Source organism: Rutidosis leptorrhynchoides, chromosome 3, assembly GCF_046630445.1.
Source record: "Rutidosis leptorrhynchoides isolate AG116_Rl617_1_P2 chromosome 3, CSIRO_AGI_Rlap_v1, whole genome shotgun sequence".
Classification (NCBI taxonomy): Eukaryota; Viridiplantae; Streptophyta; class Magnoliopsida; order Asterales; family Asteraceae; genus Rutidosis; species Rutidosis leptorrhynchoides.
In genome coordinates, this window is record NC_092335.1 from 455,538,288 (window position 1) to 455,610,376 (window position 72,089).

Genomic DNA, 72,089 nt, shown 5'->3' on the forward strand with positions numbered 1-72,089 from the left:
AATGACATGCAGATGTTCATGGTCTAAAACGTGTCGGATGCAATTACTATCCTTTGTAGGAGCAATAGTAAAGATCACCCTATAGTTTTTCGGTCTGGCACAAGGTCCTGTCTTTGACCATGCTATGCAACCACCGTTCTTATAGTTGACACCCGATTTGGTTCAGGTGACCTAATGAATTCTAGGTGAATTCCTAGGATTTTACGTTCAATGGTAATGAACGCATTGAAAATAGGTTTTCAGAAAACAAATAAGTTTTAATTTGATCAAAATATTTTCTCGTTCAAGCTCGAGTTTAGATATCATCGAATTCCATGAGTTTGTAATTCTCAATCTTTAAGGTCAATCTCAAGAATTGAGTAATATCAGGCTTAAAAGCTGATTTTTAATCTTTAAGGAGATTATCCTTTCTGGAGGTCTGATTCATTAGTCTTATCAAGCTAATTTGCACGGCGCCCTCCCCATTTTACGAGACAGATCCTCTCATGGTTAGGATAAGTCTGACCACATGGCGACCCTGTTTGATGCTGAGGTCCGTGGATTTCCTGCTGATTTTAGAGATGACTTTTCAAGATTTTTCGTCAACCTACAGCTGGTCTGGATGACAACTTCCTGACCTAAATCAAGAAGCACGTATCTTTTTCAGAAGACTTTACTTCCTTTTAATGATGGAATTGATTCATCGTGTAGATCCATCTTTTCTTTTATCTTTATTATAATATTGCGGGTAAAACAGTCAATTTAGTCCAAAACAAAAGCACCTGCAATAACTTTACAGAAACATGTGATAGATAGTTTTTTAAATGAATAACTTGGTACATTCTCCCCACACTTAGTTTCTTTCTTTGCCTTTTTATTCTTCTTTATTCCATTTTAAATGAATTTAAGTGTTTTAGGTGTTTCTCAATTTATGTCCTTTCCGAGGTAACGATAATTTCGGTATTAACACCTAGTTTTCGTCGTTCATAAATATGTATAAACATGATATTGAATTCATTTATTTGAAAATTTTTAAAATTTTCACAAAATTTGGCAAATAAACCAAGTGCAAACCCGAGAGAATTTATAACCCTTCCCCACACTTGAGATCATGCAATGCCCTCATTTGCATGAAATCAGACTATAATTATAAATTTACGAGGGTAATAAGTGTAGAAAAGTGATTAAAAATACCCAGTTTGTAATTACAAAGCTCGTCGAATGATAGATGGCACGCCTCATCGTTCATTCCTTCTTGTTTTATCACACATGTTTTTCTTCAAAAATGGTTGCTTTTCTGAACTGTTTGCTAATTTTTGAAAATGCGTCTTTTACCCTAATCGTGCATTTTTATTAACGAGTAATGCACTAACCCGAACCCCTAGTTTAACGTTAAGTGGGGTTAGACTTCCCCACACTTAGCTGACGACATGTGAAGTCGGTAGAATAAGTTCCAAGAATTAGAATAGTGAGCCAGTTATTTACATCTCGGGTGGTATATATTATATCAATGGGTTTAAAGTTTAGAACCACCCGATCATCACTACTTAATTCTTTTTTAAGTGTAGCTTTTAGTAAATGGATATGTCTCTTTTCTGGTTCTTGGTCAAATGGATCGATATATACCGACATACATATTTCTATCGGGTTGACAATTCCTAACATTTCCTTCCGTTTATTCTCGGGATCAAAGTTTTCACCTCTATTACCCAATTGGGTGAAATCCGAGGTGTCAATATCTATTACAGCTCGTAGTTCATCTTCGGTAGATGACTCGTCTATTGAGAATATTGGGTTGGAAGGTTGTGGAATGGTGAATTTCGGGATCGAAGTAGATTCTTCTTCATTAACGATACTTATCGGTCCCACCACTTTGGTCTCGGGGGTAAAATTTTCAACGTTATCGTTTTCCCAAGTGTACGAATTTGTCACCCTTACTTCTTCTTCATTCATTGATTGATCGATGATTTCGTCGGTAGAGGCTAATGTGTCGATATGTTGTGAAATTGGTAAAGCTGAATAAAAAGTATCATCGGGATAATTGGTGATTTTGGAGCTCTCGAATTCATCAAAATTCGATGATATGAGATTTTCTTGCACACGACTCCTCAGATCAACAGGTGTGTAATCTGATAGAGTTTCAGCTTGTCGATTTACAAACTCTCTCATTTGTTCATTTTGAGCATTGAGTTCTTCGAGTTTGATTTTCATATTGTCTAAAAGATTTTCAGACACATAATTTTCCTCGTCTTCTGGTTGTTGAGTTTGGAAATATTCTTGAGAATAATCCCAATTTGAATTGTATTCTTCATAATCGTTCCATTCAGGTTCCGTGGGTGCGTAATTTTCCATAGGAACGTAATAAAAACATTCCCATGTTGAGTGATAATCTCCACAGATTTCACAACCAGTTATTGTTTCGTCATTCGTGATCCAAGATTGACCGAATGAATTTTCATCAACACTCGTTTGAGAGTATTGATTTAATTGATTTCGCATGTCAGAAAGAGTTTCCAACATATTCTCAAAATTTTCCATAATACACTTATTACCAAATTTTAGCTACAATGTGGTGCATTTACTAATTATCCTATTAGTTATAAAACTAAAAATTATATAAGTTATCAAATTAATATACTTTTCTGATTTTGCCCACGTTTCGAATAGCCAATAGATGCAGCAGGGAGCCAGAACCCTTTAAATCGGAAGCTCACAACTCAGCCACTAACAAATCCAACTATTACTACGAACCAGAAAATTTTGGATGTCTATCAATTTAACCGCTTAAAATAATTTTTCGTTGAAATTTAAAGAAATTTTAGAGAAGAAATAGAAAATTCTATGTCCTAAAAACTAGAGCGGCGAGAAATAAGAAAGAAAAAGAACGCGTCGAAAAATGTTGAAAAATAAAAAGTCGAAAAATAAAAAGAAAGTAGCGCGTCGAAACTTAAAAAGGAACTAAAAACTAAGAATTATAAGTTGCGTCTAAAGATATTAAAGCTTAAAAGAAAAACTATATCCCAAATGGCAATAACTTAAAAAGGTACTAAAATATAAAAAACGGCGTCGCAAAATTCTAAAGCACCTAAATCTTAGTCTAAAGAAAAAGCACTTAAGGGATTTTACGGCAAAGCCTAAAAATCTAGAAATAAAAATAACTATGGCAAAAAACTATGACTTAAAACTAAATACGAGCGAAAAATACAAATATTACGCTAAAATAAATTAAAAGTTACAAAATATAAAAATAATCTTAAAGTTGTAAAAAGTACAATTTTATAAAAATATTATTTTTATATTATTTATTTTATAAAACTATTAATTTTATAATTTATTAAAACTAATTAAACTAAATAATACAAATTAAATAATATACTAAACTAAATAATAAATAAATAAAAACCTAATTAGGGTTTAATTAAATAATAATAATAATAATAATAATATACTCCGTAATTAATGCTGGATTAGGTCAAACTGTGGCGTGTCAGGTACGATCATGCGATCGCATGAAGTTTTGCCTTCGGGCTCATGCGATCGCATGAGCTAGGGTTTCGGGCCAGAGTTGGGCTGCTACAGTTCGGGCCTGTATACTTATTTTTTTTTTCTGTTTTCTGTTTTAATATTTATATAAAATATATATATAAATTGAATAAAACTATATTTTTACAAACTAAAAATATAAATATAAATATTTTATAATTTATATATTTTATCAAACTCTTAAAAATATAAATATATTGTTATTTTTTTCTGTTTTAATAAAAATATTTATATAAAACTTATATTTTTACAAACTAAAATAAAAATAAAGAAACTTTATAAAACTTATATATTTAACAAACTCTTAAATATATATATATTTTTTGTTTTTCTTTTTATATTTTTGAATATTTAAAACGTATTTTTACAAAAGCGTATTTTTATAAAAGTAAACTAAAAATTAATAAAAATCTTTTATATATATATATATATATATATATATATATATATATATATATATGTATATATATATATATATGTATATATATATATATATGTATATATATAGTGTTTCGCTTCCGGCGTTTAAGCAAGATTTCCCCGGCAGCGGCGCCAAAAATACTTGATGTTAAAGCGAAGGGGTATAAAACACTATTATTTTTTACAAGGAAATACTATTAAATACGATACAATTTTACACAAGTTATTTATTTATTTATTTATAGAGTGGATATACCTAAACCTTGCTACAACACTATAGGCAGTGTACCTAATCGTAGAGTAGTATAGTTTTTAGTAAGTCCGGTTCGTTCCACAAGGAGACGACTTATTTTACACTATATTTTTAAACAATTATATTTATACAAAATATATTATATATAGTAATAATATATAAAAGGGGGTTTACCGTTTAATGACCGATTTGTCGATTTTAAAACTTAAGCATAAATATAAATGACAATAATTAAAGTGCGTAAAATAAATAACAATATAATAATTATGCTTATTTAAACTTCCGTAACCATGATGTTTGACGTTTTGATTATTTATTACCCTGGGTTAATTGTCCTTTGTCCTAGATGTATTTGAAACCTGTCTGGTTTTTGTCCATAATAGTTCATCGGTCATAATTATAAAATGCTCGGCAATTTTAACTTTATACCCGAAGTCAAATATTCCAACTAATTAGGGATTCGAACGGTAACAAGGTCTTAATACTTTGTTTAATGAATACACCAGGTTATCGACTGTGTGTAAACCAAGGTTTTAATACTTTGTTAATAATTACACCAATTACCCTTGAATGTAATCCACCCCTGTTTTAATGAGTCCATTGACTATTAATCCATCCCCGTGTCTGGTCAAATGAACAATAATTTGTATTTATAAATATCCCGCCCATCGTATCAGATTAAGCGTATGTGGTTATATATAGATACGTCAAATTGTAACCTTTATATTAAATTAACGAGGTATCGTTAATTTAATATAAAGCCCATTAATAGCCCATAGTCTAATTTTCACAAGTGTCGTTCTTTTGTCCAAACCCCAATTATGGTCCAAAGCCCAATTACCCCATCTTAATATTTAGCCCAACATCACGATTACTTCGATTTAAATAAGCATAATAATAACTTAGTTACGAGACATTAATTTAAAAAGGAGAACATAACTTACATTGAGTATTTATCGCGTAGCTTTACACAGACAGAACTTCGACTTTAGAACCCGTAAAATAACTTTTACATAAACCAAACTAATCTAATATAAAACTACACTATACTTATATATATATATATATATATATATATATATATATATATATATATATATATATATATATATATATATATATATATATATATATCAAATATATATATTTATTATTATTACAGAGGAGTATATTATATATATATATCTTTATAGTCGACTGAAACTGACGAATTTATAGCACTTGGCCAACTTTTTCATGCCATGCGATCGCATGGAAATAAGGCAGCAGGGCCATGCGATCACATGACCAGCTGGATCCAGCCTACCTTGGTTTGTTTCCTAGCTTGTCGACGTTATTTAATATAATATATAATATATAAATAATTTACATAATTATTTAAATATTATATTATATTCTTGTGCATAGTAGACTTGTAATTTTTGGTCCGTTGCGTCGGGTGTTGATAGTTGGCTCGGGTACCGGTTCCCGATTTTCGAACGCCTTTTCGTACGCGCAGATATCTTGTACTTTGCGTTCCGCGATTTGTATTTTGCTAAAAAATAATTTTCCTTAATTTGTAATTTGCACTATGGCTTTAGTGACACTTTTTTCAGCTTTAGTGGCACTTTTTCTTCAATTCTTCGTTTTCGCCTTTTGTCTTCGCACTTATTTATTTAAACGAATATTACTTGAAAATAGAACAATTGCAACTGAAAACTTTACATATTGGGATGATATTGCGACTAAATATATGTTCATTTGGAGCACTATTAATACTAATCTACATCCTATAATCTAATTCATATCGAAAATCCTCCTTCTGATCGTACGAGATGGATCCCTCAACCAGTTCGAATTCCTTGAATTTCGACTGCTATTCCGATATGGATATCCACCTGAGCTCCGAAAGCATGCGTCACTAGAATAAATCAACCAATCATTCATCCCCAATTCATCTGATGAGTTCGTAGTCGACTTAATCAATGGAGACGAGAAGAAGGCGATCCTTTTCACCAACCAAACTTTCCCCCTTGGCAAACAACCTGAAGCACTTACCGACAAACCAGACCGAAACACCATTTTCACCCTCATTTCTCGAATATCTCGCCACGATTATATTCTATCTAAAATTCTAAACCTTATTCATTCGCTCGTTCCGACCGACAATCATTCCGGAATAATATAAGAAGTCAACGAACTTCGCGCTCGAATAATCAATTTGGAGAATATGGTGCAAAGGTTACAAACACCAGCAGCAGCACCAGCAGCATAAACAGTACCACCATTAGCAACACCAACAATACCATCACCACCATCAACAGCAACATCGGCATCCCATGCCTCAACATCTCATTCTGTACCTCAAGTATAATCATCGTTCTACGTATCGTTCTACATCGATTATCTTCGTTCTACATGACCATTATGTAAACTCTAATATTTTAGAGATTATGTATCATAGTTCTAATCGTAAATCTGATGAGTTTAATATCATATTAACTCATTAAATCCATGATTACATCTGAAGAAAATATATATGTATATATATTTTCATAAAGATTGTAATTAAAAATATGCTTTTGAACAAACTGTTAATGATGAAAATATTTTAATGGGTAGGTAATACCCGAGGAATATTTAGAATTCACATTAATAAGTTACATTGTACATTCTTCGAATCTTATTCAACAGTCATTTACTATCCTACTTACATCCACAAGATATACGTATCCGTTCACCGCAGAATAACCATTTTCATTCAATTTCATATTTGGATTTTGACCTATCAGAATCCAACAAGTGGTATAATGAAGAAAATATTGGACAAAATAAAATTTGTGAGAAACAAACAAATTAACTATGAGAAATTTTGTTAAGAATCCACGCTAACAAAACTCTAGCTAACTGTTCCTAGCTAACTGTTAATCCCTTATTACATTTATTTATCGCAATTTATTTATCGCAATTTAATTATCGCAATTTTAATTCGCGCAATTTTATTTATCGTCATTTAATTTCTGTTATTTATTTTACGCACTTTAAATATTGGGACACGTATACAAGGTTTTGACATATCATATCGACGCATCTATATATATTATTTGGAATAACCATAGACACTCTATATGCAGTAATGTTCGAGTTAGCTATACAGGATTGAGGTTGATTCTACAATAATATATATACTTTGAGTTGTGATCGAGTCTGAGACATGTATATAACGGGTCATGACATGTATTAATTAATTCGAATATTATATATTAAATTATATATGAATTGTTGAACTACTAATTGTGGACTCCTAACTATGGACTAATGACATAGGACAATTAAAATGAATTAAAATATTGATTATAATATATGAAACTAAACAATTCTTCAAGTTTGCCACTTGATTTCATCTTAAACCTCATTTGTATCTTGATGATTACAATCTGTGTTCAAACCCTTCGAAATTTCTGAAGACACTTCAAATAATGAACAATCGAGATGATGATCCAACCACATGTTACCCACAGTTATGTACCTGAAAAACTCTTAAAACCAAAGTAAAACTTTAAACACGTATCCGCGTCAGATTCTTTGACATTTATTAGCAAAAATAACGTTGCGATTCCTTTTCAAAGTAACCAGTTTTGTTACAGCTCCAGCAAGTCAAATTCGACTTTTCAGTTGAAACATCTTATTATAACCTCGATATATATGTTGCCCTTTCGCCATCGTTATCGGGGAACCGTTTATGTTCCACCACATTAGTAATAAACTTACCAGCAACTCCACTGATCTTTGATTTTTCCGAAAAATCATTATATTTATCAAAACCCCATCATTTATTCATCTGCATCTTGCAACGAGAATTGCCATACCAATCATTGGGAATTAGCAATCAGTATTTTAAAATCTCGCAGCATGTCTACGCCAACAGTTATATGTGTACATATAACGGACTTACATACTTCGAATGTGAAGTTTCTGAAATACACCCCGAACTGCGGAATAGTTCTCGAAATGCTGATGAAGCAGCAAAAACTATAAACGACATTAACATTAAAAAGTTTGATGAAAAAGAATAGTGTGTTGGCAAAGCTCAGAAAAAGAGAAGGTTTGGAACTGGAAAAACGGATTGAGCAAAGTATGAAGGAGGCTGTGGACAAATCACAAAGACTAAACCTGCCTTCAAAGAATCCAAATAATTTAGTGTTTGCTGAAGTCTTTAGCAAATACCTTATTCCTTACTCTAAAACCCTTGCAGACAATATTCTTCATCATCCTCTTATCTTAAATATTCTAAGATATCATCATATCTTTCATTATAAATATCCTCGATATTTTTGAAGATATTTTCATAACTATTCTTATCTGAAATCATTTATCTTTTCGCACTATCTGTGTTACATCATAAAAGAAACTATTTTTGTTTTTAAACTTTGAAACCTTCGAGTTTGAAGTATGAATGTTTTTGAAGTAGTGTTGGGAAACTGAAGCATGAGTTAGTATAATATAATGACACTTGATCAACGTGATTATATTACGGTAAGTCATGCTGAGTTTCTAATGGGACATGATGATTCACAGATCTTAAAGTCATCATGTGCCATGTTACATAATTCTTTCATTCTGCTTAACTTTTGAACATATCAAGAAAGTATATTCTTGATAGTTCTATTCTCAGCGATTCTGGTAATTTGACAAATCAAATCGTGCGATTACGTTATTTCTTGTTTAGAACATTAAGTTCATTCGAAGTTACATACTTATGAATTCTGGACCGTTACTCGCTTTATTAGAGGTCGAGAAGAGAATAAAAAGGCAAAGAGCTCCAGAATATAAGAGAAATATAAAGCCCAATTACAACACGGAGATTACAAACCGTTGATATTAATACGAATAGCAATATAAGGACACGGTATAATTAAGAATAGTATCACCCCAAGGTAATAGTAGAAGTAAACAGATTTTTCTGGTAGAAGATTGAAAAAAAAAAAGATGACAGAAATGATAATTAGAAAAAATATCAAGGATTAGAAAGAGATTAAGCATTTTCACAATCTTTTGGATGTATGAACTAAGAAAGAAAGTATAGGAATGGTGAGAATAATAGAACGGAAGAAGTTAACTTATAGTGAAATATCTGATAAGGAAATCAAGGCAGATCTCTGCATTTAATTAGAAAGATCCTAATTTTCTGAATTACCGAAGAATCAAATCTTATTTAGATTTTAAAAATTATCTCTAAATTCCTTAAATTCCGGAAATCAACCTCGACTACGTCAGCTGGTTAAGATAAATCTTTATTATCTCATCTCAGTCTTTTGTGATAGCTTCACTCATACGCTTCGAATAATTGAATCATTTTATCCATATTACTTTATGGTAATAAAATTCTATTTTATCAACTCATATGCGTCATGAAAACATTCTTATTGTTAGCCATGATGACCTCGATCAAATTTCAGGACGAAATTTCTTTAACGGGTAGGTACTGTGATGACCCGGGAATTTCCGACCAAATTTAAATAAATATATAATATATATATATATATATATATATATATATATATATATATATATATATATATATATATATATATATATATATATATATATATATATATATATATATATATATATATATATATATATATATATATATGTATATATAGTATATGTATACAAACTCATACATGAAGCCACAACCACTTATTTCTATTACTTCTATATTACTAGTACCTTGTGTGCTATGATTATCCTAAAAACTGAAACCATGGTGAGTGCATACTACTGCTTCCGTACAATTAATCTTCATCACCATCTTAGCCTACCACAACAAACCATCACCATTTTTTCACAACAATCACCTTCCCTTATATTTTTCTGTTTGATTCACGGTTTACATCACACCCCAAGAACAATCATCACCTTCAATCCCATAACCCAATCCACCGCTCTCTACAGTCGCCACCTCTAAGACCCATCACAGTCACTTTCTTTCTTCATCTCTCTCTCTCTCTCTCTCTGTATTTTTTTGTTTTCTTCCTGCAACTCATCTTTTACTTCATGTTTCGCTGTTCTTGTTTTCTATGCAACTAAACCGAATACTCTGCTGTTGTACGAGGTTAACAACTATCATTGAACATTGCTACGGCTTACTTCTATTTATATGATCAAGCAATCCCATACCAAAGCCCTATAACTACTGCTACTATTCTTTTTCTGTTTCAATTTAATTCACAAACCAATACCATCGAACACCCTTCACCCTTCATATTCTTGATGATGAATGCTTACTGGGTTCTTTCGAACAAGAACCAAAACTTAAACTCACTTTAATGAGCTGGTAAGGAATTCCTTCTTCTGGTTACACTGAAGATCACCATCAATTAAACCACCACTCGATTGCTACTCACTTCTGGTTACAGTACAATCATCATAAAAACCGTAATCCATCCTTGAATTATTGATGCGTTATATTTTTTTTCTTTCTATCAAACAGTCCCAAGCAAACACCCCTTTTTCTATGTATTTTTATTTATTTATTTATGTTCCTGTACAACGATTAAAACGATGATGAGATGAGGATAAATAGAGACGATAATGATTGAATCAAGGACCACATCCACTGTTTCCTATTCGTTGCTTTTAACATACTTCCTAATCTACAAAAAAAAAAATAGCTACCGGACTTTAAATTAAAAGAGGATTTTCTAAATAACTTTTGGGCCAGACTTGTAGTTGGGCTGCAAGACTTGGGCTTCATCAAAATAATGGGACTTGGGCTTTCAAGAGTTTCTAAAAACGAACCACATGCACAATCTGCAACGTTTTCTTTCTTTTTTTTGTTCCTCGCTGTTCGAGCAGCAGCAAAGGCTGTTGTATTTCTATTATGCTTCCAATTCTATTAATATATACAAAGATGATAAAAATTAGACGATTGAGGATGATTGTAACCAGAGTATGATGATGATTTAAAAGTGAATGATAAATGAGTAATGATGATAAAAATAACTAATCGTGATGATGGTGATATGATGATGTACATGATGATGATAATGATATCTATGTTATACGATGATAGATGATGATGATGGGAGGTGATGAGTGATGATTAGGATGAAAATATGATGATGAATGATGAAGATTGATGATTATGATGATGTGAGGATAATGATATGGTGATATATCAAGAATGATATTTGGGTTCGTTAGTAAGAGAAGCAAACAGCAATATTAGTTATATAAATTTAAGTTGGGACTTAAATCAGAAAAACATGAGTAGAGGAGTGGTTTGGAGTGTTTGTGTTTAAGCAAAAGGTTGCGGGTTCAAGCCCTGGCAGTGACGTTTATTTTTTTTAAAGGCTTGTTACATTGAGGTATCTATTTTATTATTTCTATTATTATTATTACTATTATTATTTTTATTATTATTATTATTATTATTATTATTAATTATTATTGTTATATGATTAATATTATTGTCATTGATAAGTATTAGCATTAGGTATTATAAGTATTAATATCATTATTATTATTAAAATAAGTATCATTAGTGTTAATATCATCATTATTATTATTATTATTATTAGAAAAATTATTATTTTTATAGTTATTATAGTTATTATTATTACTACCTTTATTATTATCATTTTTATTATTAAAAATATTAAAATTATCATTTTATTTATTGTTATCACTTTTATTATTATTATCATTATTAGAAAAATTGTTATTTTTATAGTTATTATAATTATTATTATTACTACTATTATTATTATCATCATAAAAAGATACAAATTTTTATTTATTATTATTGATATTATTTTAACAAATAAATAGCTATATAAGAATATATTTAAAACATATCGCATAACATCATTAATATTTTCATAATAAATACTAATTATTTATCTAAAGTATATAAAATAAATATAGTTAACATAGTTACCAATGAAACATACAAGTTGCTGATATAACAATTAATAATAATATCTAAACTTGTTCGATTACAAGTATATGTTTTAATAAATATATGAATAATATAGGTTCGTGAATCCGAGGCCAACCCTACACTTGTTCAATGACGTCATATGTATTTTTACTACAAAATACAGTATTGTGAGTTTCATTTGCTCCCTTTTACTCTTTACATTTTTGGGACTGAGAATACATGCGCCGTTTTTATAACTGCTTTATTAAATGCTTTTGAAATATATTTTGAACTGAGAATACATGAAATGCTTTTATAAATGTTTGAGGAGATAGACGCAAGCAAAACATTCCTCGAATGAATTATTATACAGACGAAAGTTCTGTGAATTATTATTGAATTAGTTGGACGTTATAATTGCCACTAATTATTGTGAATATTTCCATAATTATTATTGCTTGGTAACCTAAGAATTAGAATCGGGTATGGCCCTAATTCACGCGAATCCTAAAGGTAGCTACCGGGTTTAACACCCCCACCCAGAATGTTCACTAGACGGAAGAGCTAGTGGGCGTGGTGTTTAGTACTTCAAAGTTTATATATTATACAGACGAGATGTTCTGTTTTGGGGATATTATTTATGTGCATTATATGTTAAGGTCGGTTACCAAGCCAAGCAATGAATGAAAAGTGAATGTTATGTATCGAGAGAATGATTTTATACACATGTTATGTGTATAATATTTTTGTACACGAGATATGTGTACGGTTACTAAGATTTATGAAAATGGTTTCGTACACGAGATAGGTGTACTGTATTTGAATCTTGTGGTCTATCAAAATAATGAATTTTATTATTTACGATAAACTTATGAACTCACCAACTTTTTGGTTGACACTTGAAAGCATGTTTATTCTCAGGTATGAAAGAAATCTTCCGCTGTGCATTTGCTCATTTAGAGATATTACTTGGAGTCATTCATGACATATTTCAAAAGACGTTGCATTCGAGTCGTTGAGTTCATCAAGATTATTATTAAGTCAATTATAGTTGGATATATTATGAAATGGTATGCATGTCATCAACTTTCGATGTAATGAAAGTATGTCTTTTAAAAACGAATGCAATGTTTGTAAAATGTATCATATAGAGGTCAAGTACCTCGCAATGTAACCAAATGTAATGTATTCGTCCAGATAGATTAGGACGGGTCACTTCATTCTATATAATTAGAATACCACCCGATAGCCGGAAATCATTTTATATCGAAAATTCCTTATTCAATCGTACGAAATGGAACTCGCCACTAGTTCAAGTTCTTCGGAATTCGACAGCTATTCCGACATAGATTTCACCTAAGCTCCGAAAGCAGCGTCACCGGAATGAATCAACCAATCAGCCATCATCTATTCTGCATGAATTGGGGATGGGTTCGTAGTCTACTAAATCATTGGAGATAAGAAGAAGGTGATCCCTTTCATCCACCACATTTCCCTCTTGGCGAAGAACCTGAAGCACTTACCGGCGAACCTATCCGAAACACCATTTTCACCCTCATATCCCGAATATCTCGCCACGATTATATTCTATCTAAAATTCTAAACCTTATTCATCCGCTCGTTCCGACCGACAATCATCCCCGAATAATAGAAGAAGTCAACGAACTTCGCGCTCGAGTAATAAATTTGGAGAATATGGTGTAAAATTTACCAGCTTCAGCAACATCACCGGCACCAACAGTACCATCAATAACAGCACCAGTACCATCAACAATCCATGCCTCAACATCTCATTCTGTACCTCGACTATAATCATCATTCTACGTTTCGTTCTACATCAATTATCTTCGTTCTTCATGGCGATTATGTAATCTCTAATGTTTTAGAGATTATGTATTCTAGTTCTAACGGTAAATCAAATGAGATTAATATTATATTAACTCATTAAATCTATGATTACATCTGAAGAAAATGTATATGTAAGTATATTTTCATAAAGATTGTAATTAAATTTTTTTTCGTACAAACTGTTAATGGTGAAAATATTTTAACGGGTAGGTAATACCCGAGGAATATTTAGATTTCACATTAATAAGTTACACTCTACATTATTTGAATCTGATTCAACAGTCATTTACTATCCTATTTACATCCACAGATATACGTATCCGTTCACCGCAGAATAACCATTTTCTTTCAATTTCATATTTGGAATTTGACATATCAGAATCCAACAAGTGGCATAATGAAGAAAATATTTGACAAAAAATAAAATTTGTTAGAAACAAACAAATTAACTATGAGAAATTTTGTTAAGAATCCACGCTATCAAAATCCTAGCTAACTGTTCCCAGCTAACTGTTAATACCTTATTACATTTTATTTATCGCAATTTTAATTCTCGCAATTTTATTTATCATCATTTAATTTCTGTTATCTATTTTACACACTCTAAATATCGGGACACGTATACAAGGTTTTGACATATCATATCGACGCATCTATATATATTATTTGGAATAACCATAGACACTCTATATGCAGTAATGCTCGAGTTAGCTATACAGGGTTGTGGTTGATTATCAAATAATATATATACTTTGAGTTGTGATCGAGTCTGAGACATGTATATAATGGGTCACGACATGTATTAATTAATTCGAATATTATATATTAAACTATATATGAATTATTGAATTATTAATTGTGGACTATTAACTGTGGACTACTAACATTGGACAATTAAAATGAATTAAAATAGTGATTATAACATATGAAACTAAACACTTCTTCAAGTTTGCCACTTGATTTCATCTTAAACCTCATTTGTATCTTGACGATTACAATCTGCGTTCAAACCTTTCATGATTCTTGAAAACACCTTAATCTAGAGGATGAACCAACCGCACTTCACCTACGAAAGAAAAAATTAACGCATATAGTTATGCACCTGAAAACACTCAGAACCTGAGTTAACGTTAACATGTATCTGTGCTAGCTCCTTTGGCATTGTTATTACCGAAAATAACATTGCAATTTTTTTTTCAAATTAGCCAATTTTGTCACAGCTCCAGCAAATCAACTTCGACTTTCATTCGGATTAGCCTTATTATAACCTTGATATATAAGATTGTCTTTCATCATCATTACCAGAGAACCGTTTATATCCCACCACATTAGCAGTAAACTTACCAACAACTTCATTGATCTTTAACTTTCTGAAGAACCATTACATTGTTCATTAAAACCCTATCATATACTCATCCGCACTTTGAAACAAGAATAGTCATACCAATTACCAGAAGTCAGCAATCAGTATTTCGAAACTCGCAGCATTTCTACATCAACAGTTATATGTATATAACATTTATCTTCTAGAATTACGACCTTCAAATTCTGAAAAGCACCCAGTTTACGAATCGAAACTCCAACTTTTGAAAAAGCTGAATGAAGCAGCAGAAACTGTAGACAACTGTAAACCACCTTAACCATCGGAAGGTTGATGTTAAAGAATAGTATGTTGGCAAAGCTCAAAAAAGTTGGAACTGAAAAACGGATTGAGCAAACCATGAAGGAGGCCGTGGACAAAACACAAAGGCTAAATCTACCTTCAGAGAATCCAAATGATTCAATAGCTACTGAAGTCATTAATGAATACCTTGCTCCTGACTCTACACTTTTACGGACAAATCTTCATCATCATCCCTGATATTAGAAATTCTAAGATATCATCGTATCTTTCATTATAAATATCCTCGATATTTCTGAAAATATTTTCATAAGTATTCTTATTTGAAACTATTTATCTCTTCACGATATCAGTATAAAACTGTTTTAGTTTCTAAATTCTGAAAAATTCGAATCTAAATTTTGAATGTTTTTGAAGGAGTGTTGAGAACTGAAGCATGAGTTAGTATAATATAATGACACTTGATCAACGTGATTATATTACAGTAAGTCATGCTGAGTCTCTAATGGAATGTGATGATTCACAGAATCATAACATCATCATGTACCATTTTACATGACTCTTACATTCTACCTAATCTCCAAACATATCAGAAACATATTTTTTTGATAGTCCTATCTTTTCTCTTGAATTCTGGTAATTTAACCAATCAAGATCGTGCTATTACAACCTCTTTCTTAGAACATTAACTATGTTTATTCCGAATTTAATATCTACAAATTCTGGACCATTATTCGCTTGACTTAAAGTAGGAAAAAGAAAACAAAAGTATGAAACTCCTAAATATAAGGAAGAATATAAAGCCCGATAACAACACATAAATTACAAACTGTGTATATCAATGTTTATCGAAACATAAAGACTCGGAAGAATTAAAAACACTATAACCCCAAGGGTGAAGTAGAAATAAACAGATTCCACTGGTCCAAGTTAGAAAAGAAGAACGATCATTGCGATAGTCAAGATAAGGACAAGGACCAGAACTGGATTAAGCATTTTCATGATCTTTTGAATTTAAAAATTGAGTATGGGAGTGGTAAAAGTAATGGAACGGAAGAAGTTAATTTATAGTGAAGTATCTGATAAAGAAATCAAGGCAGATCTTCGCATTTAAATAAAGAGATCCTAATTTCCTGAATCACCGAAGAATCAAATCTTTTAAAGATTACGAAGATTTCTTTTAAATCCCTGGAATTACGGAAATCAACCGTGACTACGTCAAAAGTTAAGACAAAACTTTATTTCTCATTTCATTCTTTTGTGATAACTTCACTCGTATTCTTAAAGTAACCGAATCGGTTTATCCATATTACTCAATGGTGATGAAGCTCTATTTTACAACTCAGATTCGTCATGAAAACATACATATTATCAGCCATGATGATATCTATCAAATTTCGGGGACGAAATTTCTTTAACGGGTAGGTACTGTGACGACCCAGAAATTTTCGACCAAATTTAAACTCAATCTTTATAAGATTATTACACGATAAGCAAAGACTATTAGATTGGGTCTCAACAATTTTGAACTGTTCAATTGACCATCAACCATTTCCGACGATTCACGAACAACTAATTGTAAATAGATATGTACATATTTAATATATATTAATTTGAAATTTTATATGATTCAATTATTAGAATTTACTATGTAAAATAAAATAAAATATGATATTATAATAATTATTATTTAAAACATAACTATATATAAATAAAGTATATTAAAAATAAATATTAAATGATTGTAATACTCGTTTGATGTTCCGATTGATATTAATCAAGTTAAATTCATATTTATGTAATTTTAAAATAAACGGTGATACGAAAATGAGTTCTATAAATTTTAGGCTTATTAAAAGTGTATTTAGGAACTATTTGTTGAATTTTAAAAACTTTTTATATTTTACTTGGGGTTGGGAGTGATTAATTAATATAATTTTTATTTAATAGTTAATGATCGAATTTTATACCATAATGACCAAAATAAATAAATATAGTTAATTCAAAAATATGGAATTTTTCTGAACACTTTTATCCGTCACTGATTTCGCACGATACACAGTCCATTAAAATTGTCGGTAAGCACTTCCAAATTCAACGGATGCTATACTATTTGTAAAGTTTATTTTAAATTCTAAACGTGAGAATTAGTTAATATTTCTATGTATGACTTATTCATATTTATATATTAATCATATATGCATAATGGATCCAGCACATTACCACTATCTCAATTATATGTAAATTACATACATATATTGCAAGGTGAGATGCATACATTCATATGAGTTTTATGCACCCTTTTCTTTCTTTCTTTCCTGGTTCGACATAAACAATAAACAAACACATATTCACCAAACAAGTCCCTTGTGCTTCTTTTTGATGCAACCCTCATCACCACCTTTTGTTACTACTACTTCGTTGGAGAATCAACTCACAACCACAACCAAACCACCACAATAACTCCATAACCACCATCATTAAAACACACTCAATCTCCACTCATTCATATGAAACTACTGCTATTGTTTTCGCTGATTATCAACCAAGAATTATATGTACCCACCATCATAACCATCGAAAAACATAAAGGTCTTTCTGTTCTTTATCTTTGCTACTATTAGAATGAGCCAAACCATGTTTTACTATTACTTGTCGTGATCTTCTACTGACTTTATATTGTATCTATTTTCTTTCTGTTTCCTGCACGAGTTCGAAACCACAATACCATCACATACAAACACCCTTTTACAAATACGTTTCTGTCTCCTTTACAACTGTAAACAGACGAATTAAGTGCTTGTTCTTTTTTGTTCGAATGCCAAATACCAAGAACACCCACTACGTTTTGTTTCTGTTTACTGCTTCGATAATCAAACCAGGCTGCTGCAACGTTTGTAGTCTTTTCTGTTCCTAATTCATTTATAAAATGCTGCTACTGCAGCGTTTTATTCGTTGAATAGCTGATCGAACTGCTGTATCTTTCTATTGGAACTAAAACAACCTAGTGAATTAAAATAGAAAAGAAATATAAAAGGTGGTTTAAGTGACCGACATAATTAGTGGAAGGAGTACATATATTTATCATATACATGACTTTACAAGTCATATGCTTATGGCTTTTAGAAAGTGGATAAATTAAATACAGTCAAAAGGCTTTATTAGCAAGCAATATTAAATTGCTAGGACAAAAATTGGATTAGATATTTTTATGAGTAGAGAACGATAGGATGATGGAAGAATATGTTAATAATGACGATGATGGTTTGATATGGTTTATGATCAAACGTAAACTATGATGATGAATGAAGTATGTTGATGAGGTCGTATAAATATATGATAATGATACGTAATACAGATGGTGAAAGTGAACCGAAAGTCTTAAGGGTTTCTAAATTCTGGATCTTAACTTTTCTGTTCGGTTATTGGGCTAACCATTACATTGGGCCGTTCATGTTATAAATAAAATCACATTATGGACTGCTTACCGGGGCCGTTATATGTCTGTGTTTCAATTGGGCCGAAACAAATGCTGAATATATGATGATGAATTCACGATGAACGGATTAAATAAAAATAATGAGTTAAAAAAAATCAGAAAGGCAAGCTAGAGTAGATGGTTTAAGGGAGTGTTTTGAGAACGAAAGGTCACGGGTTCGAGCCCCATCTATGGCATTTTTTTTAAGCTTCTTTTAAAGGTAGTCTTACTTTATTATTATTATTATTATCATTATTATTATCATTATTATTATTATTATTATTATTATTATTATTATTATTATTATTATTATTATTATTATTATTATTATTATTATTATTATTATTATAGGTATCATGATCATTATTATGATTACGATTATTATTATTGTTATTATTTTGAAAACAATACAAATTATTATTATTTTCATTAACATTAGTATTAGTATCATTTTTATTATTATTATTATTATTATTATTATTATTATTATTATTATTATTATTATTATCATTATTATTACTTTTAAACATTTTTATTATTATTAACATTATTATTATCTTTAATCATTATTATTATTTTTATCAAAACTATTATTACTTTAGTATTATTTTAACAAACGAATGATTTCTATATAAAAATATATTACAAGTAAACTAATAATACATACGAATATGTTTTAACATACTAACTAATATATTAGTATTCATTTTGATATAACATAAATTATATATATATATATATATATATATATATATATATATATATATATATATATATATATATATATATATATATATATATATATATATATATATATATATATATATATTATGACAAATTATAAGCAATAATGTAATTAAATATATATAAAGATATTAATCTTAACAGATTATAAAATATAAATAAATTTAGTTGATTAAATATGATATGTGTTAATATATATATACTTGTTATAGGTTCGTGAATCCGAGGTCAACCTTGCATTGTTCAGTTCCGTCGTATGCATATTTTTACTACAAAATATCGTATCGTGAGTTTCATTTGATCCCTTTTGAAATGCTTTTGCAATATATATTTTTGGGGCTGAGAATACATGCGCTTTTATAAATGTTTGATGAAATAGACACAAGTAATTGAAACTACATTCTATGGTTGAATTGTTATACCGGATATCGCACTTGTTGAACTTGGTAGCCTAAGAATTGGTGTTTATTATAATTGCTACCAATTGACGCGAATCCTAAAGATAGATCTATGGGCTTTGACACGCCCCAGTCAGAGAATTTGAACTGCTTTAGTACTTCGATGTTTATATGTTTGGGGATATTCTAGATGCATTTTGTTAATGTCGGTTACCAGGTGTTCAATCCATATGAATGAATTTTTAACACTTACGAGTGTATGATTATTGATTAAATGAAATCTTGTGGTCTATTAAAATTATGGAAATGATTGATTATGATAAACTAATGAACTCACCAACCTTTTGGTTGACACTTTAAAGCATGTTTATTCTCAGGTATGAAAGAAATCTTCCACTGTGCATTTGCTCATATTAGAGATATTACTTGGAGTCATTCATGACATATTTCAAAAGACGTTTCATTCGAGTCATTGAGTTCATCAAGATTATTATTAAGTCAATTATAGTTGGATATATTATGAAATGGTATGCATGCCGTCAACTTTCGATGTAATGAAAGTTTGTCTTTAAAAAACGAATATAATGTTTGTAAAATGTATCATATAGAGGTCAAGTACCTCACGATGTAACCAAATGTAATGTATTCGTCCAGATTGATTAGGACGGGTCGTTAAAGGTTGTATGTGGGTTTTTTTTTCTTTTTTTTTTTTGGGAAGAAGTAGAGTGTGAGTTGAAAACGTGAAGTTACAATATTGTACTCGTGGTTTTCTCACCTATGTCCAAAGAATCCATTCACCCACGCCCCCATAACATTGTCATAAAGAAAAGGAAGGAAATCTTTTTTTAGATCAATCGCCTGAACCTTCCTTTCTTTCTTTGCTAGGAGGGATGGGCCAATCACTAATAGATTGCCTCATTCTGTCTAGAGGAAATTTCTTAGGTTTAAGTGGATTCGGTTGATTATGCAATTCGATAGATGATTCGGAAGTTGGTTCAGCGATAGATGTAGTCGATGGGCTAAATCGTCGAACTCCTCATTGCCTCAATCTTCCCTGTAGGCTCCCTGCTCCGTCAGCGCGACAACTGTCCGAATCATTTGATGCTTCTTCTCACAGAGCAGCCCCTCAACTTCTACATCATGTTTGGGGAACTCCGTTAGGGGAACTTGAGTCTCAGCAGAACCTTCCCCTCTCATTTCCCGCGAATTTTATCCATTTTGCTCAGTTGGGGAGTGGAGGTACCCCCGAGCGGTGGATGGGCATTGATCTTTGTGGTAGCGGGGGGAAGGGCACAACCCCGACCAGCCGGCATGCACTGCTAAAGAAAAAGGGCTATGGAGATGATTGCCAGTCTTGATTTGACTAAGAAGAGTGAAAGTGTTGGTATTGCGATATAAGCAATCCACGTTATGAGAACAAGTCTGTAACAAATGGCCTTAGATCAGAGATAATTTGGTGCTACATCTCCTATGATGTGTCACCACAAACGTTTAGGATTTTAATGGTGCTGGTGATGTAGCATATGGTGATTGGTTGCTTATAAGGCAAAGAAAGTTGCTTGAAGTACGCCGTCTTCCGATACGCCAGCATCGTCTCGTGGATCAAGGGGTTCTCGATCATCAAAAGCGGAAGAGTTTATTTACATGATGAATATGCATAAAAAGGATTTGGAAAATGATCGAATAGAAACACTCGTTACGTTAAAGAAGAACGAAAAAATCCTAACGGCTACGTTAAAAAAGAACGAGAAACTCCGAACTGCTTTTGCCTGTGCTAGCCTTCTAACGATGAAAACAAGCAAAATTGAGCATCCGGAATATAAAGACTACATCGAGAGTCTCCAAAAATATATTTTGACGAGTTTAAGCACGTGTTGGAGAACAAAAGCGATTCTAAAGATTCCGATTAGTTTAGATATTTATTTTTATGATTTTAGGATTATTGTAATTTTTATTTTATTGTTATTTTAATTTCAATAAATTCTTGGATGAATGTAAATTTTTTATTGATATTTATATTTTAATGAAATTAATTTTAGTATTATTATTTAAATAATGTTTTGTTTTATTTGTATTTTATTTACTTATTTAATTTGAGCAAAAATAAAAAAATAAAAAAATAGATACATAAATGGTGAGTCTTTTATAACATTTTCCCACTAGAAATGTCACATCCTAACATTTGTCATTTCACATTCAACAGACAAATATACAGTCTCTAAGAACACCAAGAGTCGAATGAATTTTTCGGCGTTAAACAAATTTAACGGTAGGGACGGTGGGAAATCCGGTACCCGCCCGCCGTTAAATCGGCGTTAAACACCGCCGTTAGGCACCACCGTTAGGCTGGTAATGATGTAGTTGTTTGAAAATATATCCATTATTCAACGGATATATTCATTAAATATTATTATTATTTTTCTTCTATACATACATCTACATTTTATACTCATTTTCACAACAACAATATTTCTTCAAACAAATACTTCGCTTCTCCAAATTAACTTCTTTCTTTCATAAAATGTCTTCAACATCATCGTCTAACGAAGAATATTTGATGCAAGTGCTCGATATAATAAAAAAGCGAGGCGTTAGAAAGTGAAAATGAGGCGGAAAGTTCAAACATACGTCGTACATAGACCGTGAACATGAAGCCGTGCATGTACATCTTATTACCGACTATTTTGTTGAAGGTTGTATATACTCCGAAGATAACTTTAAAAGGAGGTTTCGAATGCGGCGTCGCGTTTTTCTCCGAATCATGGAAGATATTCTCAACTACCGTAAAGATCCGCTACCTTAATATTTTAGGTATTTTTCAATTACGAGTTGATGTGCGCGGAAAGTTGAGTATTAGTACATACTTAAAAATAACTGCCGCTCTACGACAATTAGCTTATGGTGATACCCCCGATCTTTTTGACGAGTACTTGCAAATGTCGGAACGAACATGTCGTGAATCGCTAAAGAACTTCTGTAAGTGTATTATTGATTTATATAAAGATGAATATATGTGGGAGCCTACCACGGATGATATCAAACGATTGTTTGAAGCTCATGAAGATATTCACAGTTACCTGGAATGATGGGAAGCATAGATTGTATGCATTGGGCATGGGGAAAATGTCCCGTTGCATGGAAAGGTCAATTTACTCGAGGCGATCACAAAGTTCCAACTATTATGCTAAAAGCAGTAGCGTTATATGATAACTGGATTTGGCATGCTTTCTTTGGGGTTGCGGGTTCAAACAACGACTTAAACGTCTTGAACGATAGTAATCTCTTCAACTTAATGCTTAATGAAGAAATAGAAGACAGTCCTTTTACTGTAAATGGGATTGAGTACAAAAGAGGATATTATCTAGCCGATGGTATATATCCCGGGTGGGTTTCACTTGTTAAGGCGTTTTCAAGTACAAATGATGAAAAACGTAAGTACTTTTCGAAGAAACAAGCAGCGACACGCAAGGATGTTGAGAGGACTTTTGGTATTTTACAAGGGCGTTGGCATATACTACAACAACCAGCAAGGACATATAGCATCAATTTTATGAAACAAATGATGTATACGTGCATTATCTTACACAATATAATTGTTGAAGATAATAGTTTTGCTCTAACCGAAAATGATTGTGATTACGAACCCGTTCGTAATATGGAAACAATTTGGATCGAGATGTGCGAAACTTACAGGAGGAGGACTAAAGAATTACGAGATAGGAAAGTGTATGAGGGCCTACGATCGGATTTGGTTGAACATGTATGGGCTAATCGTGAGACGTCGGGGACGGATTAAGTATTGTGTTTTTTATTAACTAATGTATTTTTTTATTGTTTTTTTTATTTAATTAATGTAATTTTTTTATTAATGAAATTTAGTATTGCATTTGTTTTTATATTTTTAATATATAATTAAACTAAATAATATTATTAAAAGTGTTAAAAACAATTAAATAATGATTTTACACTAAGATTTAACACTGAACGATTTCCTCTGTTTTGGCCTCAGTGTTAAATCTAATATTAAATTTAACACTGAGATTTAACACTGAACGACTCCTAGTGTTCTAACTTTACGTCAACGTTACCATTGAAAATGGGTTTATGAGATACTTTAACATGTTATGTTTGATAAAAAAAGATATTAGCTGCAGCGCCCCTCCAGGGGCGGTAGTCTCCCTTGCGGTCAACATAAAAATTGTTTCGCTTTGGCGGATTTTATCTCATAAGGAGTCCATTTGGGTCAAGTAGGTTCATACATATCGCTTAAATGAGCGACATTTTTGGGATGTTCCAATTCGGACTAACGCTAGTTGGAGTTGGAGAAAACTTCTTCAAATGCGCCCTATCATTCGTCAATTCTTTTTTTCAGAAGATAGGGAACGGGGAGCTTACTTCAGTTTGGTTTGATTCTTGGGCTAATATAGGTCTGTTAGCAATTGAAAAAGAGGATATCTTGAATGCTGGTTTTGATCTGGACTTGAAAGTCAGTGACCTATTTGATTAGAGTTGGGCCTGATTCGTGGTCTTCCAAATATCCACAGCTGCAACAACTAGTCGTTCCTGTTCTTCATGATCATCCTGATACAGTGTTGTGGAAAGATGCAAATGATACAATTCATGAGTTTTCTGTTCGTACAGTGTGGGAATCTATTCGACCGATGGGTAATACAGTGAATTGGTTTGCGGTTGTTTGGTTTTCGCAAAGTATCCCTAAACATGCTTTCCTTTTATGGCTCCTAATGGGTGAGCGACTGAAAACGCACGATAAACTTAAAACATGGGAAAGCCATAATGGGATGCAATTAATATGTCCGTTATGCAAAGGTTGTCCCGATTCTCATGATCATTTATTCTTTGCTTGCCCCTTTGCTGCTAAAGTTTGATCTATGATGTCTGAATTGACTTGTATTACTCGTACATGCCAATGGAAGGTGGTTCGAGCCTGGTTAATTCCTTTGGCTTCTAGAAATACCGTGGATGTGATAGTTGCAAAACTTGTGTTTGCAGAGTCGGTTTATTTATAAGGTAGGAGCGGAATTGTAGGATTTTCAAACGATCCCATAGAACAGAGGTAAAATACACAGAAACAGAAACAGAAACGGAATTGTAGGAATTGTAGGATTTTCAAACGATCCCATAGTTGCAAAATTTGGTGTCTGTGGATTATGTGTGTATCACTTCTCAAATTTTAATTAGCCATATTTAAAGGACAACCAACAAGATTACACAGAAACAGAAAAAAAAAATCCGGTCAAATACATCCGTTTCAATTTTCAAACCATCACTTTTTAACGACGTAAATGAAGGCCCGTCGTCAACCACCGTCAAACCCTCCCACCACCGTCGCTTCATCTCCGGCTGAATATGTATCCCTTCCAACACGATCCGCTACCCCTCTCCAAAACGTCGGTGGCGGAGTTAGAAAAAAATCAGCCGGAATCAGACAATGGCTCCTTCTTGATTCCGCCGGTCAAACACAATTAGTTGAGACCGAGAAACACAGCGTCATGCGCCGGACAGGTTTACCGGCACGTGATTTACGTATTCTTGATCCAATGCTATCCTATCCCTCCACCGTTCTTGGTAGAGAACGAGCAATTGTTATAAATTTGGAACATATCAAGGCTATCATAACTGCACATGAGGTGCTTATGATTCATTCGAAAGATCCGTTTGTTGTTTCGTTTGTTGATGAACTGCAACGGCGGTTAATGCGTCGTCATCACTCGACTACATCTCAGGTAATTCATCTAAACATTTCTGTTTCTGATTTATGCATTAAGCTAAATGTACATAATTGCGAGACCTATGAAATTTATATTTAAAAAAATTACTTGTAAAAAATACTTTAAAATCAATTTTGATACTTTTCGTTATTATATAACACAAACAAATATATTTAAAGTTAAAATTGAGAAATAAAGACTTTGAAAAGTCAAAACAGGTTAATATTGGACGGAGGGAGTATAATTTAAAATGCATTTTATGGTTTTATACCTTTATTTTGTCAATATGAACACTAATTAACATTGATATGTAATTTGTTGTATAAAACTATGTAATTCAAATTCTGTTGTTCATCTGTGACTTGTTTTTGTGTTTTCATTTGAACCTAACCCTATGCATTACTATTGTTACGTAGGTTGCAATGCTTAGTGTCATGATGAATGAAATTAGTCTTTTGTTTGTTAGATTTACAAAATTACAAAATGTATGTTCAATTGAGTTAATGCATACTAATACTTGCTAGATTCATGGAGTAACATTCATATTTGTTCAGTTCAAAAAGCACATTTGAAATTTAGAATTAAATCAACTGTAAGCTATGAAAAATTTCAAAGTTGCATAAATACATTGAAATTGTATTACTAGTAATTAATTTCCAATCATTAGTTGTTAACCAAATGTTAGTGTAACAGGGGGGAACCACAAATTCTGATGATACAGACTGGGCAAGTTTGTACGATTTAGGTGACCGGCAATCAAAGGGATTTATTGGCTCTCCAAACGTATCCAATATGAGTCTTGAGAAAAGCGACGAGGTTAAGTCTAACGAAATACATTCTCTTGGTAGCCAAAAAGGACTAAAACTGAACCCGTTTGAGTTCATTGCACTTGAAACCTGCATCGAGGCAGCTTGCAGTTCCTTGGAAAGAGAGGTGATGATTTATATCCTTATTAATTATTATTAAAATTAGAATTGCAGAACTCGGAATTACTCAACCAGTACTCAGTTTTTTGCGACTCACGTAATAATCAGCGAGTACTCGGTCAAACTCGGCCAAAACACGGTCAAACTCGGCAAGAACTCGCAATTGCTCGGACAATTGGTCAAAGTCCAATCAAAACTCGGCCAAAACTGGATATCACTCGGAAAATCGGTCAAGTTCAGTCAAAGTCAAACTTCATCAACATCAGCATCATTACTCCCCGAGTTGCCGAGTACTTTCTAAAAATTCCCGACCGAGGATCGTTTTTTTTGATGTACTAAATTATAAATATTATTATTCTAGTAATAATATAACTATATAATCATGGTTAACACAACAATTTTTGAACCAGGCAAGGACATTGGAAAAAGAAGCACATCCGGCTTTGGACACGTTGACTACAAAAATTAGTACTCTGAATTTAGAACGTGTTCGTCAGATTAAAAGTAGGTTGGTTGCGATTTCAGGACGCGTTCAAAAGGTTTGTCGGTTTTTATTATGCAAACTGAACTCTTTCCATCTGCATTTTGATGTTATTGTGTAGATTGATTTAGGTTAGGGACGAATTAGAGAACTTACTTGATGATGATGAAGATATGGCTGAAATGTATCTGACTGATAAACTGTTGCAACAACTTGAAAGTGATTCTGCATCGTCTGCGAGTGAACAAGATAATGTGGATGAACAAGTTATCCAGACAGATAATGGTGAGAACAAACATGAACGCGATATTAAAAGATTGACTAGTCAACAGGAACGGTATTTTGGATCTAATGCGGTTGAACGAGACAGTCGGATGACTCGAAATGGTGGCGTTAAACACCGGGATGTTGAGGAACTTGAAATGCTTTTGGAGGCCTATTTTGTTCAGATTGATGGCACACTGAATAAACTATCGACGGTATGCTTCTTGACGTGCTGCATATCATTAATTAGTAAAAAAATAGTTTAAAAGGCAACAGGTCAAATGGGTCAAAATTGTCACCCAAAGTGTGTTGGGTTATAATAAAATATAAAACACCCTGAGTCATTTTATATAAAATTAGATGATTATGATAAAAAAAAAAAGTTATAATCTTTGGAAAATAGGTGTTTCAGATTGACCCTACCCATTTTGACCCAAACCATATATTGGCCATTTATGGACCTCTAATATCAAGAAGATTATGCATGTGCCCAGTTGAGTGAGTATGTGGAGGATACAGAAGACTACATAAACATAATGTTGGACGACAAGCAAAACCATCTTCTGCAAATGGGCGTAATGTTGTCAACTGCGAGTCTAATAATAAATGCGTTTGTGATTGTGGTTGGTGCGTTTGGAATGAACATTAACATCGACCTTTTCAACGATGATACCGAGGCTGATAAAGAAATTGGTATGCGTAAATTTATGTGGACCGTTTGTGGTTGTACTACTGGTAGCATCTTTCTATATGTTGTCGCCATCGCTTGGTGCAAGACCCAAAGGCTTATTGAATAATCTCTTAAATATTAATGATAAAATATGTACAGAGTATTTATTTACTTGATTATGTTAATCTTACTATACTTCTAATTGTAGTTAACACCATGTGGTCATATCATATAGAAAATTGATGTGTATGTATAACCAAACATACAAAACACTCTGTCAAAAAAACCTGATTTGGTGCATACTAAAGATCTTGTCTACCACTTTGTAAGAACTAACAAAAAACTAATCTTAATTAACAAAGAAAAAAGAAAAAAAAGAAAAAAGCATTTAAAAAATGTAAAATTTCTCTAATCTTTTAATCTAAAGTTCCACTTGCTTTGATGAGCCTGTCCCATTTCTTCTACTGTTAGCTTGTGATGGGATCCATTTCAAACCATCTGATTATTGTCAAAAACACATGTTGTTAGGCTATGTAACACTTCAAGAATAAAATAAAACATTAATATGAAATGAACAAGACTATTCTTGGTTGATTCATATGTTAAAATATCAAAAAAGTTAACCACATTTATTTATAAACTGTAGTACCTCAAAATAGGTTGTGGAATGGCCCTGTGAATAACTAATACTATCATGATCATCTTCCATTAAAGCTTGTGTCTTGCACACTTTCAGATCCTTCTACAAAAATGAAATAAATAAAATTTAGAACATCATTCCAAACAAGGAATACTATTCAAATCACTATTTAGTTGTACCTAATTTAAATATTATGGATCAATTAAACTATACAAACTACTATTGTTGTTTTTTTTGAAACAACAATTAAACTATACAAACTACTTTTTTGCAATCATGTGCATAACAATTTGATATTAACAAATGTTGGTATCATAACAATAACATTAGAATTAGAATAGATCAAGATGGTGTCCTTTTTGAAGGTCACATTCACATATGCCCTTTTCTTATCATCATTAATCAATAACACTAGAATTAATTTTGTTACAAAACTACTCATTATATATATTAGAAACTTTAAGATACATGATTGCAGCCCTACTTTTAATCATTAAGATCAATATGTATAACAAACTTTAGTGAATAAAACTTTATATGAATCGAATAATAAAAAACAACACGTTTGAAAAAAAACTTACCACATAATAATAATAAAACTACAATTTTTGCCATGTAGTTTAGTATGTAGGGATAAAATAAAATAAAAAAATAGTAGAATCTAATGAACACTTACATTGGAAAAACTGAAAAATGGAGAACTATCAGTGTCATCAAGAGAATCAGGCAAATCTTGCATTATATGTTTATAGCTATGAAAACTTGTTTGCTTAATAATCTTTCTTCTTTTTCTAGAACCCAACACTAATGTAGGATCACTTGAAAAAACACCATTGTTATTGTTATTGTTATCGCATTCGTCTTCATCGTGTTCTTGAAAATGTGGTGGACCAGATGATGCATCTGAAACCATAGACATATCATCATCATCATCATCATCATCATCACTATCATCATCTTCTTCATCAGCAGCATCATGATAATCATGGTCATGATCATGTGCTTTTTTACATGAGAAATCATGATGATGAGGGATGATGATATTGGAGTGTTGTAAGTATAAGGTCCAACCAGATTCACAACCACTAGTTGATTCTTCTGAATCAATAACTTGTTCCATTTTTTGGTAATTTTTGAAAATTAGATAAAAGTTTGTGTAAATGAAAATGAAAATGTAAATGGAAATTAAGATGTGTGGAATCTGATGTGTTTATATCTTGGAATACTTTTGTCGTGAAGTGAGAGTATGCAGATGGTTTGAGCATGCGATTTCATTGGAAACTGCATCTTGTGCTGGTTCAGAACTGAACCACAAATCTTAATCTCAAACTATTTTTTATTATTTTTAATATTTAAAAATGGATAGATTTTGATTTTGGATTAAAAGTTTCAAACGGGTATAAACTTTTTATATTAGAATTTTTAGGCTACGGTATATTTTTGGATTGCTTTTTCAAACTAAGTTCCATCCATTTACATAAGTAGTATATCCGGCCTTAAAAATATCGGGTTTATCCACCTCACCCTTAAGTCGAACATGGCAATGTCGGGTTTGCCAACATGTCCAAATGTCTTCCTTGAGGCTTAAACTAGCTTTGCGAAGGCCGGTGTTGGTGCTTTTCTGACTGAATTCCGAACTCAACTTTGGAGAGGCCGTGTTTACGTACTTTTCTGATAAGTTATATAATTGAAACCTTAATAACTGAAACCTTAATAATTGAAAGCGTTTTAGCCAAGTATGAGTTTCTACTTATAGTGTTCATGTTGAAGAGTAACCATGTCAGAAAGAAAAAAAAAACACAACACACTAATCATGGACCGCAAGAATCAATATATGTGGACCCAATAGCGGTGCTAGTAGGGTAGCTTGGGGGTGTCAGGCCACCCCTAACTATTTTGGTGTATGTATTGAGTTTTAATGACTTAGATTGAAATTGCATATTGATAAGGGAGTTGAAGATTGAAAATGTCAAGTTGCAGGTTGGGTTGTTTACAAGATTAGGGAAGATGATGACTTTTATGTTAGATATTTCATTTAGAACCCTTAACAAATGTCTTACATACCATTTTAACCCTTAAAGTTACAAATATACTAAGTAAACCCATCATGAAATACGGATATAAATATAAATATAAATATAAATATAAATATAAATATTACTGTATTTCATGAGAATATGAATTGCTAATAAATTTTGCAAATAACAAAAATTTAGTCTTCAAATGTTGATATTATTTGACATTATTACTCCGTAGATGATTAGTAGTGGTAGATCTTATAAATTAATAATTTTTTTCTAGAAAAAATAAGATATCTTTTAGTAAGTTGCTACAAAATCTAATTTTCATTTTTTTACTTATCACACCTTTTATGTTATTTGATATTTTCGCGATTGCATTCTAATTGTCATCCTTACTATAAGTTCAAAAAATGTAAATTCTTAGTCATAAATCTAAACATTTTTGTTGTGTAGTACTCCGTAATTAATTTGGGTGAATCAAGTATAATATTTTCGTTTTTATTTTTCAAAAGTTGAGCCCCCCTCAATGATAAATCCTAGCTCCGCCCCTGTGTGGACCGTAAGTGGTTCAAATAGAGCCACATTGCATCTGTGTATCTAAAAATCGAAAGATGCACACAAGTTCTATGAAAACGTCTAGAGTAACAACAATCGTTGTTTAACGTCAAGCTTGATTGCCAGTGATATTGTTGTTCAAATCAATAAAAACTTTGTGTATCCAATTAAACACATCCAAACACACGTAAAAGAAGCCTGGAATGTGAAAATCAGTTACGCTAAGGCATGGAAAGCTAGGCGTATTGCAATTGAACATATGTTTGGAACTTGGAAATGTAACTTTGCTGATTTACCCAAGTATTTAGCTGAATTGCTTTATGTCAATCTCGATATAGTTGTTCATTTTTCACATGGTCCTCAAACTTCTACTCAGGCGGTTAAATTCAAATATGTGTTCTGGGCTTTTGGACCGCCTATTAGAGCCTTTCAAAAGTGCACTCTAACCATTTGTGTCGATAATACTCCTTTTAAAGTTAATTACATGGGAAATTTGCTTACTGCAGTTGCCAAAAATACTAGCTGACAAATTCTGCATGTTGCTTTCGCAATAGTTGACCAAGAAACAAGCGAAAGTTGGGCTTAGTTTTGACACTAGTCTAAAACTTATGTTTCTTCCCATATTGAAAAAGAGTTGCGTGTTATTTCGGATCGACATACAAGTATCCTAAATGCGATGAATGAAATGGATGGTTGACATCATCGGTTTTGTTTGTGACACATTGTAGCAACCTAATGAAAAAGTTTAACAACCACGAGCTTAAAAATGGTGTTGGCTAGTTGGTTCTACAGTGCAAAACAGCACTTACGTTAGTTTGATTAGATTATTAGAAGGAGGTCAATCGAGTAAAGTGGGATATCTATAGGGACCAAGGTCAGCGTCGTTGGGGTATCCTAATGACAAACGTAGTTGAGTCAATGAACAATGTATTGTGTCATTCTTGTATAATGTCGATCAAAGTATGTATTGAATATACCTTGGAATACACCTGAAATCACTTTATCAAGCAATATCAGGATGCTAGCAGTTGGACTTCATCGCTGTCTAGAAAAATTTGGAAACGCTAACAACACCGTGAAACAAGAGCGGTAACCTACACAACAACAATCTATAAAATCGATTCAAGGTGTGTACAAGGTACACTCATCTTATGGAATGGGGGACCAAATTCACTGTAAAGTTTGAAGATACGATGTACTCATGTAAAAAATGACAACACCAAATATTTTCTTGCTCTCATTCCATTGAAAAAGCACTAAACATACACCCTTTATCCAAAATTCTTTATAATTGATTTTTTATCGCACCAAAGTGCAAAAAAAAAAAAAAAAAAAAAAAAAAAAAAAAAAAAAAAGTTAGATAAATGGATAAAGTTTTTATGTTTAAAAGTTACTTAATTTGAGGATATATATTTTGTCTTATATATTGTTGATGATTATTATGTAATATATCAATCATTTTAGTTAATTGCGCTTTACTTGAAAACAAGAATTGTCTAGTTATACATGACAACGAGTTTGGAGAAGGAGTGCACACTCATAAAATTTACTAGACATTGTTGCGGAAATAGTGGGGGTTAAGCGGGTTGCGCCCCACGAAAATTGTATTTACTACCCATGTATACCCAAGAGTTGTATTCTAACTGATTTCCCACCTAAAGTCACGACCTTTTGATCAAATGTTTTTTTGCCAAAATGAATGATTATACTCTTTTCGTTTCAATTGTCATCAACAGAATATCGAATTCATTATATGACATATTTGCTTTTCATTCATGAACAAATAGAAAACACGAACATTATCATATTATCATATTGATACTATACATATAATTAAATGAAAGTGTCTTATCACTAGGTTTGGAGCTCAAGTGACAGCTTCGTATTAGGCTATTAGACTTGGTTTTACTATACACTCCTCCTCTCTTATCCTATTTATTTTTCTCTAAAAAATCGCAAATTTACATTTTACACACTGTACATTTTTTTTATCGGATTCTACGGCCCTCACATTTTCAGTTCCCCCTTCTCAATTTTTACACTTTGAACCTTCTAGAACTCTTTTTCCTATTTTAGCATCGCCAATTTTTAGTTTTCCCCCTTCCCAAATTACCAATATAACTAATAGATAAAATTTGTCTTATTTGTTTTGTTATGAATAGTACTATTTAATTTTTTATTTTTTACAAACCAACCCCCTAACTTTCATTAAAATACAAATCGAACCCCCTACTTTATACCTATATTATAAATTATTATTTATCCCATCACTAACACCAAAAACACCCACCACGCTTTACCGGCTTCTACACTGCACTCAAACAGTAGGACCCACATAGGCCACTATTGTGCTACATTTTTTTTTTGTCTCCAACGATAAAAGAAGCAACTTTCTTAAAAGGAACAACCCTTCAATGCTACCAAAAGACGTCGAAAAATATTTTTTTTACAAAATAGATCAACTAAGTTTAACACTAAAAGAAGCAACTTTCACAAAAGGAACATCCCTTCAATGTTAGATGCCGAAAAAAAAATTCTTTTTTACAAAATAGATCCACAAAAGGAAAGACTTTTTTTTAACTCGCATTCAAAACGGAGCCTCCGACGCGAAGCGAGGGCTCCACAACTAGTTCTTTACTAAATTTTAAGTCCTTACACTTACCTGTTTTATTTTTTTATTCATCAACCCTCTAACCATTTTATTTTATAATTTTTCCTTAACTTTTTTACAATTTTTTTAAGATTTTTTTAATTTCTTTACTCACAATATATCATATGTATAACTAGTTAAAGAAGAAAAAATCGGTTTAATTTATAACTTTTTCCTTAACTTTTTTACGATGTTTTTTAAACATTTTTTTTTATTTCTTTACCTACATTATTATATTATATGTATAATTAGTTAGTATATAATTAAAATAAGAAAATCAAAACTATTGTATGTTTTGTCTTACAACTGTAAGAAATGTTTGGTATTGTTGAAATAGATTTGTGTCACTTAAGTTATGTTAGACTTATTAACGTTAAAATAATTTTTTTAAAATATATAGTTATGTACTACAAAAAACTTTATGTATGTGTCAAAGTGGTAACCGTCGCAACATGCGGCTGACCAACTCCTTGTTATTGATACAAATCAAGTAATGATTTCATAGTTTACGATGTCAAAAATACTTTTCATCTCTTTGAATAAAAGATTTTACCTGGTAAATATTATTTATAAAAAATAATAAAAAGTATAAATAAGAACAACGATTACAAACGTGTCTTGCGGCCTCACAAACAACCACAAACTAAGCTAGTACCTACTAACCGAACTTAAGACTCGCTAAACCAAGAACAACCAACGACGGATCTAGACCAATACATGAAATAACAAGGATCTTTCAACCAAAAGCTCCAAAGACAGCCCGATTTCATGCTCATAAGTCAATAGCCCGATTTCATGTTGTTTTCTACCCAACAACATGTCATATATACAAATTCATGAGTTCCTTAGTACTTTGATATTCATTGGTGATAGAGGTACTCGATGATTTCATTTGCCAAAACGATTATTATTATTATTATTATTATTATTATTATTATTATTATTATTATTATTATTATTATTATTATTATTATTATTATTATTATTATTATTATAATTGTAATAATAATTATAATTGTATATATATAGCGATATATAATAATACAGAGTATTAATTGTTAATATCATTATTTTATCATAATTATAAAAAAACAAACTAATATAAAAACGGAAAGGAGACTTCAAGTGAGGATGAACGAGTCGAAACGAAACAAAATAAGAAGCAAACACAACTAGCAAGCCACAAGATCTAAGAAACCTAAACAAAACGTTCTAACCGAACCTAACAAAGAAAACAAGCTGAACTAACTATAAAATGGAAAACTAAACAACACAAGCGGATAAAACAATACGGAAAAGCGCTAATACAACAATCAATGCAACACAACACCAGTGCGAACTAACCCTTTGAGCATTCCAAATCTACAAAACCGTCCATAAAGAAATTCAACTTATCCTAGGAAAGACTACCTTTCTTACTCTTCAGTGCGAGCTAAAATTGAAATGTATTATAAATCGATGCATTAGATCTCAATTGATCTCATCTTCCACCAAGTCCATTTAGTGTTAGAGAATTGTATGGATTTCATTGCTTGTGAGCAGTGGTGGAAGCAAGCTTTTTTTTTTTTAACCGGAGGCGAAATTTTTTATAAAACGTAGCAATTTTTTTAGGCAAAATATGAAGGTTTTTGGGCAAAATTTGAAGGTTTTGGGGCAAAATTTGAATGTTTTTGAACAACATTTAAAGGTTTTGGGCCAAAATATGGAAGTTTTTGGACAAAGTTTGGATGTTTTTGGACAATATTTGAAGTTTTTGAGGCAAAATAAGTAGGTTTTGGGGTAAAAAAAATTCTACTGGAGGCAAAGTCGAAAAATTCAAAATTTTTACACTGAAAATTACAAATCCACTGAGGCGAACGCCCCTTGCTCTACATAAAACCGCCTCTGCTTGTGAGATTAAGTTGAATATAACAATAAATGTTGAATTATGTTCTTTAGAGACATCCGATAATATGACCCATACACAAACGTGACACGTATAAATTTAAATATTGTCCAAATAAAGGTTGCACTATTATTAATGTGAGTTTAATCTCTTGAATTTAACGATTTGTTTGAAATTCAACAGACCTATCAGAGCGCGACATGTGTCGTGACAATCACATGTGATTGGAAAAAAAGTTTCTTAAAAAAATCTTTTTTTTTGAATATATCTTTTTTTCGGAAAATTTTTTTTTGAATTTTTTTAAATTTAATATGTCAAATCCAATCACATATGATTCTCCATGTCAAATCCAATCACGTGTGAATTAAAAAAAAAAGTTGAACAAAAAATTTTGAATTTTATTTTTCAATCACATGTGATTTTTGGTTTTGTTTTTAATAGAAAAATTGATATGGTTACTTTGTGAAAGATGTTATCCCACATCGGTGGGAGGAAGAAGTTGGAGGTGGATGACTTGGTTATAAAAGGAGGTCATGGGCATCATTCCAACTTGCACCAATCAATACACTTTAAGTATTTGATTATTTCTTTCTTTCTTATCCTTGTTTGGGAGTTGTTTTAGTTAAATACTTTGGAGAGTGTAGTTGGCTTAAGAGAGTTGTCTATGTCATTGTAACAATTTGTGATATAGTGTATTTCTCTCTTTGGAGGTCCGTGATTTTTCTCCTGTTTTGGAGTTTCCACGTTAAATTCTTGTGTTGTGGATTGTTCTTATTTCTTTACTGTTTTTCATTGGGCGTTTGTTGGGAATTAGTGAGGCCGTAATTTCCCAACAACTGGTATCAGAGCGTCAGGTTTGACGGGGGGTCTCGGTTATAGGAGTCGGAGTATGCTCTGTGGTTGCCACGGGAGTGGATCGTCCACATTAGAAACGAGTTCTATTGATCGTATAGGGTATCTGGTTTGACAATATTTTTCTGATTCGGAGTATGTGGTGTCAAGAATTTGTAGTGGACTTGGTTGTTGGATTTTCCAATTTAATGGATCCTGTGCGCCACTCCACTACATCTGTCGGCCAGTTGAAACGTGGGCAAAATCATAGAAAGTGTTGTTCTTAGGATACGGATACGATGTCGAAGTTCAGTCCGATGAGGTTTGATGTAGAGAAATTTGATGGGAGGATCAATTTTGGCTTGTGGCAGGTTCAAGTCAAGGATGTGTTGATTCAGTCCGGTTTACACTGGGCGTTGAAGGGTAAACTCACCTTTGTTCTCGGCAGTGATTCTAGCAAGAAGTTCGATGAAGAAGAATGGGATGATATGGATTTGAGGGCGGCAAGTGCGATTCGTTTATGTCTTGCAAAGAACGTGCTTGCAAATGTGCACGGGTTATCAACAGCTAAGGAACTTTGGGATAAGTTGGAGCAGTTGTACCAGGGAAAGGGCATCTCAAACCGGTTGTGTCTTAAAGAACAGTTCCATACTTTGCGTATGGATGGGGGTTCAAAGATTTCAGATCATCTGAGTATTCTTAATAGTATTGTTTCGGAACTGGAGGCTATTGGAGTTAAAATGGAAGATGAAGATAAAGCTTTGAGGCTGATATTATCTTTGTCATCGTCCTATGTGCACATGAAACCCATTTTGATGTATGGGAAAGAAACTCTGAAGTTTGAAGATGTTACTAGCAAGCTCCTATTTGAGGGGAAAAGACTGGAAGGTAACGGGTCTCGTCATCAGAAAGTACCGTACTGTTGTGTTCGGATAGGCGGAAGAGAAACTCCGGAAAGAATCTGGTATGCTGGAGGTGCGGGAAAACTGGGCATGTAAGGGTTAATTGTCAAGGTGGAGCTAATTCGGCAAATGGCTCCAAAGGCACTAATGATGTCTCCGTTGTTACGGAGAGTGTCGAATTCCTCTGAAGTCACGTCATCCTCATGGTGTGTCCGCGCCACCATGGAAAGGGATGTTCGTTAGCGGTTCCACAATTGCACATGAGCACTGGTTTGGCATTGGTGCAGGTTGTGTGGTGGAAACTGATGTTGAAGCTGATGGAACTTTCGAGAAAGCCAAACGGGGAAGTTGCATCGTAAATGTTCAGCTGGTTATTCAACATGTGCTGAGGTGAAATGCTTGGAATGTGATATTCTAAGTGGTTATACTCTTACGGTGGAGTATGATAATTCTTTTGGAATTATAATTGTCTGTGATGACAATGATTGTCGGTTTAGACAGTGTTCGACATGGATGCAAATTTTATTTCTTGGGTTAAAAGATAACGTCAATGGCATGAAGATGAGGATCTTGAAGTTGTCGTCGAGGAAGCATCTGCATCGGTTATCCTTAAGTATGGTTATCTTTTTCTATCAAAAAAGTGGAGATTTTTTGGTTTTGTTTTTAATAGAAAAATTGATATGGTTACTTTGTGAAGGATGTTAATCCACATCGGTGGGAGGAAGAAGTTGGAGGTGGATGACTTGGTTATAAAAGGAGGTCATGGGCATCATTCCAACTTGCACCAATCAATACACTTTAAGTATTTGATTATTTCTTTCTTTCTTACCCTTGTTTGGGAGTTATTTTAGTTAAATACTTTGGAGAGTGTAGTTGGCTTAAGAGAGTTGTCTATGTCATTGTAACAATGTAACATCCCATTTTTCCCGCACATATTGAAAGGTACATACTTAATCATTTGTACGTTTGTAACTCGCTAGATTATGCGTAATTGTATAGATATATGTGTGTGTGTGTGTGTATATATATATATATATATATATATATATATATATATATATATATATATATATATATATATATATATATATATATATATATTTGATAATGTGTGCGCATACAAGTTTATACTTGGGCTTTGATAGCGTTAAGTCTTGTGAGACTATTGTTGAAGGTTAGGCGAATGTAGGAAGCGGGATTTAGGTGTACGAATCAAATGAAATCAAAATGTGTTTTAGGTTGTCAAACTGTTCAGGCTTAGGCTAATGCCGCGCCGCAGCGATCTGGGTCGCGACGCGACAAACAAAGGAAATCTGGATCAGAAGTTGAGTTTAGAAGGGTCTGTTTTCCTTTTATACGCCGCGCCGCGAGAATTGGGTCGCGCCGCGACATTTCTGCTAGACAGATTCCGGACTTAGCTCATTTTTAAGGGATTTTAAGGGGCAAAATGGTAAATTGACATGTGGATCTGATGGGAGCATTAAATCTCCACCACATATCCATTTAATTCATTTTCCTTTTATATTTTCTTTCCATTTTCTCTCCCAAAACACAAAACCCACTTAGTTTAATCTTGAGATTTGAAGGTGAAGATTTGTGAATCAAACCTAGGAGCAAGAATTAAGGTTGTTCTCCTTGTTTTTAGCTACAATAGGATAGTCTTGGTAAGTTCTAACTTTATGTTTTAAGTTTTAATTGGTTAATGGCTAGGGTTTTGGTTACTAGAGATTTGTATGACCCATTTGAGGGTAAAATGGGTGAATTTGGGTTGTGTTGTTGTAATGAAACCCTAATAGCCACAATCTAGGGTTTTGGCATTATGATTTGAGGTTGTAAGTTTCAAATGGTGTTGTTAGTCACTAATGCACTTTAAGATTAATGAAAGAAGTGTTAATGAGTAAGTTTGACTTGATTGTGAGTCTAAGTAATATAAAATGGGTCAAAATGTACTAGTTGACCTAATTAGATGAAATGGGTATGGATTACCCTAAGTTTTGTGTTAATTGAAGTTAGTAGACTTTAATTCACTAGCCTTAGTGATTAAAGTCGAGTCTTGGGCATTTATGGGCAGTTGTGTGTAGTTGAGTCATTTAATGCAAATTGGGTCATTAAATGCTCAAGTGGGAGTATTGTGGTTAATCCCACTAGTTGTGAAATTGAATGTGCACTTAATGATTTAGGTACATTGCGTTGAAGCTCGGAAGTGCTAAATCATCATCCTTGTGACAAGGTGAGTGGAGTAATTATACGTATGTGTATATAGCATATTTATTTGTGAATGTTATGGTATGAACCACCGAGCCGGTAGTGCCATAACATGTGTGGGTGAGGATGTGAACCACGAGCCGGTAGCATCGAGTGTGAACCACGAGCTGGTAGCACTATAAAATAAGATGTGAACCACGAGCCGGTAGCATCGAGTGTGAACCACGAGCCGGTAGCTGAAATGTCCCGTTCTTATTGATTAAAAACGTTCCATATTAATTGATTTCGTTGTGAGGTTTTGACCTCTATATGAGACGTTTTTCAAAGACTGCATTCATTTTTAAAACAAACCATAACCTTTATTTCATAGATAAAGGTTTTAAAAAGCTTTACATAGATTATCAAATAATGATAATCTAAAATATCATGTTTACACACGACCATTACATAATGGTTTACAATACAAATATGTTACAACAAAATAAGTTTCTTGAATGCAGTTTTTACACAATATCATACAAGCATGGACTCCAAATCTCGTCCTTATTTAAGTATGCGACAGCGGAAGATTTTAATAATCACCTGAGAATAAACATGTTTAAAACGTCAACAAAAATGTTGGTGAGTTATAGGTTTAACCTATATATATCAAATCATAATAATAGACCACAAGATTTCATATTTCAATACACATCCCATACATAGAGATAAAAATCATTCATATGGTGAACACCTGGTAACCGACATTAACAAGATGCATATATAAGAATATCCCCATCATTCCGGGACACCCTTCGGATATGATATAAATTTCGAAGTACTAAAGCATCCGGTACTTTGGATGGGGTTTGTTAGGCCCAATAGATCTATCTTTAGGATTCGCGTCAATTAGGGTGTCTGTTCCCTAATTCTTAGATTACCAGACTTAATAAAAAGGGGCATATTCGATTTCGATAATTCAACCATAGAATGTAGTTTCACGTACTTGTGTCTATTTTGTAAATCATTTATAAAACCTGCATGTATTCTCATCCCAAAAATATTAGATTTTAAAAGTGGGACTATAACTCACTTTCACAGATTTTTACTTCGTCGGGAAGTAAGACTTGGCCACTGGTTGATTCACGAAACTATAACAATATATACATATATATCAAAGTATGTTCAAAATATAGTTACAACACTTTTAATATATTTTGATGTTTTAAGTTTATTAAGTCAGCTGTCCTCGTTAGTAACCTACAACTAGTTATCCACAGTTAGATGTACAGAAATAAATCGATAAATATTATCTTGAATCAATCCACGACCCAGTGTATACGTATCCCAGTATTGATCACAACTCAAACTATATATATTTTGGAATCAACCTCAACCCTGTATAGCTAACTCCAACATTCACATATAGAGTGTCTATGGTTGTTCCGAAATATATATAGATGTGTCGACATGATAGGTCGAAACATTGTATACGTGTCTATGGTATCTCAAGATTACATAATATACGATACAAGTTGATTATGTTATGGTTGGAATAGATTTGTTACCAATTTTCACGTAGCTAAAATGAGAAAAATTATCCAATCTTGTTTTACCCATAACTTCTTCATTTTAAATCCGTTTTGAGTGAATCAAATTGCTATGGTTTCATATTGAACTCTATTTTATGAATCTAAACAGAAAAAGTATAATTTTATAGTCGAAAAAATAAGTTACAAGTCGTTTTTGTAAAGGTAGTCATTTCAGTCGAAAGAACGACGTCTAGATGACCATTTTAGAAAACATACTTTCACTTTGAGTTTAACCATAATTTTTGGATATAGTTTCATGTTCATAATAAAAATCATTTTCTCAGAATAACAACTTTTAAATCAAAGTTTATCATAGTTTCTAATTAACTAACCCAAAACAGCCCGCGGTGTTACTACGACGGCGTAAATCCGATTTTATGGTGTTTTTTGTGTTTCCAGGTTTTAAATCATTAAGTTAGCGTATCATATAGATATAGAACATGTGTTTAGTTGATTTTAAAATTCAAGTTAGAAGGATTAACTTTTGTTTGCGAACAAGTTTAGAATTAACTAAACTATGTTCTAGTGATTACAAGTTTAAACCTTCGAATAAGATAGCTTTATATGTATGAATCGAATGATGTTATGAACATCATTACTACCTTAAGTTCCTTGGATAAACCTACTGGAAAAGAGAAAAATGGATCTAGCTTCAACGGATCCTTGGATGGCTCGAAGTTCTTGAAGCAGAATCATGACACGAAAACAAGTTCAAGTAAGATCATCACTTGAAATAAGATTGTTATAGTTATAGAAATTGAACCAAAGTTTGAATATGATTATTACCTTGTATTAGAATGATAACCTACTGTAATAAACAAAGATTTCTTGAGGTTGGATGATCACCTTACAAGATTGGAAGTGAGCTAGCAAACTTGAAAGTATTCTTGATTTTATGTAACTAGAACTTGTAGAATATATGAAGAACACTTAGAACTTGAAGATAGAACATGAGAGAGATCAATTATATGAATAAAATTGAAGAATGAAAGTGTTTGTAGGTGTTTTTGGTCGTTGGTGTATGGATTAGATATAAAGGATATGTAATTTTGTTTTCATGTAAATAAGTCATGAATGATTACTCATATTTTTGTAATTTTATGAGATATTTCATGCTAGTTGCCAAATGATGGTTCCCACATGTGTTAGGTGACTCACATGGGCTGCTAAGAGCTGATCATTGGAGTGTATATACCAATAGTACATACATCTAAAAGCTGTGTATTGTAGGTGTACGAATACGGGTGCATACGAGTAGAATTGTTGATGAAACTGAACGAGGATGTAATTGTAAGCATTTTTGTTAAGTAGAAATATTTTGATAAGTGTATTGAAGTCTTTCAAAAGTGTATAAATACATACTAAAACACTACATGTATATACATTTTAACTGAGTCGTTAAGTCATCGTTAGTCGTTACATGTAAGTGTTGTTTTGAAACCTTTAGGTTAACGATCTTGTTAAATGTTGTTAACCCAATGTTTATAATATCAAATGAGATTTTAAATTATTATATTATCATGATATTATCATGTATGAATATCTCTTAATATGATATATATACATTAAATGTCTTTACAACGATAATCGTTACATATATGTCTCGTTTAAAAATCATTAAGTTAGTAGTCTTGTTTTTACATATGTAGTTCATTGTTAATATACTTAATGATATGTTTACTTATTATAGTATCATGTTAACTATATATATATCCATATATATGTCATCATATAGTTTTTACAAGTTTTAACGTTCGTGAATCACCGGTCAACTTGGGTGGTCAATTGTCTATATGAAACATATTTCAATTAATCAAGTCTTAACAAGTTTGATTGCTTAACATGTTGGAAACACTTAATCATATAAATATCAATTTCATTTAATATATATAAACATGGAAAAGTTCAGGTCACTACAGTACCTACCCGTTAAATAAATTTCGTCCTGAAATTTTAAGCTGTTGAAAGTGTTGACGAATCTTCTGGAAATAGATGCGGGTATTTCTTCTTCATCTGATCTTCAGGATCCCAGGTGAACTTGGGTCCTCTACGAGCATTCCATCGAACCTTAACAATCGGTATCTTATTTTGTTTAAGTCTCTTAACCTCACGATCCATTATTTCGACGGGTTCTTCAATGAATTGAAGTTTTTCATTGATTTGGATTTCGTCCAACGAAATAGTGAGATCTTCTTTAGCAAAAAATTTCTTCAAATTTGAGACGTGGAAAGTGTTATGTACAGCCGCGAGTTGTTGAGGTAACTCAAGTCGGTAAGCTACTGGTCCGACACGATCAATAATCTTGAATGGTCCAATATACCTTGGATTTAATTTCCCTCGTTTACCAAATCGAACAACGCCTTTCCAAGGTGCAACTTTAAGCATGACCATCTCTCTAATTTCAAATTCTATATCTTTTCTTTTAATGTCAGCGTAGCTCTTTTGTCGACTTTGGGCGGTTTTCAACCATTGTTGAATTTGGATGATCTTCTCGGTAGTTTCTTGTATAATCTCTGGACACGAAATCTGTCTATCCCACACTTCACTCTAACAAATCGGAGACCTGCACTTTCTACAATAAAGTGCTTCAAACGGCGCCATCTCAATGCTTGAATGGTAGCTGTTGTTGTAGGAAAATTCTGCTAACGGTAGATGTCGATCCCAACTGTTTCCGAAATCAATAACACATGCTCGTAGCATGTCTTCAAGCGTTTGTATCATACTTTCGCTCTGCCCATCAGTTTGTGGATGATAGGCAGTACTCATGTCTAGACGAGTTCCTAATGCTTGCTGTAATGTCTGCCAGAATCTTGAAATAAATCTGCCATCCCTATAAGAGATAATAGAGATTGGTATTCCATTTCTGGAGACGACTTCCTTCAAATACAGTCGTGCTAACTTCTCCATCTTGTCATCTTCTCTTATTGGCAGGAAGTGTGCTGATTTGGTGAGACGATCAACTATTACCCAAATAGTATCAAAACCACTTGCAGTCCTTGGCAATTTAGTGATGAAATCCATGGTAATATTTTCCCATTTCCATTCCGAGATTTCGGGTTGTTGAAGTAGACCTGATGGTTTCTGATGCTCAGCTTTGACCTTAGAACATGTCAAACATTCTCCTACGTATTTAGCAACATCGGCTTTCATACCCGGCCACCAAAAATGTTTCTTGAGATCCTTGTACATCTTCCCCGTTCCAGGATGTATTGAGTATCTGGTTTTATGAGCTTCTCTAAGTACCATTTCTCTCATATCTCCAAATTTTGGTACCCAAATCCTTTCAGTCCTATACCGGGTTCCGTCTTCCCGAATATTAAGATGCTTCTCCGATCCTTTGGGTATTTCATCCTTTAAATTTCCCTTTTTTAAAACTCCTTGTTGCGCCTCCTTTATTTGAGTAGTAAGGTTATTATGAATCATTATATTCATAGATTTTACTCGAATGGGTTCTCTGTCCTTCCTGCTCAAGGCATCGGCTACCACATTTGCCTTCTCCAGGTGGTAACGAATCTCAAAGTCGTAATCATTCAATAATTCAATCCACCTACGCTGCCTCATATTCAGTTGTTTCTGATTAAATATGTGTTGAAGACTTTTGTGGTCGGTATATATAATACTTTTGACCCCATATAAGTAGTGCCTCCAAGTCTTTAATGCAAAAACAACCGCGCCTAACTCCAAATCATGCGTCGTATAATTTTGTTCGTGAATCTTCAATTGTCTAGACGCATAAGCAATCACCTTCGTTCGTTGCATTAATACACAACCGAGACCTTGCTTTGATGCGTCACAATAAATCACAAAATCATCATTCCCTTCAGGCAATGACAATATAGGTGCCGTAGTTAGCTTTTTCTTCAATAACTGAAACGCTTTCTCTTGTTCATCATTCCATTCAAATTTCTTCCCTTTATGCGTTAATGCAGTCAAGGGTTTTGCTATTCTGGAAAAGTCTTGGATGAACCTTCTGTAGTAACCAGCTAGTCCTAAAAACTGGCGTATGTGTTTCGGAGTTTTCGGGGTTTCCCACTTTTCAACAGTTTCTATCTTTGCCGGATCTACCTTAATACCTTCTTTGTTCACTATGTGACCGAGGAATTGAACTTCTTCCAACCAAAATGCACACTTTGAAAACTTAGCGTACAATTCTTCCTTCCTCAATACTTCTAACACCTTTCTCAAATGTTCACCGTGTTCTTGGTCATTCTTTGAGTAAATAAGTATGTCATCAATGAAAACAATGACAAACTTGTCAAGGTATGGTCCACACACTCGGTTCATAAGGTCCATGAACACAGCTGGTGCATTAGTTAAACCAAACGGCATGACCATAAACTCGTAATGACCGTAACGTGTTCTGAAAGCAGTCTTTGGAATATCATCTTCTTTCACCCGTATTTGATGATACCCGGAACGTAAGTCAATCTTTGAATAAACAGACGAGCCTTGTAGTTGATCAAATAAGTCGTCGATTCTCGGTAGTGGGTAGCGGTTCTTGATGGTAAGTTTGTTCAACTCTCGGTAGTCGATACACAACCTGAATGTACCATCTTTCTTCTTGACAAACAAAACAGGAGCTCCCCACGGTGATGTGCTTGGTCGAATGAAACCACGCTATAAAAGTTCTTGTAATTGGCTTTGCAGTTCTTTCATCTCGCTGGGTGCGAGTCTGTAAGGAGCACGAGCTATTGGTGCAGCTCCTGGTACAAGATCTATTTGAAATTCAACGGATCGATGTGGGGGTAATCCCGGTAATTCTTTCGGAAATACATCGGGAAATTCTTTTGCAATGGGAACATCATTGATGCTCTTTTCTTCAGTTTGTACTTTCTTTACGTGTGCTAGAACAGCATAGCAACCTTTTCTTATTAGTTTTTGTGCCTTCAAATTACTAATAAGATGTAGCTTCATGGTGCCCTTTTCTCCGTACACCATTAAGGGTTTTCCTTTTTCTCGTATAATGCGAATTGCATTTTTGTAACAAACTATCTCTGCTTTCACTTCTTTCAACCAGTCCATACCGATTATCACATCAAAACTCCCTAACTCTACTGGTATCAAATCAATCTTAAATGTTTCACTAACCAGTTTAATTTCTCGATTCCGACATATATTATCTGCTGAAATTAATTTACCATTTGCTAATTAGAGTAAAAATTTACTATCCAAAGGCGTCAATGGATAACTTAATTTAGTACAAAAATCTCTACTCATATAGCTTCTATCCCCACCCAAATCAAATAAAACGTAAGCAGATTTATTGTCAATAAGAAACGTACCCGTAACAAGCTCCGGGTCTTCCTGTGCCTCTGTCGCATTAATATTGAAAACTCTTCCGCGGCCTTGTCCATTCGTGTTCTCCTGGTTTGGGCAATTTCTAATAATGTGGCCCAGTTTTCCACATTTATAACAAACTACATTGGCATAACTTGCTCCGACACTACTTGCTCCGCCATTACTCGTTCCGACACCATTTGTTCCTTTCGTTCTATTAACCCCTGGTCCGTAGACCTCACACTTAGCCGCGCTATGACCATTTCTTTTACACTTGTTGCAAAATTTGGTGCAGAACCCCGAGTGATACTTTTCACACCTTTGGCATAGCTGCTTCTGATTGTTGTTGTTGTTACGGTTATTATTGTTGTTGGGATGATTGTTGTAGTAGTTGTTGTTGTTGTTGTTGTTGTTGTTGTTGTTGTTGTTGTTGTTGTTGTTGTTGTTGTTGTTGTTGTTGTTGTTGTTGTTGTTGTTGTTGTTGTTGTTGTTGTTGTTGTTGTTGTTGTTGTTGTTGTTGTTATTGTTGTTGTTGGGCCGTTTGTTGTAGTTGCGATTGATGTTGCGATTGTTGGGATAATTGTTGCGATTATTGTTGTAATTGTTGTAATTGCTGTTGTTGTTGTATTGGTGATTTTTATCACCGTTTTCCTCCCACTTTCTTTTGACTTGCTTCACATTGGCCTCTTCAGCAGTCTGTTCTTTAATTCTTTCTTCAATATGGTTCACTAGTTTGTGAGCCATTCTACATGCCTGTTGTATGGAGGCGGGCTCGTGTGAACTTATATCTTCTTGGATTCTTTCCGGTAATCCTTTCACAAACGCGTCGATCTTCTCTTCCTCATCTTCGAATGCTCCCGGACACAATAGGCATAATTCTGTGAATCGTCTTTCGTACGTGGTAATATCAAATCCTTGGGTTCGTAACCCTCTAAGTTCTGTCTTGAGCTTATTGACCTCGGTTCTGGGACGGTACTTCTCGTTCATCAAGTGCTTGAATGCTGACCACGGTAGTGCGTACGCATCGTCTTGTCCCACTTGCTCTAGATAGGTATTCCACCATGTTAACGCAGAACCTGTGAAGGTATGCGTAGCGTACTTCACTTTGTCCTCTTCAGTACACTTACTTATGGCAAACACCGATTCGACCTTCTTGGTCCACCGTTTCAATCCGATCGGTCCTTCGGTTCCATCAAATTCCAAAGGTTTGCAGGCAGTGAATTCTTTGTAGGTGTATCCTACACGATTTCCTGTACTGCTAGATCCAAGGTTATTGTTGGTATGTAGCGCAGCCTGTACTGCGGCTATGTTTGAAGCTAGAAAAGTACGGAATTCCTCTTCATTCATATTCACGGTGTGTCGAGTAGTCGGTGCCATTTCCTTCAAAATAGTCAAATGGAACAAGTTAATCATACAGAATATTAAGAGTAGTTAATAGTATTTCGTAGCATAATATGAACTCATTTATAAAAGCTTTTTCTTCATATTAGCGTTTTATAAGTTTAAATTCGGGTAGTACCTACCCGTTAAGTTCATACTTAGTAGCTAATATACAATTCAACTACTACAATTCTATATGAAAAACTGATTATAATAATATTTCGCGTTCAAACTTTTACACAATATTTTACAAACTTACAATACCGCTTATTTTACATATAGCATGAAATATAGCACACAATAAATTTGATACAAGATGGTTGTGAAGATAATTCTAGCTAGTACACAAGTCGTTCAGCAAAGGCAATAAAGACACGTAATTCATAAGTCCAGAAACAAGTCATGCATTCTGGTTTTACTAGGATTACTTCCCATCCTTGGTCTTGTGGAACATAACCGTTATGGCCGTTGATAAGACAGCGTGTTGTAACGTCGTCAAAGGGAAGAGGGTTACGTAATGTCCAACAGTCCCGTAACAATCTAAAAACCTCATTTCTTACCCCAATTAATGACTCCGTCACTTGTGGAAACGTTTTGTTTAATAGTTGTAGCCCGATGTTCTTGTTCTCACTTTGGTGAGAAGCGAACATTACTAATCCGTAAGCATAACATGCTTCTTTATGTTGCATGTTAGCCGCTTTTTCTAAATCACGAAGTCTAATATTCGGATATATTGAGTCAAAATAATTTCTTAACCCATTGCGTAAAATAGCATTTGGGTTCCCCGCAATATATGCGTCAAAGTAAACACATCGTAACTTATGGATTTCCCAATGTGATATCCCCCATCTTTCGAACGAAAGCCTTTTATAAACCAAGGCATTCTTGGAACGTTATTCGAATGTCTTACAAACTGATCTCGCCTTAAATAGTTGTGCTGAAGAATTCTGACCGACTCTAGACAAGATTTCATCAATCATGTCTCCGGGTAGGTCTCTTAAAATATTGGATTGTCTATCAATTTTGTGTTTTTATACTGTAAAATAGACAAGAGTTAGATTCATAAAAAAAACACTTATTAATACAAGAAATTTTTACATATATCATAAAGCATAAGCACACTATATTACATATATTACACCACACGAATACAACTATCTTATTCCGACTCGCTTGTTTCTTCTTCTTCGGTTTTGGTTCGTTTTGCCAAGTTTCTAGGGATATATGATGTTCCCCTAATACGGGCCGTCGTTTTTCACATTGGTTTAGAAAAACCTGGTGGTTTAGAGGTTCCCGGGTCATTGTTACAACTTAAGGACTTCGGGGGTTGACGATACATATAAAGTTCATCGGGGTTGGAATTAGATTTCTCTATTTTTATGCCCTTTCCCTTATTATTTTCTTTTGCCTTTTTAAATTCAGTTGGGGTAATTTCTATAACATCCTCGGAATTCTCGTCGGAATCCGATTCATCGGAGAATTGGTAATCCTCCTAATATTTTGCTTCCTTGGTGGAAACACCATTGACCATAATTAACCTTGGTCGGTTGGTTGAGGATTTTCTTTTACTTAACCGTTTTATTATTTCCCCCACCGGTTCTATTTCTTCATCCGGTTCCGATTCTTCTTCCGGTTCCGATTCTTCTTCCGGTTCCGACTCTTCTTCCGGTTCCTCTTCGGGAACTTGTGAATCAGTCCACGAATCATTCCAATTTACATTTGACTCTTCATTATTATTAGGTGAGTCAATGGGACTTGGTCTAGAGGTAGACATCTATCACATAATATCAAACGCGTTAAGAGATTAATATATCACATAATATTCACATGTTAAAAATATATAGTTTCCAACAAAATTTGTTAAGCAATAATTTTTCAAGTAAACACGGTCGAAGTCCAGACTCACTAATGCATCCTAACAAACTCGATAAGACACACTAATGCAAAATTCTGGTTCTCTAAGACCAACGCTCGGATACCAACTGAAATGTCCCGTTCTTATTGATTAAAAACGTTCCATATTAATTGATTTCGTTGCGAGGTTTTGACCTCTATATGAGACGTTTTTCAAAGACTGCATTCATTTTTAAAACAAACCATAACCTTTATTTCATAGATAAAGGTTTTAAAAAGCTTTACGTAGATTTTCAAATAATGATAATCTAAAATATCATGTTTACACACGACCATTACATAATGGTTTACAATACAAATATGTTACAACAAAATAAGTTTCTTGAATGCAGTTTTTACACAATATCATACAAACATGGACTCCAAATCTCATCCTTATTTAAGTATGCGACAGCGGAAGCTCTTAATAATCACCTGAGAATAAACATGCTTAAAACGTCAACAAAAATGTTGGTGAGTTATAGGTTTAACCTATATATATCAAATCATAATAATAGACCACAAGATTTCATATTTCAATACACATCCCATACATAGAGATAAAAATCATTCATATGGTGAACACCTGGTAACCGACATTAACAAGATGCATATATAAGAATATCCCCATCATTCCGGGACACCCTTCGGATATGATATAAATTTCGAAGTACTAAAGCATCCGGTACTTTGGATGGGGTTTGTTAGGCCCAATAGATCTATCTTTAGGATTCGCGTCAATTAGGGTGTCTGTTCCCTAATTCTTCGATTACCAGACTTAATAAAAATGGGCATATTCGATTTCGATAATTCAACCATAGAATGTAGTTTCACGTACTTGTGTCTATTTTGTAAATCATTTATAAAACCTGCATGTATTCTCATCCCAAAAATATTAGATTTTAAAAGTGGGACTATAACTCACTTTCACAGATTTTTACTTTGTCGGGAAGTAAGACTTGGCCACTGGTTGATTCACGAACCTATAACAATATATACATATATATCAAAGTATGTTCAAAATATATTTACAACACTTTTAATATATTTTGATGTTTTAAGTTTATTAAGTCAGCTGTCCTCGTTAGTAACCTACAACTAGTTATCCACAGTTAGATGTACAGAAATAAATCGATAAATATTATCTTGAATCAATCCACGTCCCAGTGTATACGTATCTCAGTATTGACAACAACTCAAACTATATATATTTTGGAATCAACCTCAACCCTGTATAGCTAACTCCAACATTCACATATAGAGTGTCTATGGTTGTTCCGAAATATATATAGATGTGTCGACATGATAGGTCGAAACATTGTATACGTGTCTATGGTATCTCAAGATTACATAATATACAATACAAGTTGATTAAGTTATGGTTGGAATAGATTTGTTACCAATTTTCACGTAGCTAAAATGAGAAAAATTATCCAATCTTGTTTTACCCATAACTTCTTCATTTTAAATCCGTTTTGAGTGAATAAAATTGCTATGGTTTCATATTGAACTATATTTTATGAATCTAAACAGAAAAAGTATAGGTTTATAGTCAGAAAAATAAGTTACAAGTCGTTTTTGTAAAGGAAGTCATTTCAGTCGAAAGAACGACGTCTAGATGACCATTTTAGAAAACATACTTCCACTTTGAGTTTAACCATAATTTTTGGATATAGTTTCATGTTCATAATAAAAATTATTTTCTCAGAATAACAAATTTTAAATCAAAGTTTATCATAGTTTCTAATTAACTAACCCAAAACAGCCTGCGGTGTTACTACGACGGCGTAAATCCGATTTTACGGTGTTTTTCGTGTTTCCAGGTTTTAAATCATTAAGTTAACGTATCATATAGATATAGAACATGTGTTTAGTTGATTTTAAAAGTCAAGTTAGAAGGATTAACTTTTGTTTGCGAACAAGTTTAGAATTAACTAAACTATGTTCTAGTGATTACAAGTTTAAACCTTCGAATAAGATAGCTTTATATGTATGAATCGAATGATGTTATGAACATCATTACTACCTTAAGTTCCTTGGATAAACGTACTGGAAAAGAAAAAAATGGATCTAGCTTCAACGGATCCTTGGATGGCTCGAAGTTCTTGAAGCAGAATCATGACACGAAAACAAGTTCAAGTAAGATCATCACTTGAAATAAGATTGTTATAGTTATAGAAATTGAACCAAAGTTTGAATATGATTATTAACTTGTATTAGAATGATAACCTACTGTAAGAAACAAAGATTTCTTGAGGTTGGATGATCACCTTACAAGATTGGAAGTGAGCTAGCAAACTTGAAAGTATTCTTGATTTTATGTAACTAGAACTTGTAGAATATATGAAGAACACTTAGAACTTGAAGATAGAACTTGAGAGAGATCAATTAGATGAAGAAAATTGAAGAATGAAAGTGTTTGTAGGTGTTTTTGGTCATTGGTGTATGGATTAGATATAAAGGATATGTAATTTTGTTTTCATGTAAATAAGTCATGAATGATTACTCATATTTTTGTAATTTTATGAGATATTTCATGCTATTTGCCAAATGATGGTTCCCACATGTGTTAGGTGACTCACATGGGCTGCTAAGAGCTGATCATTGGAGTGTATATACCAATAGTACATACATCTAAAAGCTGTGTATTGTAGGTGTACGAATACGGGTGCATACGAGTAGAATTGTTGATGAAACTGAACGAGGATGTAATTGTAAGCATTTTTGTTAAGTAGAAGTATTTTGATAAGTGCATTGAATTCTTTCAAAAGTGTATAAATACATACTAAAACACTACATGTATATACATTTTAACTGAGTCGTTAAGTCATCGTTAGTCGTTACATGTAAGTGTTGTTTTGAAACCTTTAGGTTAACGATCTTGTTAAATGTTGTTAACCCAATGTTTATAATATCAAATGAGATTTTAAATTATTATATTATCATGATATTATCATGTATGAATATCTCTTAATATGATATATATACATTAAATGTCTTTACAACGATAATCGTTACATATATGTCTCGTTTAAAAATCATTAAGTTAGTAGTCTTGTTTTTACATATGTAGTTCATTGTTAATATACTTAATGATATGTTTACTTATCATAGTATCATGTTAACTATATATATATATATATCCATATATATGTCATCATATAGTTTTTACAAGTTTTAACGTTCGTGAATCACCGGTCAACTTGGGTGGTCAATTGTCTATATGAAACATATTTCAATTAATCAAGTCTTAACAAGTTTGATTTCTTAACATGTTGGAAACACTTAATCATATAAATATCAATTTCATTTAATATATATAAACATGGAAAAGTTCAGGTCACTACAGTAGCACTATAAACGAGTATGACTCAAACGCGTATGGTGTGAACCACGAGCCGGTAGCACCATAGCGATATTGATTAACCATATTGAGATTGTTGTTTTGTTTAGCATATTATATATATACTGAGTTGAGTATATGCTAATGAAGTGGTGTGATAATGTACGACTTGTTAGTGTTACGGGTATGTTGACATGCTATTTGAGTTACAAGTTCGTATGAGGTATTTAGTGTTGTTATTGCAAATGGATACGTTATATATATGCATGTATAATTGTTACACTCACTAAGCATTGCTTACCCTCTCGTTGTTTATCATTTTATAGGTTCCGGCTTGGACAAGGGTAAGGGCATACGGTTGGATTAGTTGTCTCCCGTTTATGTTGACAGGGGGTGCTTTTGGCATAGCTTTTGAAGTTGGCCTAACGTTTTGGGTAGTTTAGCCCCAAACCATGCTCGAGTGTCGTTTGGGTTATAAACTATCATTGTAGTGGGTCGAGCTTGTATTAAACTTAATTAATGGCCTTCGTGCCTTTTTGTAAACATTTAAATTGTTGTACGTTTAAATGGAAATTGTGGAATGGTTTGCATATTTAATTGGCGCGTAAATGTGTATTATAAAAAAAAAAAATTTATCGTATGGAATACGGGTTGGGTTGTTTCAAGTGGTATCAGAGCATGGTCTAAGGGATTTAGGCTACTTGAGATAGGTGCTTAGACTTGGGCTTTATTGTGTGAGCGCTTTATGCGGGACTTGTAGGACTTTGGGTCTAATCGGGAATTGTTAGTGCTTTGGTTTATGAGAACTAACCTTGTGCTAATTGTTTTGTGTTGTGTTTAGCTATCATCAAGCAAGACGGACGTTGTACTAGCAAGTTAATGTGACGTGCTCGCGTAACAACGATTAGCTACCGTTGTTTCGGGTGCAAATCGTGTCAAACGAGTAATGTACGACGATTGTTGAGCAAGATGGAGTAGTGTGGTGCGCATGTATATACTTACGTGTTATGCCTTTTCGTTCATGATTTAACCTTTTCCGTTTTATAGAATGAAGACGAGAAACGGACACGATAATGATATCGGCGGTACAAGCGAGGACCCCGATTTCGTGGCCAAAGTTGAGGCCATCTTGAAGAACTACAAGGAGGACTTCCTTGTTAGCGTGAGAAAGGTTTTCAAGGAATCGGTTGACATGCAAATAACCGATTTAATTAATGAACGAATGAAGGCCACCATCGATGAGGCTCTTGACGCTAGAAACATTTATCCTCGTGGTGAAGGAGGTGAAGGAAGGCGGGACTTCCACTATAAAAATTTCAAGGATACTCAACCTCCAATGTTTAATGGGGTAAGGGATCCATTGAAAAGCACTTGTTGGATTTTCGATATCGAGGGGGCGTTCCGTACCGCGGAGTGTCCTCCCGAGAAGAAGACGAGGTATGGGTCTAGCATGTTATGTGAAGAAGGCAAGTTGTGGTGGGACGATAAAATCAATTTATATGGTGAAGAGCAATGCATGAGCTTGACATGGGAGGAGTTTAAGAAGGAATTCTTCCAAGAATACCGAACTTCTTCTGACCTTGATAGAATCCGGGACGAGTTGCATCATTTGCAACAAGGTTCAATGGACTTGGTTACTCTCAAGTCTACCTTTTTGGCAAAGACTCGTTTTTGCCCGTAATATGTTGGTGACGATCACAAGCTAATGAAAGATTTCTACCGTACCTTGAACGATGAGTTAAAGGGTAAGATTAGTCGGGGTATGGCTAAGTCTTTTGAGGAGTTATTTGAATTGGCTCGGGGTTTTGAGCTGGAGGTTCCAAGGAAGAGTGATTTCACTTTTTCAAAGAGAAAGTTTGAAGGTTCGAGTCATTCGAATTTTTCAAATAAAAAGAACAAGAAAGGCTCCGAGAGCGTTAATAGTGTGAAGAAGGGTACTTCCGGGGGTTTCGGACCCACGTGTTATAATTGTAACCAAAGAGGGCACATGACCCGTGATTGCACCAAGACGTCGACCAAAGTCACTTGCTTTAATTGTGGTAAAGAGGGGCACAAGAGGCCGGAATGCCCCGATTTGAATAATGATCATGCTAAGAAGTTAGAAAAGGCGGCGGGCATGGCTAGGGGTCGCAACTACTTGATGACCAATGACGAAACCAAACAATCCAACGAAGTTGTCTCAGATACTTTTATGGTTGACTCTAATCCGGCAAGAATTTTATTTGATAGCGGTTTGTCGTTTGTGTCTCCAAAATTTGTGCCTAAACTTGATAGACCGTTGGCTAAGTTAAGTCATCCGGTAGAAGTCGAAATAGCGGACGGCAAGATGGTGCTAGTGGTTGATGTGTGTAAAAATTGTGATGTTGTTTTTGGTGCCGAAAACTTTAAAATTGATCTTATCCCTATGACCTTGGGCGACTTTGATATTGTTGTGGGCATGGATTGGCTCGATCATAATAGAGCCGATATTGCATGCCATGAGAAGTTTATTCGTGTGAAGACCCCTAGTGGGGGAGAGTTAATTATTCACGGCGATAAGCGAAGAAGACTTGTGCCGATATGTTCTTTTGCACGGGCACGTCGTTTTCTTGTTAGTGGTGGCATGGCTTTTCTTACCCATGTTGTTGATACTCGTGATGAGCCACCACCCATTCGTGAAATTTCGGTGGTTAGTGAATTCGAAGACGTTTTTCCGGACGAGTTACCGGGTGTTCCGGCGGAAAGACAAGTAGAATTTTGCATTGAGTTGGTTCCGGGAGCTACTCCCATTGCTAAAACTCCTTATCGTTTAGCGCCGACGGAAATGCAAGAGTTGTTAAATCAAACCCAAGAGCTACTTGAAAAGGGTTTTATCCGACCGAGTGCTTGGCCATGGGGCGCTCCGGTTTTATTCGTGAAAAAGAAGGATGGTAGTCTGCGGATGTGCATCGACTATAGGGAGTTGAATAAAGTGACGATCAAAAATCATTATCCATTTCCTAGGATTGACCAACTCCAAGGTGCGATATATTTCTCAAAGATTGACCTACTGTCCGGCTATCACCAAATGCGGGTCCGTGAGGAAGATATTGAGAAAACGGCTTTTCGAACGCGTTATGGGCATTTTGAGTTTGTAGTTATGCCTTTTGGTCTTACGAATGCACCGGCAGCATTCATGGATCTTATGAATCGAGTGTGCCAACCTATGTTGGACAAGTCCGTAATTGTGTTCATTGACGACATACTTGTCTACTCGAAAAGTATGAACGAACATAAACGCCATTTGCGCGAAGTTTTAAAGACGTTACGAAGGGAGAAGTTGTATGCTAAGTTCTCCAAATGTGAATTTTGGCTAAGGGAAGTTCAATTCCTTGGCCACATTGTGAACAAAGACGGCATTCAAGTAGATTCGGGGAAGATAGAGACGGTGAAGAGTTGGAGACAACCGACTACTCCTACGGAGGTCCGAAGTTTTCTCGGATTGACTGGTTATTATCGTCGATTTATCCAAGACTTTTCTAAGATCGCTTCTTCATTGACAAAATTGACGAGGAAGAACGCGAGGTTTGTTTGGGAGAACGAGCAAGAAGTTGCTTTTCAATTGTTAAAGGAGAAGTTATGTCAAGCTCCGGTGTTAGTTTTGCCGGAAGGGGTGGAAGACATGACGGTTTATTGTGATGCCTCGTTAATTGGACTCGGGTGTGTTCTAATGCAAAGAGGTAAAGTCATCGCTTATACCTCTCGACAATTAAAGGAACACGAGACGAGATATCCGACTCATGATCTTGAGTTGGCGGTGGTTGTGTATGCGTTGAAAATTTGGCGCCATTACTTGTATGGTGTCAAGTGTACGATTTATTCGGATCATAAGAGTTTGAAACATCTCTTTAATCAACGAGATTTGAATTATCGTCAACGTAGGTGGATGGATGTTGTAAAAGATTATGATTGTGAAATACTGTATCATCCGAATGTGGTCGCGGATGCATTAAGTCGAAAGAGCCATCACCCGGCGTTACGATTGGGATTGTTACGTATGATTATTACTAACGATTTTCTTGAAAAACTCGGTGTGATTCAAATAGAGGCTTACGTTCACAACAAGCATGCAGAGTGAATTGTGGGACAATCGGAGTTCATTACTATGGGCTTGCGTGGTTTGTTGTCTTTTCAAGGAAGAGTGTGGGTGCCTAAGATGGGTGATTACCAACAAGTGCTACTCGATGAAGTACATAAGTCAAAATATTCCATTCATCTGGGCGCGACGAAAATGTATCTTGATTTAAGAAAAGATTATTGGTGGCCGGGCATGAAACGTGATGTTGTGAAGTATGTTGAGCAATGCGTCACGTGTTTGCAAGTTAAGGCCGAGCACCAAAAGCCGTATGGTAAGTTACAACCGTTAGAAATCCCGAAATGGAAATGGGAGCACATTACCATGGATTTCATCACGAAGTTACCTAAAATGGCAAGAACCCAATTTGATTCGATTTGGGTTATAGTTGATCGATTGACGAAGAGTGCTTTGTTTCTTCCCATTAAGGAAGCGATATCATCGGAGACTTTGGCTAAGTTGTTTATCAAGGAAGTTGTCTCTCGACACAGAGTTCCTATATCTATTATTTCGGATCGAGATACCCGTTTTACATCTCGGTTTTGGGAGAAATTTCATGAAGATATGGGTACGCAATTAAAATTAAGCACGGCGTATCATCCTCGAATGGACGGTCAAACCGAACGTACGAATCAAACATTGGAGGATATGTTACGGGCATGTATTATCGATTTTGGTGGTAGTTGGGACGAGCATTTGCCTTTGGTGGAGTTCTCGTACAATAATAGTTATCATACTAGTATCTGGATGCCGCCATATGAGATGCTTTATGGGCGTAGATGTCGAACCCCGATTTGTTGGGGTGAAGTGGGACAAAAGAAAATCGGGAGTACCGATTTGGTTTTAGAGACGAATAGCAAGATTGATATGATTCGAGAGCATTTGAAAAAGGCTCAAGATAGGCAAAAGTCGTATGCCGATAAACGTAGACGAACGATCGAATTCTAAGAAGGTGACATAGTGATGCTTAAGGTTTCGCCATGGAAAGGTACTATTCGATTTCGAAAACGAGGAAAGTTAGCTCCTCAATTTATTGGACCATTTAAGGTTTTAGCTCGTGTTGGTGAAGTCGCGTATCATTTAGAATTACCCGAAGAGCTTGCGGGGATCCATAATACATTTCATGTCTCCCATCTCTGTAAGTGTCTTGCGGATGATTCATCTTGGGTCCCGTTAGACGATATTGAGCTAAATAATAAGTTAGAGTATATCGAGAAACCGATTGCCATACTTGTTGAGAAGGTCAAAAGGTTGAGGCATAAAGAGGTTAGGACTTTTAAAGTTCAATGGCATCAAAGTAAGGGTTCCGAGTTTACTTGGGAGCCCGAAGAGTTTGTGTTGGTTTATCTTCCTTCTTGTCATGCGGCTTGGATCGCGAGGACGCGCTCCGATTCAAGTGGGGGAGAGTTGTAACATCCCGTTTTTCCCGCACATATTGAAAGGTACATACTTAATCATTTGTACGTTTGTAACTCGCTAGATTATGCGTAATTGTATAGATATATGTGTAGATATATATATATATATATATATATATATATATATATACTTGATAATGTGTGCGCATACAAGTTTATACATGGGCTTTGATAGCGTTAAGTCTTGTGAGACTATTGTTGAAGGTTAGGCGAATGTAGGAAGCGGGATTTAGGTGTACAAATCAAATGAAATCAAAATGTGTTTTAGGTTGTCAAACTGTTCAGGCTTAGGCTAATGCCGCGCCGCGGCGATCTGCGCCACGACGCGACAAACAAAGGAAATCTGGATCAGAAGTTGAGTTTAGAAGGGTCTGTTTTCCTTTTATACGCCGCGCCACAAGAATTGGGTGGCGCCGCGACATTTCTGCTGGACAGATTCCGGACTTAGCTCATTTTTAAGGGATTTTAAGGGGCAAAATGGTAAATTTACATGTGGATCTGATGGGAGCATTAAATCTCCGCCACATATCCATTTAATTCATTTTCCTTTTATCTTTTCTTTCCATTTTCTCTCCCAAAACACAAAACTCACTTAGTTTAATCTTGAGATTTGAAGGTGAAGATTTGTGAATCAAACCTAGGAGCAAGAATTAAGGTTGTTCTCCTTGTTTTTAGCTACAAGAGGATAGTCTTGGTAAGTTCTAACTTTATGTTTTAAGTTTTAATTGGTTAATGGCTAGGGTTTTGGTTACTAGAGATTTGTATGACCCATTTGAGGGTAAAATGGGTGAATTTGGGTTGTGTTGTTGTAATGAAACCCTAATAGCCACAATCTAGGGTTTTGGCATTATGATTTGAGGTTGTAAGTTTCAAATGGTGTTGTTAGTCACTAATGCACTTTAAGATTAATGAAAGAAGTGTTAATGAGTAAGTTTGACTTGATTGTGAGTCTAAGTAATATAAAATGGGTCAAAATGTACTAGTTGACCTAATTAGATGAAATGGGTATGGATTACCCTAAGTTTTGTGTTAATTGAAGTTAGTAGACTTTAATTCACTAGCCTTAGTGATTAAAGTCGAGTCTTGGGCATTTATGGGCGGTTGTGTGTAGTTGAGTCATTTAATGAAAATTGGGTCATTAAATGCTCAAGTGGGAGTACTGTGGTTAATCCCACTAGTTGTGAAATTGAATGTGCACTTAATGATTTAGGTACATTGTGTTGAAGCTCGGAAGTGCTAAATCATCATCCTTGTGACAAGGTGAGTGGAGTAATTATACGTATGTGTATATAGCGTATTTATTTGTGAATGTTATGGTATGAACCACCGAGCCGGTAGTGCCATAACATGTGTGGGTGAGGATGTGAACCACGAGCCGGTAGCATCGAGTGTGAACCACGAGCCGGTAGCACTATAAAATAAGATGTGAACCACGAGCCGGTAGCATCGAGTGTGAACCACGAGCCGGTAGCACTATAAACGAGTATGACTCAAACGCGTATGGTGTGAACCACGAGCCGGTAGCACCATAGCGATATTGGTTAACCATATTGAGATTGTTGTTTTGTTTAGCATATTATATATATACTGAGTTGAGTATATGCTAATGAAGTGGTGTGATAATGTACGACTTGTTAGTGTTACGGGTATGTTGACATGCTATTTGAGTTACAAGTTCGTATGAGGTATTTGGTGTTGTGATTGCAAATGGATAGGTTATATATATGCATGTATAATTGTTGCACTCACTAAGCATTGCTTACCCTCTCGTTGTTTATCATTTTATAGGTTCCGGCTTGGACAAGGGTAAGGGCATACGGTTGGATTAGTTGTCTCCCGTTTATGTTGACAGGGGGTGCTTTTGGCATAGCTTTTGAAGTTGGCCTAACGTTTTGGGTAGTTTAGCCCCAAACCATGCTCGAGTGTCGTTTGGGTTATAAACTATCATTGTAGTGGGTCGAGCTTGTATTAAACTTAATTAATGGCCTTCGTGCCTTTTTGTAAACATTTAAATTGTTGTACGTTTAAATGGAAATTGTGGAATGGTTTGCATATTTAATTGGCGCGTAAATGTGTATTATAAAAAAAAAAATTTATCGTATGGAATACGGGTTGGGTTGTTTCAAACAATTTGTGATATAGTGTATTTCTCTCTTTGGAGGCCCGTGGTTTTTCTCCTGTTTTGGAGTTTCCACGTTAAATTCTTGTGTTGTGAATTGTTCTTATTTCTTTACTGTTTTTCATTGGGCGTTTGTTGGGAATTAGTGAGGCCGTAATTTTCCAACAATGATTGAGTTTTACGATCATATGTGATTGTCGCGCCACATGTCACACTTTGATTGATCCCTTAGATCTCAACTTAAAAGTTGGATTCATTTGAATATTCCTCCTTTTCATGTATTTAAACTACTCGAAGAACAGTTTCAACGATTATGCAGGAGTAGTGTTGGTGAGTTAATGTTTGATTAACGGAATGTTAAAAAAAGGTTAACGGGTCGGATAACAATTGGTTCATTGAACGGTGAAAAATGATTAACGGTCGTATAATTAGACGTTAAATAAATAAATAAATAAATAAAAGTTATAAAAATATAATTAAAAAAGTTTAAAAAAAAAAGGTTTACAAAAATACCGAGGGTATTTACCAAACAGCCATCGTGAACAATGTTTCTCATTTCATTTCATCTTATCACATCACATTTAGTATTATATCAAAATATATATTTAGAATTTAGAATTTAGATATGGACGAATATCGATATGCCTCCGATTTCGTCAATGGTTCAAAGGATGCAAAGGGGTGATACATGGAGTGATATGAAGACTTCAAAAGAGTGGTTATGCTATTGTAATGGCTTCATTTTTGATCACGTGGAGATACCGGAAAACAATACCCAATTTATCAAATGTGTACTATGTAGAGTTGAAACGTAGACAGTCATTTATATACCTTAAAGTAAAAGGAAAGTCGTTCCTTCACCCATAAGTAAATAAAACATTTTTTTACTAACAGGTAGAAAAAATCATCCCTATCTCAGCTCGAAGATAAAGAATTCATTTCTAAAATTTACGACCTCCGTCTAATATGTAAAAATAGAATAAAAACACGCATAAGTATAAGTATGGAAATAAAAATCAATAGATACCGGAGAAGATATACAAGTCTTGGATATACTCATGTCGTTCGAATTTAATAGTCACATTTTGACTTTTCAAGTCTTTTTTTTTTATCAACTTTCACTTCAAATTTTGATTTCTGTTATATATTAGTTAATGAAATTTATATAAATGAAAACACTTTTAAAGCTAAATAAATTCATATAAATTTCGTCAAATAATATAAAACACAAACAAAAGTATTTAAAGTTAAAGTTGATAAAGAAATATACTTGAAAAGTCAAATTGAGATTATTAAATTGAAGCGAAGGGAGTCTGAATAATAAATGTAACGGGCACAAATAAATCATGCACCAAAAATATGTAGAGTCAGAAATAGACGTATACACGTTATGTCATATTAAAGATGCATAAGAGCGCTCTTAGCCATGAAGAGCTTTCTCACAGGTTAAGCCGATATATCAGCGCCACATCATCACTTCTTCACAAGGACTAACCCAGGACTAAACACTACCAACCATGACATACTTCCTCAAATAAATTGGGATCCACAATATTATTTAACCAAACAAGTTACAAGCATTTAGGCTAATAGTACAACAAAAATAAACATACATCGGTCCTCGTGCATGCGTGAGAAAGAAGGAGACAAGGGCGAAGGTGGCAGGGCGGATGCACGACTGCAAGGAGGGCGGTGGGGAAGACATAACTGTTAGGAGCCCTCTAAGAATAAAAATGTAACGTATTATCTGACAAAAGCATGTGTTAAAGTGGGCACACAAAAAAGAAAACATGTAATTATGAAGAAAGTATAAGAGAATTATATTTTTGGAGCATAACTATACAATCAACGTCAAATAAAATGGAGATAAAAGAAATATAACAAAGTATAGAATATATAACAATAAATAAATATGTAATTACTATTACTATACTATCTAATAGACAAAAATGGTGAATAGTAACTAGGTGTATTTTCGTCATTTCACTTTTTTTTTTAATTCTAATTTAATTTACTATATTATTTAATAGACAAAAATGGTGAATAGTAACTAGGGGCATTTTCGTTATTTCACTTTTTTTTAAATTCTAATTAAATTTCACTACACCAAAAAAGACCCCCCACTTTTTCAAATATTCAAATCGACCCCCCAACCAGGGGGTAAAGTGTCAAATAACTATTTTCATAAAAAAAATCTTAAATAAACTCCACCCAAATATTCAACGGGTCATATCTTCTCGCTCGCAATGAGTTAAATTTTTTCGACACCATCGTTAAACTCGAAATAATTTTAGGAACACAATGTCACTAATTATACGCAAAACGGACGCTTTTTAAAAAATGCTAAATATTTGGGGTACTTTTCATACACGTTGATTTTGCATTAAATTTGTAAAAGTCGATAATTACATAGCTAAACGCGGAGATGGACATATATTGTTAATTTAAAATAACATTTAAATCTTTCACGGGTTATACCTTTTAGTTCGACTCGAGTTGCACTTCAACGACATCATTCTTTAGCCACGAAATAATTTTACAAACTAAACACAATAAAATACAATGAAAACCGAACCCCTATCGCGAAGCGAGGGTTCAAGAACTAGTTAAAGCTAAATAGGTGTTGTAAACATAATAACAAGCAAAAGAGGTTATTCATTTATTCTAATTCTATTCATCCACAACATTCGATCAGAGGTTATTTACTAAGTCAATAAAATATCATTCGCGCCGAGCTTCATTCTATCCTCCAACGAACGTCTACGCTTACCAATCTCTTTACATCGTCAATCGTATGGGCCTATTTCCTAACTCATTCTATAAATGGATGTCTCCTTACATGATCAAATCATCTATGTCATCCTTCTCTCCGCTTGTCGTTGTTGTTCCCAACTTCGAGGTCCTCGGTAAATTTCATTTGGTATAATATATAACATGGTCTTACCACACGTCCGTCTAAGAATTTCATTTCTTCCACTTCCATCCCCTCTTTTATGACTTCGTCATTGACCAACACTTTGGTCCGTACAATAAGTTAGGTCTAATTGTCAGCTTAAAGAAACTCATTTTCAATTTAAAAGGTACTTTTTTATAGCACAAAACCCTTTTTACTATTCTTCACTTCAACCATCCTACTTTTATATGGTGGGTCACGTCCTCATCTATCCTTGGTATACCCGAATCGGATGGTTTATTTATGCGATGTCGTTAGGTCGCAAAATGTCAACTCAAGATATCAACAGAAGAAGCCGATTGTTTAATTTATATATGCTGGGCCTAAATCAATTATTCCTTCCTATGGGTTAGCAAATGAATTCTTGTTGAAAATGAATCCTTCCTATGGGTTAGAAGAATAAGTTGAAAATACTTGGATTCTTGTTAATTTTATTTGTTTAATTATACTTAACTGTGTTAAATTATTTTAATTAGCAAATGAATTTTATTCACCCTCTCTCTAGAATACTTTCTATTGTTAATCGGGACCAACATATATCCTACTAATATTGCATATAATAACATTATAACACCGACAAGTCACAGGGGAAGTCTTTATTATTTAAATCACAACAACAGTTACATTATTACACAAAATGCACATCATAATATCATTGTCTAAAAAATGGTGTTACATTATTACAAAACACATGTCACAAAAGTCCACATCAGAGTTAACTGGTCAAATATGTCTTCAAACTCCAGTACCTAGCTAAACTACAGAACCTAAACATGCAGGGGTGAAAATGTGGGGGATTAGCACGCAGCTAAGTGAATGGAATCTATCCAACATAAAAAGCTTAAGCACCAAACATGCAATCTACAACACAAATATGCTAACTACCAACTAGCATACAAGTAAAAATAATACGAGGATCGGAGGCTTGTACGGGAACACGACCCTAGTTGATCAGGCTAGAGTCTACCGACAGTCCTTCTTGTTGAATCAGTACACAGACAACAGGATATGAATCCAACCTCCCTTGGATTGGTTGACCTCATACGGACTACAACCTCCCAAGGAACGGTTGAAAGTCCCCAGCCTCCCTAAGAACGACTGGTGTCAAACACAGTGCGCACATAATATCACACAATCATAGTAAGCATGCAATCATCTAACTAGCATGGCAACCATTATCTAAACATGGCAATAACATCACAATAAAGCATGGTAATAGAATAAACCACAGTAGCATGGCATGCTACTTAAACTCTATCAGGAGATAGACCCACTCACCGATTACCAGCTACAGCTCAGTTATCTAACTTCTGAGCTTCTTCCTTGTTTTTATCACCTAAAAAAAATATAAACCATGTTATTATAGTGATCTAATCCAAATTAGACACATAGGCAGCATAACAGCTAAAAACTGACACTTGATAAAATTACAACTACCAAAGACCATCAATCAACTATCAGAGACAATCGGCCGACTATCGTCACACCATCGGTCGATGGTCTTACCGTCGGTCGAATGTCTAAAATAATATCAACTGGTCGAAGAACTCACACCATCGGTCAATGGTCTAGTACGTCAACCGATCGTTAACCACCTCAACGACCATCGGCCGACTGTGTTCTTCAGCAGCAGCAGCTGCAAAAGTGACGGGTTTCAACCACAATCCACGAAATCTCGAACTTGGACTCATTTTTGACCACAAAATCGAACACATCTTGTACACTAAATGTTTTGGGACATAACTCTACAAGATTTACATCAAAACAACAACAATTTGCACCAATTTGACTATAGAACACACTTTATCAAAACCTAACTCAAAACCCATTTAAACACTGTTTTAGACATGAAAATGCACAATTCTTACCTTGTTTGGACTCTTGAAAACACTTGCTACAAGAATCAAGAACAAGATTTGGTAGAATCTAGGGTTTGGAATATGGGTTAGGTTTAAGAACGAGTTAGGTGTAGTGACCCGAACTTTTCCATATTTATATTTATATATATTAAATGAAATTGTTATTTACATGATTAAGTGTTTCCAACATATTAAACAATCAAACTTGTTAAGACTTGATTAATTTAAATAGGTTTCATATAGACAATTGACCACCCAAGTTGACCGGTGATTCACGAACGTTAAAACTTGTAAAAACTATATGATGACATATATATGATTATATATATAGTTAACATGATATCATGATAAGTAAGTATCTCATTAGATATTTTAACAATGAGTTATATACATAAAATTGAGTTTATTGAATTAAGAAACTCGAAACGATATATATAACGATTATCGTTATAACAACGTCTTACTAAATACATATGAATCATATTAAGATATTGATACACTATGTTTAATCATGATAAATGATAAGTAAACATGTCATTAAGTGTATTAACAATGAACTACATATGTAAAAACAAGACTACTAACTTAATGATTTCGAAACGAGACATATATGTAACGATTATCGTTGTAACAACATTTAACTGTATATATATCATACTAAGATATATTAATATATCATAATATAATGATAATGTAATAATTTAACATATCTTTAGATATAATAAACAATGGGTAAATAACATTTAACAAGATCGTTAACCTAAAGGTTTCAAAACAACATTTACATGTAACGACTAACGATGACTTAACGACTCAGTTAAAATGTATTTACGTGTAGTGTTTTAATATGTATTCATACACTTTTGAAAGACTTCGAGACAATTATCAAAATACTTCTACTCAACAAAAATGCTTACAATTACATCCTCGTTCAGTTTCATCAACAATTCTACTTGTATGCACCCGTATTCGTACTCGTACAATACACAGCTTTTAGATGTATGTACTATTGGTATATACACTCCAATGATCAGCTCTTAGCAGCCCATGTGAGTCACCTAATACATGTAGGAACCATCATTTGGCAACTAGCATGAAATATCTCATAAAATTACAAAAATATTAGTAATCATTCATGACTTATTTACATGTAAACAAAATTACACATCCTTTATATCTAATCCATATACCAATGACCAAAAACACCTACAAACACTTTCATTCTTCAATTTTCTTCATCAAATTGATCTCTCTCAAGTTCTATCTTAAAGTTCTAAGTGTTCTTCATAAATTCTATAAGTTCTAGTTTCATAAAATCAAGAATACTTCCAAGTTTGCTAGCTTACTTCCAATCTTGTAAAGTGATCATCCAACCTAAAGAAATCTTTCTTATTTATAGTAAGATATCTTTCTAATACAAGGTAATACTCATATTCAAACTTTGATTCAATTTCTATAACTATAACAATCTTATTTCGAGTGGAAATCTTACTTGAACTTGTTTTCGTGTCATGATTCTGCTTCAAGAACTTTCAAGCAATCCAAGGATCCTTTGAAGCTAGATCTATTTTTCTCATTTCTAGTAGGTTTATCCACAAAACATGAGGTAGTAATTATGTTCATAACATCATTCGATTCATATATATAAAACTACCTTATTCGAAGGTTTAAACTTGAAATCACTAGAACATAGTTTAGTTAATTCTAAACTTGTTCGCAAACAAAAGTTAATCCTTCTAACTTTACTTTTAAAATCAACTAGACACATGTTCTATATCTATATGATATGCTAACTTAATGATTTATAACATGAAAACACGAAAAATACCGTAAAATTGGATATACGCCGTCGTAGTAACACCGCGGGCTGTTTTGGGTTAGTTAATTAAAAACTATGATAAACTTTGATTTAAAATTTGTTATTATGGGAAAATGATTTTTCTTATGAACATGAAACTATATCCAAAAATCATGATTAAACTCAAAGTGAAAGTATGTTTTCCAAAATGGTCATCTAGAAGTTGTTCTTTCGACTAAAATGACTACCTTTACAAAAATGACTTGTAACCTGTATTTCCGACTATAAACTTATACTTTTTCTGTATAGATTCATAAACTTTAGTTCAATATGAAACAATATCAATTGGATTCACTCAAAACGGATTTAAAACGAAGAAGTTATGGGTAAAACAAGATTGGATATTTTTACTTGTTGTAGCTACGTGAAAATTGGTAACAAATCTATATTAATCATATCCTAGCTAACTTATATTGTATAATACATATATTATAATATATTATGTAATCTTGGGATACCATAGACACGTATGCAAATGTTTTGACATATCATATCGACCCATCTATATATATTATTTGGAACAACCATAGACACTCTATATGCAGTAATGTTGGAGTTAGCTATACAGGGTTAAGGTTGATTCCAAAAATATATATACTTTGACTTGTGATTTAGCCTGAGACGTGTATACACTAGGTCGTGGATTGGGTCAAGATAATATATATCAATTTATTTTTGTACATCTAACTATGGACAACTAGTTGTAGGTTACTAACGAGGACAGCTGACTTAATAAACTTAAAATATTAAAACGTATTAGAAATGTTGTAAATATATTTTGAACATACTTTGATATATATGTACATATTTGTTATAGGTTCGTGAATCGACCAGTGGCCAAGTCTTACTTCCCGACGAAGTAAAAATCTGTGAAAGGGAGTTATAGTCCCACTTTTAAAATCTAATATTTTTAGGATGAGAATACATGCAGCTTTATAAATGTTTTACAAAATAGACACAAGTACTTTCTATGGTTGAACGATTGAAGCCGAATATGCCCCTTTTACTTGGTAACCTAAGAATTAGTAAACCAGTCTACTAATTGACGCGAATCCTAAAGATAGATCTATTGGGCCCAACAAACCCCATCCGTTGTAGTGGATGCTTTAGTACTTCGAGTTTTTATATCATTTTCGATGGATGTCCCGGAATGATGGGGATATTCTTATATGCATCTTGTTAATGTCGGTTACCAGGTGTTCACCGTATGAATGATTTTTATCTCTATGTATGGGATGTATTGAAATATGAAATCTTGTGATCTATTATTATGATTTGATAATATATAGGTTAAACCTATAATTCACCAACATTTTTGTTGACGTTTTAAGCATGTTTATTCTCAGGTGATTATTAAGAGCTTCCGCTGTTGCATACTAAAATAAGGACAAGATTTGGAGTCCATGCTTGTATGATATTATGTAAAACTGCATTCAAGAAACTTATTTTTGATGTAATATATTCATATTGTAAACCATTATGTAATGGTCGTGTGTAAACGGTATATTTTAGATTATCATTATTTGATAATCTACGTAATACTTTTTAAACCTTTATCGATAAAATAAAGGTTATGGTTGTTTTAAAAATGAATGCAGTCTTTGAAAAACGTCTCATATAGAGGTCAAAACCTCGCGACGAAATCAATTAATATGGAACGTTTATAATCAATATGAACGGGACATTTCATTAGGTGTGTGAGAAATGAAGATGATTATGGAAGATGATAGAAATGAGCAGCTACTAGTCACTTATTTGGGGTTAAAACCCACACCCCACAACACACGGGTATTTAACAATAATCTGATATATTTTGTACATAATTAGATGGCCCTAACGGAGTCCGAATTAAATAAACAAACATGTTTAGTGACTCTTGTCACAAACTGGTCTTAACCAAACAATAAAGTAACACTAAACATATAATTAAAATAAAAGTATATAAAACGACACATATAAACCTAAGGGAAAAAAGTTCATCTTAAATCTAGCACAGGTTTCTGTCTGTTACAAACATGCACATGACAAGAGATATCATTGTCCTTTTGTATAGATGTGACAAGCATGGGAATTGGAGCCCCAAAAGTAACGCCGAATAGTAAATTAACGTTGGATCATAATATTACTAGGCCCTTTAACCCATAAAGATTCTTCAAGACACTTGGGTTTAGCTATAATTAGCTAACTTAACCCTCGTTCAAGACAAGATTCCAACAAAAATACGACATATTCTATCATTAAATATTCATACGCCAAAAAAGACAATAACCAAAGAATCGACTATAAACCACCTTTTAGTATATTCTCATCTCAGATAGGGTTATCACGGTATTCGGACCAGAGTGGTTTTTAGTCGTCCAATCCAAACCAAATCCAATCAACCTTCTCGGATCAACACTCTGGTAGAATATGCAGTTGATTAGCAACTAATTATATTTGAACTTAAAATGATATTATATCGAGAATCGAATGAAATAGTTTCAATTAGGGACGACAATGATCATCTAATCCAATGGACATCCATCACATACGATCCACTTAAAGTGGATACGGATGATCTAAATAAATGAATATTGGATATGGATATGGATGTTTATTGAATCGATATGCAGGGGCGGAACATTTTAGGGACAAAAGGGGGTATCTGCCCTCCCTCGATTTCGGGGGAAAAATTTTACACTAATTTTTTTTTTAAACGAAAAATAAGGTTTTTATTTGTGTTTACCCCCTTTGATTAGTTTCGCCCCCTCTCGAGTCGGGTTCAAGTTTCGCCACTGTCGATATGGATGAACGTTTTTAATCCTTGATGAACGTTTTTAAACGAGAACCGCAAAAAAGGGCGAGAACTACGAGTACCATTAGATTACATGGTTTGTATGCATTTATATTCAACAAATTATATATATAACTGTTATCTAATATTCATATCACTAACAAACAAACGTTTACAACCACATATTACATGTTCAATTATGAATTATATAAAATGTTCGCATTTTACAAACACATCTGCACATGTGAATGAAAAATTACATATTTGATTATATAGTTAAATTATAGGTTTTTTAAACATTTTTATGTTCAATCTTATATATATATATATATATATATATATATATATATATATATATATATATATATATATATATATATATATATATATATATCGTTATAATTACTCTAAATTATATGTAATATTTCATTAAATATATACATATTACATTCACTCTTATATTTTGATAAACGTTTATATGTCTAGCCTTGATGACAGGATATTTTACTCCATATTTAATTGATATTTCAATTAAGATACTGATATCGGCTAAAAATTCACGTTTTTACCCCCGATATTGAGTCCCAAAAGTATAAAGTCCAAAACTTTGTTGGCAAAATAATCGATTTTCGGTCAAATTTGTAGATAAAGTAATTATGAAGACGATGCAAAAAGAATCAAAAGAAACGGAGCTTAAACGAAGATTCTAGAGCGAAAACGGTGAAAGACAAGAAATCAAGTTACAAACCAGGAAATCAGCAAGCCAAACGGCCTGCCAAACGGCTTGCCTGGCTTACAAACGGCATGTCAGCCGTTTGCAGGGAAATTCCAAGTCTATTTAAAGGCTTTTTGTCATCCAATTTCAACACACCTCTCCTCACTCTCTTACTACAATACACTTTCTCTCACTAGAGCTTTCAAGGCCTTCTCACCCCCGAGCAGGAAATTATGTACCCGGAGGCGAACGCCGAAGATTGTAATAGGAGTGGTCTGGAGGATGTCTGCACTTGTAATGGTCCAGATCTCATCTGTAAACGGTGAACGCTTTCCTTAATTTAATAAAGTTACCTTGTTATCTTTAGTTGCTTTCATCTTGCATGCCTATCTATTTGTTACAAATGTTTATTATATGTTGAATAATTTATCTGAAACTTATCCTACTGTTATGCTGAAACCTTGACGGTTTAGAAGTTTAATTTACGGATCACCCTTTCCGCTTATTCACGTGGTTATAACCTAGTATTAGGACCTGATCAACCCTAGGATTCGAGGTAAGTAGTTATGTGTGCTTAACGTCACAATAGGGATATAGTACCTACAACCATTTATTCGTCAAAGAAGAGCTAACCATTTAGGTTGTGATTAGAGTAGGCAATATAGAGTTCAATGAACACTGGCTTGCTCAGTAGCATGATTCGCGTCAGAAGCAATGTTCTAGAGATGTTGTAAGATGATCCGGGGTTGAGTAAGTAATCGCAAAGGAGAGACTTCTAGTCCAATTAGCAGTACCTTAGAATATCTAAGATTGCACATCTGTTAATGTTAAGGCATATCGTAGTATTAAGTGGTGGAATATTGCTTTAGTTAGACCAACTAGGATTAA

At 33.6% G+C, this 72,089-nt stretch overlaps 4 protein-coding genes across 4 annotated transcripts; 3 read left to right on the top strand and 1 right to left on the bottom strand.

Annotated features, from left to right (window-relative positions):
• The first annotated feature begins 23,275 nt into the window (after nt 1–23,275).
• LOC139901579 (uncharacterized) lies at nt 23,276–23,986 on the top strand. Its single transcript, XM_071884274.1, has one exon. The coding sequence runs from the start codon at nt 23,276–23,278 to the stop codon at nt 23,984–23,986; it is 711 nt and encodes a 236-aa protein (XP_071740375.1).
• Nucleotides 23,987–24,460: 474 nt separating this feature from the next.
• On the top strand, nt 24,461–25,076 carry LOC139901580 (uncharacterized). The gene is made up of 2 exons (XM_071884275.1): nt 24,461–24,676; nt 24,735–25,076. Exons 1-2 carry the CDS (start codon nt 24,461–24,463, stop codon nt 25,074–25,076), a joined length of 558 nt encoding a protein of 185 aa, XP_071740376.1.
• Nucleotides 25,077–25,493: 417 nt separating this feature from the next.
• Nucleotides 25,494–28,387, top strand: LOC139901581 (magnesium transporter MRS2-3-like). Its single transcript, XM_071884276.1, has 5 exons — nt 25,494–25,934; nt 26,613–26,852; nt 27,256–27,384; nt 27,458–27,805; nt 28,085–28,387. The coding sequence occupies exons 1-5, from the start codon at nt 25,494–25,496 to the stop codon at nt 28,385–28,387; spliced, it is 1,461 nt and encodes a 486-aa protein (XP_071740377.1).
• Nucleotides 28,388–28,575: 188 nt separating this feature from the next.
• LOC139901583 (uncharacterized) lies at nt 28,576–30,020 on the bottom strand. Its single transcript, XM_071884277.1, has 3 exons — nt 29,577–30,020; nt 28,910–29,002; nt 28,576–28,608 (listed from the first exon to the last, which is right to left on the bottom strand). The coding sequence occupies exons 1-3, from the start codon at nt 30,018–30,020 to the stop codon at nt 28,576–28,578; spliced, it is 570 nt and encodes a 189-aa protein (XP_071740378.1).
• Between the last annotated feature and the right edge of the window lie 42,069 nt (nt 30,021–72,089).

Excerpts from the sequence above, each read along its gene's own strand:
- LOC139901579 (XM_071884274.1), top strand. The coding sequence starts at position 23,276 with ATGGGAAGCATAGATTGTATGCATTGGGCATGGGGAAAATGTCCCGTT.
- LOC139901580 (XM_071884275.1), top strand. The coding sequence starts at position 24,461 with ATGAGCGACATTTTTGGGATGTTCCAATTCGGACTAACGCTAGTTGGA. Across the intron at positions 24,677-24,734 it reads GTTTTGATCTGGACTTGAAA|CTGCAACAACTAGTCGTTCC; the intron begins GTCAGTGACCTA and ends AAATATCCACAG.
- LOC139901581 (XM_071884276.1), top strand. The coding sequence starts at position 25,494 with ATGAAGGCCCGTCGTCAACCACCGTCAAACCCTCCCACCACCGTCGCT. Across the intron at positions 25,935-26,612 it reads ATCACTCGACTACATCTCAG|GGGGGAACCACAAATTCTGA; the intron begins GTAATTCATCTA and ends TTAGTGTAACAG. Across the intron at positions 27,806-28,084 it reads CACTGAATAAACTATCGACG|TTGAGTGAGTATGTGGAGGA; the intron begins GTATGCTTCTTG and ends GCATGTGCCCAG.
- LOC139901583 (XM_071884277.1), bottom strand. The coding sequence starts at position 30,020 with ATGGAACAAGTTATTGATTCAGAAGAATCAACTAGTGGTTGTGAATCT. Across the intron at positions 29,003-29,576 it reads CATTTTTCAGTTTTTCCAAT|AAGGATCTGAAAGTGTGCAA; the intron begins GTAAGTGTTCAT and ends TCATTTTTGTAG. Across the intron at positions 28,609-28,909 it reads ATTCCACAACCTATTTTGAG|ATTAGTTTTTTGTTAGTTCT; the intron begins GTACTACAGTTT and ends TTGTTAATTAAG.